General features: G+C 39.5%; 1 protein-coding gene across 4 annotated transcripts; it reads left to right on the top strand.

Annotated features, from left to right (window-relative positions):
* The first annotated feature begins 37,654 nt into the window (after positions 1 to 37,654).
* YIPF5 (Yip1 domain family member 5) lies at positions 37,655 to 50,702 on the top strand. 4 transcript variants are annotated; one of them, XM_021701797.1, is made up of 7 exons: positions 37,655 to 37,673; positions 37,879 to 38,004; positions 38,292 to 38,411; positions 44,887 to 45,059; positions 45,763 to 45,908; positions 47,734 to 47,915; positions 49,277 to 50,702. In XM_021701797.1, exons 3-7 carry the CDS (start codon positions 38,302 to 38,304, stop codon positions 49,437 to 49,439), a joined length of 774 nt encoding a protein of 257 aa, XP_021557472.1. In that variant the 5' UTR covers positions 37,655 to 37,673; positions 37,879 to 38,004; positions 38,292 to 38,301; the 3' UTR covers positions 49,440 to 50,702. The 4 variants fall into 4 exon arrangements, with proteins under 4 accessions (XP_021557472.1, XP_021557470.1, XP_021557471.1 ...); XM_021701796.1 differs by having other exon boundaries at positions 37,662 to 37,757; XM_021701795.1 differs by lacking the exon at positions 37,879 to 38,004 and having other exon boundaries at positions 37,656 to 37,757.
* Positions 50,703 to 71,852: the final 21,150 nt, after the last annotated feature.

Genomic DNA, 71,852 nt, shown 5'->3' with positions numbered 1-71,852 from the left:
GAAGGCAATGGTGCGCTCAGAAAGCCCACAGCTGACATCAGTAAGTCATTATCTCAGCTTACCTGCAAGAAGTTGTTACCTGCAACCTTTTTCTGGGGCTGTGTCTTTCCTGAGCCTCTCTTTGGACATGCCCCAGCCCCCTCCCAACTCATCCCAAGAGGACTCCGGTGGAAGACACGCCCGGCTAAGAGACATTTTACTCCTGTCCCAGAGGGCTTCCTTAAGTGCATCATTAGAGTTTCAGGAAGGCATTTCCAGGGCAACCTAATCCACTAACAAAGTGCTTCCAGTTGATCCTGCCAGTCAATAATGGCCCAGCCAACAGCTTACAGTAAGTCGACCATTTCTCCTTTAAAATGCCAGTGTCTTAGGACTCACCCTCCTAATCAGAATATAGTATTTCATCTATGAATAATACATGTGAGGCACACTCCATCCCAAATAATTGCTATTTTTTTTAAAGTGAAAGCCAAAAATGGAGTTGAAAGTATGAATTAGATACATTTTAAGGGATCATGTGTTTATTGCCAACTCTTGCCCCAAGAATTAGCTTAAAGGTAGACTCAGCAGCAGGATAAATTAATTTTTAGTTTAACAATCTTTTCTTTCAATGAGTATCAGGTTACTGAACACGTATGGAATATTAGCTAACACTCCAACACACCTGATTATATTTGACTTTGTTTCTTTAACTAATGTATTAACCTGTTCTGGCCTCAATCATTGGGATTTTAATGCTGGACCAATCAAGGGAATGTTTATTATTTGGTGCACTTATATTGCCATCTAGTGTCCATAAGCTATCAGTGCAGATCTGTAACTGACCATTTACCCCAGCAAAAAGTTAAATACTTCCTGGTTTTGAAGTTTTTATATTGGTTTAAGTATGACCACACACACACTGTTCACCGTGATGAAAAATAAAAATTTCGTTGGCACAGGAGAAAGGAAAAAATAAGTCTGAGTCCATGCCTAGTAAGTACCGGGCTTAGTTGTAGTTAAAAATAAGCAAATGTTTCATTTTATTTTTAGCAGAATGGGCCAGTACACCACGACAATAGCTTTGGAGATTGGGTATTAAAATATCCTGGGGACAGGGGCGCCTGGGTGGCTCATTCAGTTAAGCATCCGACTCTTGATCTCAGCTCAGGTCTTGATCTCAGGGTCATGAGATCTCCACACAGGGCATGGAGCCTACTTAAAATATATATATATATTCTGGGGACAGTTTGGCAGGAAGTGAGGATTGGGAATAAGAAACACCATGGGCTTTTAAAGCTCAAAGGAACTTGAGAAATGGAAATTACCATCTCACCTTAGAGATATAGAAACTGAGGACCAGAGAGGGAAAGAACTTCCACAAGGTCACACAGCTGTGGAGTAGCAGGATGGGGTTTAGATCACTGCCTACTCAGTATGATCAGTTTTTTGAACTGCATGTATTGTAGAATAGGGATGGAGAGGAGGCAAATAAAGAAAACAAGAATTTCAAGACTACACATTTGAAAAAAAAACCCAGCAAGTCATTTTAAAGAGTTTTCGGGGCGCCTGGGTGGCTCAGTTGGTTAAGCGACTGCCTTCGGCTCAGGTCATGATCCCGGAGTCCTGGGATCGAGTCCCACATCCGGCTCCCGGCTCGGCGGAGAGCCTGCTTCTCCCTCTGACCCTATCCCCTCTCATGCTGTTTCTCTCTCTCTCTCTCTCTCAAATAAATAAATAAATAAAATCTTTAAAAAAAAAAAAGAGTTTTCAATATTAAGTTAAATTCAAGTCTAGAAGATTTTATAATTTAAATAAGAGGATTCTGAATTTCGAAAATGAGGAGTTCTATCTGTTCATTGGTCTGGTTTTCAAAGGTTAGGCTACTTTTTTTTTTTTTTTTTTAAGATTTACTTATTTATTTTAGAGAGAGAGAGTGCTTGCATGCATGAAGGAGAGTTGAGGAAGGGGCACAGGGAGAGAATCTTCAAGCAGACTCCCCCCTGAGCCACTGGGCCTGGAGCCCAGAGCCCAAGGTGGGGCCTCATCTCAAGACCCTGAGATCATGACCTGAGCTAAAATCAAGAGTCAGGTGGGCGCTTAACCTAGTGAGCCACCCATGTGCCCCATAGGCATATTTACTTTTTAATCTACCTGGAGCTTCCAGAAATCAAGAGTGCATGGGCCTCTGTCATCTGTTGAGAGGTCAGAGGTTTGGTTCCAGATTGGCCTAAAGCCTATTCAAGCTGGGGTCTAGGGGCCTGGGTTACCATCCTCTGATGCATACATTTTCTTGTTCCTTCAGTCTAAGGGATGCAAACAAATGAGAAGGGAGATTAAAGAAATAACAGGCTCAAAGGAAACAAAGCAATACACCATAGAGAGAGATTTAAATAGTGCTAGAGTAAGTGCGTGTGTCTCGGGGAGGTTGTCAGTAAGCCCAGCTGCTTGGTGCCTTAACAAGAGGCAAGAAGCCAACTCTGGGCCGTGAGCGTATTCCTGTCCTCCGTGTCAGCCGATAACACAGCTAGTGTTATTGTTCTGTTCTGGCGGCTCTCCACTGAAACATTGTAGGATGCTACCCTCGGCCCAAAGGCTGAACACGCAGCAACAGATTTCTCTTAGGGGAAGGGAAAGGAAGAATGTTTCATCCTGTTCTTTGTAATATTCAAGACTATGGCACATTTGGATACACCATGGATAGATTGTGGAGTTGATAAAATGTGTCTGAGCCTCTGTTTCCTGTTCCCTACTTTCACACACCACCACAGCTGAATGCTGAAGAGTATATTCTCAACAGGACAATTATAATTTTGGAATAATGTGTTCACTTCGCACATCCTTACCTTCTAACACATCCTTAAGTTTCCTCTCCCCTGGAGCAGAGAGAGCTTTTATGCTGACTGTCTTTGTTATCAGGGAGGGAATGATCTCATGAACGTAGACTAAAATGCCATATACTCATCGTGTCACATGCCCAAGGACTCCTGCATCATCACCGTCATCGCAATAGCTACTGTTTGTGGGGGGCCAACCATCAAGAATTCCCAATAGTCACCATCCCTCTTCCAGCTCTGCCTGATGGCTGTGTGACATCGGACGTGTGGCTCAGTGTCTCTGAGCCAGGGTAAAACGAAGATAAGAAGAAGACCTGCCTCCTGGGTGTGTTGTGCAGATTCAATACTATGATGTGTATAGGACCCCGAGCACATTGTTTGGCCCTAGGTGTGTGTTTACAAAATACCAGCGGTCTCCATGATGGCGGCAGAAGCAACTGCCTTTGTCATTGGTAGACTAAAGTGGAGGCATAAAGAAGTTATAAAAGACGTGCAAAGACAGAAATTCAGTTCTACTTCCAAAATCTTCACTCTTCTCACTCTGCAGGTGTAGGTGAAGATCACTTCTTGTTATAAGCATATGTATTAATACTCCAGGATTTCAGGATTTGCTGGGGGCGATGGGGTGGCAGAATGGAAACTGAAAATAGTACCACAGTGGTTAGAAATGAAAATGCCATTCCACCCTACAAGGTTCCCTTCTCAGTACCCTTTCATTCAAGCCACATGGATTTATTAAGTTCCTCTGTGTGTCCAGCACAGTGCCAGGTCCTTAAGATACAAAGCTGGTATCAGTGAGATCATATGATACACTGATAAGAGGAATTCTTAATCTCAGGAAACAAACTGAGGGTTGCTGGAGTGGGGGGTGGGGTGGGAGGGGTGGGGTGGCTGTGTGATAGACACTGGGGAGGGTATGTGCTATGGTGAGCGCTGTGAATTGTGTAAGACTGTTGAATCCCAGACCTGGACCTCTGAAACAAATAATACATTATATGTTAAAAAAAGAAGATAGTAGGAAGGGAAAAATGAACAGGGGGAATCGAAGGGGGAGACGAACCATGAGAGACTATGGACTCTGAGAAACAAACTGAGGGTTCTAGAGGGGAGGGGGGTGGGAGGATGGGTTAGCCTGGTGACGGGTATTAAAGAGGGCACGTACTGCATGGAGCACTGGGTGTTATACGCAAACAATGAATCATGGAACACTGCATCAAAAACTAATGATGTGATGTATGGTGATTAACATAATAAAATAAAATTTAAAAAAAGATACAAAGCTGAATTCAATAAAATCTCTGAACACAAACACATACAATCACACACACTCAAACCCGTACCAATGGAAGGCAAAGATGAAAAAGTTCTAGATTCCTGAGTGCTGCCTCTTATTTGCAGACAGGTGCCTGCAGCTGTATTCAGCTTTGGGTCCTACATAGTCCACATATGTTTTGGACAAACCACTTAACCTCAGGGTGACCTCTGCTTCCATATCTATAAAATGAACCTGTCTCCCTTTATAGAGATACCGTGACTGATGGCAAAATAAAGATAAAATACAGCTGCCAAATCGTCAGAGACCTTCCAGGCAGTAATTTGCTATGTAAGAAACAGAGCAAGAAGGCAGCAAACAGCAATCTTGTTAACATAACGCCTTGCAAGAAAGAAATTTGGATTAGGTTTGCATAATCTTCAAGTTGGAAGGGGAGACCCTTTGTGGTTACCCACTGCGACCTGCAATCCACCTCCAACTTTTACATAATAGCAAACGTTCAGTCTAGTCATTTCTCTTGGTCTCTCCTGAAAATACTCTTGAACTATACTCTCATAAAATATGTATAATAGCTAAAGCTGTTCATATCACTGTGATGCCTCTGAATGGAAGTCTGTAGAATAAAGTTCTTCCAGGAGAACTGTCATTTTAAGATCTGAGCTTTAAAAAAATTTTACGCTGATCTGAACAGAAAGTACTGCTATTTAAGTATGAGTTGGCATTATTGACTATATTAGCAGGGACAAGGTTTTTTTATGAGAGAATGTGACGGTGGAAAGAGGGTATGCATTTCTGTAGTAGGTGTGGATCATGGTCACCTTTTTTTTTTTTAAGATTTTATTTATTTATTTGACAGAGAGAGAGACAGCAAGAGAGGGAACACAAGCAGGGGGAGAGGGAGAGGGAGAAGCAGACTTCCCACTGAGCAGGGAGCCCGATGCGGGGCTCGATCCCATGACCCTGGGATCATGACCTGAGCCGAAGGCAGATGCTTAACCGACTGAGCCACCCAGGTGCCCCGTATGGTCACCTTTTAGGTTTCCCTCCAAAACAGAATTATTTTTATTTATTTATTTATTTATTTATTATTATTATTTTTTAGAGGGACAGGAGAGGGGCAGCAGGAGAGAGAGAGAAAGAGAATTGTAACACAGACTCCACGCCCAGCACAGAGCCCAAAGCAGGGCTCAGTCTCACAACCCTGAGATCACTGAGCCGAAATCAAGAGTGGGACGCTTAACTGACTGAGCCACCCAGGCGCCCCTGGGTTTCTGCTCAAAACCGGGAAGTTTTTCTGGAGCACCCGGTCAAAGTTAGGACTGCACAGTTTGGTCACGAAGTTGTGTAAAACCAACCCCCATACATATGTACTTAAAAATTGGGATCTCGGCAGCATGGAATACAGACTGGGTGGGAAGTGAGGGGGAAAATAGAATATAGCTGCCCAACTATCCAGCAATTGATTCCAGCAAATACACAAGCAGTATTTTAGAAATAGCTATAAAAAAACAAAAGAGTTCTACTCTTGCCTCTCCCTACAGTCCTTTCCCTAGAAATCTGCTTACCCATGTTGTGTTATTTGCTGTATGGTGTTTGTTACATGTGTTGCCTTACACATGTTGGCTTAGTCTTTATTATGTTTGCTATATATTATGCAATATATCTCTTGGTAAAAGAGTAGTGTAATTTGCGGGGCAGTAATTGTCCACCTTTTATCTCCTACCTAGGAAACCCATTTTTCAAATGATATCTTTGTCATTATTCCAAAATATGCAACAAATGCAAGCAGTATCAAAACAGAACAAATTTAGGTCTTAAGTTCAAAAACGTTTATTAAAAAAAAAAATTGTTCAGAAATTGCAATAGTATGTCACTGGCCTCTAGAATGCATTTTTATTTTTTTCTGACTAGTTTTATACAGGCATAAATGGAATTTATTAAACACCCTACGACAGCTTGCAGGGAGTAGAGCTTGAAAATCCCGGTTACAATGGAAAAGAGCAGGTGTTAGAATCAGGCAGATTCAGGTCTGAAAGAGGTACGTACCAGCTCTAGGATCCTGAGCTAATCACTGTACCTCTCCGAGGATGTTCTTCTGCTGTATATATTAGAAATAAAAATATCTACTCTGCAGGATTGATGTAAGGATTAGAAATAATGTTCTGAAATGGAATACAGCAAATGTTCAATAAGTAATGGGCAATGTGATTATATTTATGCTTGGTTCGATCACTTCCTCTGCCCCTCTTCCCTCCCCTCCCTGAGCCTACGCCCGGGGTCTGTGTGGATGAGTGGATAGAAGGGAACCACATTACTCATTCATGCTGGTGATGTGACTGGTCCCTTTTCTGAAAGCCTGCTTCTTCCTTCGAGCACGGGAAAAGAAGAATGGAAAGGGATACTGGAACTCTAAGCACAGTTGTCCTTGGAGATGGACAATTAGTTGATTTAAAAACACACTCTCTGGCCTTAATAAGTAGCTATACTTCTCAACAGATGATGAATGGAGGAAAGCAAATGAACAGGCTGGCTCGTTCAAAATATCTCACATCATTTTGCAGTGATTCAGCACAGTCACTTCGGTGTAGCAATTTTTAGTAGAAGGCATTTTTCACAACTAAATCCAAACGTGTCATCCTCATAGGTTGAAATGAATCTTACCAGTGGCATCTGTGGATGGGGCACAGCAGGAAGACAGAAGGACAAAGACTGAATAACAAATGGAACGATTTAGTTCAAGGAACAAAATTGAATTGTTTTATTACAAGACTCGAGGAGTCAAAGCTGGGGATTTCATGTATGCTCTGAAATACCGCTTGGTATCCAGAGCACTTTTCCCCTGCTTTTTGAGTGATTTGCAAGAAATCCACAGGGCAGGGATCATTTGCCATTCATCTTGCTATCCAACTGACAGCGCAGGAGCTCCTATTCTGAAGGTGCTCACTACATCTTTGGTGAATTTCATTGCAGGAGCAAAAGCATATCCTCAAACTGGCCCAATAAAATGATATGTTAAGAAGCTGACAGGGTCATACTGGGATGTGCTGTTGGTTGGGAATATAAGGCAGTTGGTTTCAGTTTCAGTTTCAGTTTCTTTTCTTTTTTTTTTTTTTAAGATTTTATTTATTTATTTGGGAGGGAGAGAGAGAGCAAGCAAGAGCACAAGAGCAGGGAGAGGGAGAAACAGGCAGGGAGCCCGATGCGGGGATGCGGGGCTCCATCTCAGGACCCCGGGATCATGACCTGAGCAGAAGGCACCACTTTACCGACTGAGCCACCCAGGCGCCCCTGATTTCAGTTTCTTCACCAAAACATTGAGGTCTCCATGCTAGGAGGGACCCGTTCCTTTGGTCAGGTCCCAGAGAAATCAACTGCCTGCAAAATCCAGCCTTTCTGAACTCACCACTGCAAATAGGTCATGTGTGTACCCAATTTGGAGCCAATCTGGAATGAAAAAAAAGAAGAGCCATTAAAAGGAACACCCCAGCAAGAGCAAGCGATGACAAAGTTTCCAGTTTCAAAATGCCACTTGCTTAAAATATCCAAGTCGGTGCCTATGGCCAAACAAATTAATAAAATTAACAAATGAAACTGACCCTGACTGCCAGATATTTTCACATATCTCTTTCAGTTCCTAAGGCAATTTTCAACTGTTGGCATTGTAGGGAGAATAAAAGAGCCTCCAAGAGGTTGGGTTATTGGCAACAGGTCACACCAAGCCTGTCTGATCCCAAAGCCCCCTTTTAAGTACACCAAACTTACTCAGCCATTTAGTTCCTTTTATTAAATATCCTCAGTCTATGCCCAATATTTGCATTTGGCATCACAAGGCACAACAGCGCATTCCTAGTGCAGATCACCACTATATTCTAATTCTGGTTCTGTGCCTGGCACAGAGTAAGCACTCCGTAAGTATTCGTCCAAGGACTATTAGAATTAAGAAGTGAATGAATGAATGAATACATAAATAATGAATGAATGAACAAGCTACCGTCTGGGACAGTGGTATTCAGAAATTAAGGCTGGATACAGCAAGAGTCTGATCTGATGTGGCATCTCCAATTTTCTTTACTCCTGAAATGTTGGTTCCAAATGGAGGAATGAGCTCAGAGATGAAAAATAAAAAGTTTGCATCTCAGCATCAGAGAATTAGGCCTTCGTGAATCCAAAAGGATGAGTAATACAAATTCATATGTTTATGTTCCAGAATTTAGAAGCTTTTAGAAATAAGAAACTGCTTTAGGGATAAGTCTCTCCCTCAGAACGATTTAAAAAAAAAGATTAAGTGCCTTGATGCTGCAAAAAAATATGATTTACTTCAAAAAATAACTTGAAAAGATACCAAGCAATTCTCATCCGGCCACTTTATGTGTCAGTTACTCTGCATCCTCCCAAAAATGTGTGCGGCGTGGGGTGTGGGGGTTAGAAGGCCCGGTAATGATCGATCTGTACAGACACACGTACTGGGCACAAGAATTTTAGGGGCTACAGCACACAATTCAAATGTGAGTTGGGAAACATCACGCTTTGCTGTACAATGCAAATCTGCACTGCTTCTGCCACAGAAATTATATGTTACCTTTATAGACGATGATCTGAGCCTCAAGCACATCTCCCAATTACCCTAGGGTCTCTTGAAATGACAGGCTGGTTTGCAGTGTGTGGTTGCAATGGCTGCCAGAGGCTATCAGGCAATTGTTTGAAATGCAGACAGTGTCAAATATCTTCCTGAGATATCTGGTTGCCATTCATCAGGAAAAAGGATGCCTATGAACAAATGGAGTGACACAGAAAAAGATTTTTGTCTCTGATAGAAACTGGATTCAACCTGGTGTCTCTCGACCAGCCCCTTGAATTTTTCACATATTTAATTGAGATTTTAAAAGCAGTTATGTTGTTGAAGTGCCATCATACTGGACACAGAGGCTAAGATAACCCAGAAATGGGATATTGGATAAAGTCATAAATTAAGGTGAAAAAATTAGATAAATGGGCTAGGGATGAAGATGTGATGGATTTCTTATCTGCACCAAAGAGAGTAAGCAGATGCACTCCTTACATTGCCATTTTGCCCGTGGATATTTATGCCTATAAAGGTAAGTGTAAAGAAAGAAAATAATTGCCCAATGAAAGTAACCAGTAGAGTCCAGGTTGAGAACGTCAGCGCCTCACAAAAATAATTCCCTCCTTCCAAAAAAGTTCACCTGCAGAACCACTGCCTCATCAGAGCCAAAACAGAGTCCTTCCTCAGACACCCAATTAGTCACAACAGCTGAGGATGAGGGAGCCCAAAAAAAGCAGCTTTCCACTCCTTTAAAATCCCTCTCCTGCTTCATGCCTTTGATCTTCGTTCATTGACTCATATATTTACATATCTATGTGCACAAAGAACTACTTGAGACCCGGTAGGAGATGCAAAGATGAATCAGACAGGAGTCTCGCCCTCAGCAAGCTGATAATTCAGGGGGGCCATAGAAAAGAAAGCACCAAGTGGTGGTGGCTGTGGAAAGAACCGGAAGGAGTTCCGTGAGAGAGGCACAATGCAAACTAGAACAGAGCCATTTTGTGAAACTCTAAAGAACATCATGCCTAGCACAAAGTGCCCATTTATAAATTATAGATGGACTGAAGGAAGTGCCGCCTTGCATCACTACACACTTACCAGGCACTCATTTAGAACGCTTTAAGAACTGCCCCCAAACTGGGCTGATTCATTAGAGTCCTGATGGTCCCAGAAATATTTTATATGTGGATATAAATGTAAGCCCATTACAGCACTAGTCCCTACAGCTAATTTATATTTGGTTCTCAGCCAACAGGGACGAAGAGCCCTCTGAGGGGCCCATCCCAATTATTTATCTACTCCACCAGCTCCCTCTTTCCGGCCATGACTTTTGCGCCACTGGACCGTGGCTTAGGACGGCTGACAAAAAGCGTGTAAGTGATGGTGCTGAGGATTCTACAAGAGACGAGGAGGAACCTGGATGGCAGCAAGCAGGCTTCATTGCAACAGCTCCAAACGCCTCCGAGGGCATAGTCTAAGAAACCCAGAGCAGCGCACAGAAGTTGCCTAGCAGAAATCCGTCGACAATCTGCAGGGCCACGTGAGCCTCGCTGCAGCGTGGAAAGATTGGCCAGCAACAGTACTGAGGATGAAAAGAAGAAACGTCAGGCCAGAGGCGTATCACAACTTCAGGAGACTAGACGAGAAAGAAGGGCAATCTGCAAAGAGTTGACAGCTGCTGCACATCTCCAGGCTATCAGGCTGCAGTAATCCCGGAGAGCACCAGCGGAACTAACATGACCATTCCCAGGAGCAGGCTCCCACAATCAACGGGATGTGCCTGTAGTTAAAACTGGGGGATGGAGGTGGAGGAGGATCCAAAGCACTATTTCTATTTCAGATGCCCCACGAACCCTGTAATTAAGGATATCCTGAGGGCTTGGGAAAGTAGACTGTCGGTAAGCAATAGCAGTTCTTTAAGGCAATTGTGTAACACACAGGAGATCTAATAAAAGAATAAGAGTTACTTTTGTTCTGTACAAAAAGACAAGCTCAGAGTAATTGTGGTTACATTTCTTACCACAAAAAAAAAAAAAAAAAAAGCTGTCCTGATTTATTAACCTAATATTCACAACTTTGGGATGGAAAGGGAAAGAAACTTACAAAGAAATGCTGGAATAAAATTTAAGGGCTAAAAACAGTTATTTCCTACGCAGGGGAGCATTAGTGGTTCCAAGTGTGGGCTTTGGGATTGGGCCGTTCTGGGGCCGAATTCCAGCTCCATCATTTACCATTTGGGAAAATTACATTACGCCCCTCCAGTCACAGTTTTCTCATCTGTAAAATGGGTACTAATTATCATTCCTTATTAGAGATTTTATGATGACTAAATAGGAGAATGCATATGGAGGGCTGAGTTCATCACCAAGCCCATAGTGAGCGCTCGAGAAATGGAGCTTCTCTTCATCCTTTTCCCCCCCAAATTGTTTTAGATTATCCGTTGCCCAGATCAGAGGGTAGAGGTACAGCATTAAGTTCACCCAGTTCTCTCTCTGGACCCCTCTTGGATTTGAAGGGAGCAGTCACACGATGGCTTCAGCGTGCACAGCCTCCTACCGAGAGCTATTTGGGGCAGGTCAGAGGGCACCATAAGACAGTGCTGTCACGCTCCTTGTCCGAAGAGCACAGTCTCTCTCTACCTGCCAGATTGTTAGTGTCTCCAACCCCGGTCCCATGAAACTCCAGTCCTTGCTCCTCATTTGTTAGATGTCACCTGGGCCGGCACGGTTTCTCGTACACAAGGATGTTTGGACAAACATTTGCACATTTTAAAGTTCTCTTCCTCCCAGCTGCTTTGCCCCGTTGGCAAAATTCAGTCTCAGTGGACTATCATCACAATGCCGATGGCTCCAAAATCTAAATGTTTAGCTTTGGCTTCTTTTCAATTTCTACATACCCGCTGGGCTTTTTCCACACAGACCTACCACATCTCACACTCAAGGCCAAAGCCAAGTATCTGTGTGCCACTCCCATCCATTTTATCCCACCAAGTTCTCTCTGAGTTAATGGCATGACTGGCCTTTCTCTACTATCCAAGTGAAAACCCATTACCTCTCCTCCCCTTTCCATTGACTCCTGATAGCCAGGAATCAAACCGATCCACTTTAGCTCTTCTATAATTCTTTCAGGCATCTATTCTCTTCCAGTTCCACTTGTCCTGCCCTTCTTCTTTACCTTTTACCCAGATTCATATATTCAACAAATAATGACCAAGCATTTGCCATGAACCAGGTGCAGCAAACTCTCTGTGTTGGGGACCCAGAGATGAACAAGGTAGACTAGGTCCTTGCCCTCAAAGAATTTCCATTCTAGGCAAGGAATATAGGTCTTGAACGAGTAAGTAAATAAATGAGCAAGATAATCTCAAATAGCGATATGGGTTATAAATAAAATAGAACCAGGTGATCTGAAAAGAATCTCTTGGGCTGGGAGTGGGGAGACAAAAAGAGGATAAGGTACTACAGGTTAGGACTCTTTGAGGAAGTGATATTTGAGCTGAGGCAAGAAGACAGCCACGTAAAGTTCTGGGAACAGCATGCTCTAGACTCTGTTTAGGAACGGCATGAACGAAGGCTCACATGTCTGAGGTCAGACTAAGCTTGTGGCTTGTTCAGGGAACCAACAAAGCCAGCAAGTTGGAGCCAGTGAACAGAAATGAAGAGTGTAGGTCTGAGAATCAGACAGGAGTCAAACTGCGCTGGGCCTCATGCACCATGGTAGGAGCATAAATTTCATTCTAAGTATGATGGCGAGTCACCTGTTTTTTTTTAATAAACAGGATTCACATTTCATTTCATATTATTATTAAAAGTGTGCAGTCTCTTTTTTAAAAAATTCAATTAACATATAGTGTATTATGAGTTTCAGAGGTAGAGTTCAGTGATTCATGAGTCTTTTAACACCCAGTGCTCATTCCATCACGTGCCCTCCTTAATGTCCATCACCCAGTTACCCCCTCCCCCCCTCCCCTCCAGCAACCCTCAGTTTGTTTCCTATGGTTAAGAGTCTCTCATGGTTTGTCCCCTCTCTGATTACGTCTTGTAACAAGTCACTTGTTTTTTAAAGCCGTCTTTGGCTTGCTGTGGGGATAACAGATTATAGGGGAGCAAGATTGGTTGTCTGGCAATGAGTTAGGAAAACAGTACAGGGATCCAGGTGACAAGGCTGGTGGCTGGACCAGGTTTAAGAGAGGATAAATGGGGAAAATCTGGCAAGGATTTTGCTTGGGTGGTGCGGATGCTGGTGGTGGTATTACTGTATGGATCTGCTAATGTTCTTCTTTCCAAGCTTTTTCATCTCGGTTCATTCAACACAAAGCTGACAGGAAGGAAGTCATCCTTCCAAAGATGCTATCGTTGGCCCACAAAGCTTAACTGGCTCCCCGTTGTTTTTAGAATAAAGTCCGAAGTTCTGGGTGTAGACTCAAAGCCCTGTGCTATCCGGTCTCAACTACTTTAGAGACACGTAAAGGGGTTTGCAAGGAAAGGAGACAAGAGTTACATAACGGTTCAAAAGTTCTGAGTTAAGTCATCTCACAAATAGTGCTTTGCAGAGGAAGCAGTGTTGGCCCTCAGTATGTAAAGAACCAGCATTCGTGGCTCTTAAACTGCTCTTAGTCTGGGAGGTTCTGTCTTAAATGAAAGAGTTGTCATGCATCGACCAGTGGTGACGCTTTAACTTCCAAGGGAAGAAATAGGAAAGTTTTAGGAACTAGAAAAAGTTAAGGAAGCCCTTAGAGTACAAATAAATAAAGGAATGTATTAATTTTATGATTCTTGACTCCGTTTATTCCCCTGAAATATAATATCCTATTATAATGCAGCCGAACTAATACCTCCCGACAAAATTTAGTGGTCAAGTGAACGATCAAAAGAGAAACCTTGACAGAATAAAATCATGGCTCACATTGAACCTATGAGTTCCTTTCCTTTCTGCCTTAAGCAAGCATTTCTTGGAAATCGATAATTCACATCAGGATCCTGAAACCAGCCTGCAGAAGTCGCGGTACTACAATCCAGAGGAACAGAAGGGGGGCAGTGTTATCACAGACTCTTGCGCGGACTTGGGGCGCTGAGAAACTGCACATTACCCTGAGGAACCCCCTGACTTACCTACCATCTCAGAGGAAATCTGTGTCAATTGCTTGTTTCTTTCACTGGCTAAGTCTCTGGCCTGGAAACAAAGTTAACAATGAGGTTCCCCCCTCTCTACCACCCAGCTGTGTCCTGCTAAGCCTGGTGAGAAAGTGACCACTTCGGACCTGGGGTCTCAAGAAATACAAGCCCGGCTCTATGTGCACATTAGTTATTGTTTTGCCTTTTACAGACCTGGGGTCTCAAGAAATACAAGCCCAGCTCTATGTGCACATTAGTTATTGTTTTGCCTTTTATAGAACAGATGGTGAAAAAAATCCACCTGTACTGACCATATGAGAAAAACACTTTATATTTAAAATGTTATCGAGGTGGCTTAGTTGGTTAAGTGTCTGCCTTCGGCTCAGGTCATGATCTTGGAATCCTAAGATCAAGCCCTGCATCAGGCTCCCTGCTCAGTGGGGAGCTTGCTTCTCCCTCTTCCTCTGCCCCTCCCCTGCTTGTGCTTCTCTCTCTCTCTCTCTCTGTCTCAAATAAATAAATAAAACCTTTAAAAATACATAAATAAAATGGTACCATCAGACAGGCCCTAAGGATTTTTTCTTTTTTTTTTTGTACTGGTTGGAAAATGGATATATTCAGCTATACACCCCGAGCCTTACTCAGAAACATTCACTGAATATGTGGTTCATGCAGAAAATGGGAAAAAAAGAGTCCCCGCCCTCAAGGCAATTTAGCAGACAAGCCTGGAGATAGCTCTGTGTGGGGAAAGGCTGGCAAGCACCCCCAAAGACAGGTAAAAATTCTTGAAGGAATCTGAGGAAGAACTCAGCAGGCTGTCTCCAGAGTTTACGGTGGAGGAATGGGAGAGAAATTAGAGGAAATACCCTGGCTAGACAGCGTTGTAATTGCACCTTGAAGGACTGTAGAATCTATAAAAAAGGGTACTGTGCAGAAGGAAAAAAACCAGTTGAAGGAGTATGTGTGTGTGTGCGCGTGCGCGCAAGTGTGGGCAGAAGCAGGAGTATGGGGGCTGGGAAAGAACAGGGCATGATCTGGTTTGGCTAGAACAGAAGGTACCTGTGGAGGAAGAGTGGGAGAGCTGCTGAGGAGTCTGGACTTAAATCTCTCAACAATGAGTAGTCACTGAGAGTTTCTGACCAGGCATAACTAGAACAAGTTTCTCAAGAACAGCCACCCCCACAAGGTGATGGAGGGCTCATCCACCCTCGTCACCTCTCAGAGAGGGCTCCTACCACTCGGCGATGTCCCTCAACAGCCCCACCAAAGGATGTGGCTTTGACATCAAAGTTCTAAACCTTTCAGTTTTTGCAACACTTTTGGAAAATATTTTTCCCTCCCCACCCCAATCATGGAGGAAAGAGAAATAGAGGTAAAAGCTGCTCTATGACCGTTTGGCAAAGTGAAGGAATACACACATTTAGTGCATAACATTGAATGACGATCCCCAGCAAGGCTCACCTAAAGCAGAGTGAGGATGCTTTAAGTGTGTTGTGTCTGTGTGTCCATCTATTCAACAAACATTTGTCGAGCATGTTCTATGTGCCAGGCAGGCATTGCTCTAGGCATTAGAGATACAGCAGTGAACCCCAAGTAGCCAAAGTTCCTCCTTCATGGAGTTTACATTCTAGACAATAATCAAATAAACATATCAGGAGTCAGATGATGATAAGTACAAGGTGAAAAAGTAAGGGAAGGAGGATATCAATTACTATGTTTCAGGGGAGGGGTTTCAGTAGCAAAGAGGGCAGGGGTGACAAGAAGAGTGGTGGGAGAAATGTGTGCTCTTTGGTAGTTTAAGCCTAAAAGGTTTCTTCCTGGCAGGTGAACTATAGTAAGTAATGATATTCAGCCATTAATACTAAGCAGTAATAGATATAATAGTAATGTCTATTATTATATCTATAGAGACTGTCACTGTGCTAAGCACTATTTCATTGATTCTTCACAATTAACCAATAAATATCATTAGTATGATACTTTTAGGTACAAAGGAAATTGAGGGAAAGAAAGGAGGGAAGGAAGGAAGGAAAGGAAAGGAAAGAAAAAGAGAAACCAAGGCTCAAATAAATTACGTAGCCTGCCCCAGTCATCCTATTCATACATACAAAGCATGGATTTGAATGCAGACAGTCTGACTCTAGGGCCTGCACTCTTAACCCAGGCACTGGATTGGGGTCTAGAGATAAGTAAGTCGTGGACTCTGTCTTGGAATTGCTCATAGTCTGGTAAGAGAGACAGACTCATAAACAAATAATCCTAGGGCAGTGATAGGAGCTATAATCGAGGTATAATAGAGTTAAGGAGACACAGAGGAAAGAATGACTAAGTGCCTGACCGTGGGTGGGTGGGGGGGGTCATAGAAAGGCAGACGTTTGTGTTTATGTAATTCATTGCTCTCCTGGGCCTGCTTACCCACAACGAATCTGCAGTTCCTTCCAAAGCCTCTTTCCGGTGGATTTCCCCTGTCTGCCTTCACAGGTTGTGGTTTGTCGGCCTCATCCTGCACAAAGTAAGTAGTTCTGACATGAGGCCACACGAAGTCTTTAGAACCCTTCTGGAGAAGGAAGAAAAATAGCCAGGTAGCAATCTACCGTAACTGCCGTTAGATGAGGGTGAGGAATGTGACAACCAGGTGAAGTAAGATGAGCTCACCATGCCATGTTATAATGGAGGAGGAAAGGGGAGACGATGCTGTCAATCCACTCAAAAACCCCCAAGGCCATGTGCATTGTGTGGGCAGCTGACAGCACAGAGGCTCAGACAGGAAATCTGTATCTCCTTACCTAGCATGATTTCCCTTAAACATCCCATTCTTAACCTTGTCCATGGATGAACTTCACAAAATGCACGAATCCCCTGAAATTGTATGTAAAATTCTATGTGGCTGTTGGGCATTTTCTAGAGATTACTGAGCTCATACACATTTCAAAACAGTATGTGCCCCTCCAAGGAGGTTCAGACCTATGCATTAAATACTTTCAGAACTGTTACTCCAATAGATTTAAGTATAATATAGTCTTAATTATAGGCATCCTTAAGAAGGCCTGAAAAGTCTATGTGAATGCATTGATACCATTGTTATACATCATACTCACCAAAATTCTTGCAAATTAGTGTTGCCACCAAGTCCCCACCCATGAGTATAGGGCCTTAACGTGACTTCAGGGCTTGTCCTTGATTATGCTGTGTACAGTCGGCACCTTTATCCTCCTTTTGGCACTTCCGTGTAGGAGGACACTACACAGTAGCCTTGGTTCTCGACCTTTGTGTGTACCGGGGTGTGGGAGGAGCGCCATATTGGATTGGGAAAGACAGTATCACACCACCCATCTTCTGTTTTCAAGTCGCACACAACCTCTCACCCATCCCTTCTCTACCCTCTACCCCTACTCCAGTCCTTTACTGATGCTGACCAGTGACCAATGTGCCACAGGCTGAAATGTCCCCTTTATGAACCTTCAGCCTGGTCACTTCTGGTTACCGGTCCTTAAGAGGTTGAGAAAATAAAATATAGGATGAGAAAGCTCACCTCCAGGTGCATAACTATAAAGGGCACCAGAAAATGGACTACTAAAACTAGCTTTATATTCTCATGGACCTGCTATTGGAAGGCATCAGGAAAAAGAAAATCTAAGATGAGAATTTGGCCTCGGTAATTCCCTACTGCTAGATAACAGTGAGTCTGGGGGTGACACAAGGCAAATATGACTAGCTTTTCAAAAGTACTGAAGGAGAATTTGCAGACAGGGATCTCATTGACAGAAAAAGCCAGATGAAATCTTAAGATCTGGGGTACCTGGGTGGCTCAGTTGGTTGAGCGACTGCCTTCGGCTCAGGTCATGATCCTGGAGTCCTAGGATCGAGTCCCGCATCGGGCTCCCTGCTCGGCAGGGAGTCTGCTTCTCCCTCTGACCCTCCCCCTCTCATGCTCTCTCTCATTCTCTCTCTCAAATAAATAAATAAAATCTTTAAAAAAAAAAAAAAGAAATCTTAAGATCTGGACAAGTTCATTATCAACCAAAACATTTGCCTAACCTCCTCTACATCAAAGCAGCCTTGCTATTGTGATAAGGAGCAAGAAACCTATGACTACAGATGATCAGAGCCTCTTGTCCACCCTAACGAGAAACAAGCAGATATGTTATGCATGTATGAGTCTCGCATGTATGCATACGCTAGACTCAGAGAGAAGAGTGCTATGTCTAAACCAATCACGTTCACTTCCGGTAGGGCAGAAGGGGTGGTTAGAGAAGCAATGACATGTGCAAATATCTGTTCATGAAATCACAGCCTGAGATAGAATCGCTGCTGACAAAAATATTATAAACGGGCTACTGGTTGGCTCTCTTCCCCTCACACCTTCAGCCCAATTAGAGGCATGTGGAACCTGCAGGACAGTTTTTCAAGATAAACCCAAAACTTCTACAGAAGATTTAATTAACAACCTGACTTGCAGTATATGAAGCAATCCAGAGATCAGCTGCCAAAGAAGGACTTTAATAAACAAGTAAGCAGTTACAAAGCCTATCTCCTGTTAGCCGTGGGTCATTAATGATTCAGTAAAGACATCACATTCCACATCTTGCTCCATGTTTTATTAATAAAATTTAAATCTGAAGAAAAAGGGGGAACCCAAGTGATATTTTATGATAGCTATAAAAATAAGCAACACCTCTCTCTCCCTCTAAATTTTATACAAAGAAAATATTGACATCACAAATGCTGTCAGAGACTTTAGAATAAGACCCTACTATTTTTTCAATCTCTTCTTGTTTTAAAAAAAAAAAAGTTTAAGAGTGATATGAAAACGAAGAATGAAATATCATTTGAAGTTATGCATTCAATATGCATAGTAACTATTATTACAATAATGAGCCAGGACAATGCATTATGTCATTGACAGGTGGAAAATCATCATGAGGAGTTTGCAATATCCATAGCCAACAGGCTGGGAAAAAAGCAAGCCTAAAAAATAAAAAGGCATTCATCAGATCTCTCAAATAAACATATGACGATTTGTGTTTTATGAACTCTTCGTGTATGTTTCTGTGCATCTGGAATTTAGGAACTTCTAAAAGTTCCTAACGAGTCTTCTCACTATTGGATGAGTGATTATTTGACTCAGCTTTGTCTCCCCCAATGGCACTGAATGCTCTGCAAGACAAGAATCATATCCATTTTTGTTCATCACCGTAACCCATCCCTGGCATCAGGCACAGTGCTTGGCACTTAAGAGGTGTTCAATAAACAGTCATTGGATGAGTAGATATATTGACACAACCCCATTCCAGGTATGGTTCTTTCATTTTTCAGCTGAGGAAGTTGAGGCCAAGAAAAGCTAAAAGGCCCATATTACACACTGGAAAAACTGGCTCTAGGGTGATCCTCTGCCTCCTTCCAATTCATTAATGAGAACTGCCGATTTGTGCAAACTTGCCTCAGCAAACTGGTTAAAAACTCCTTTTGCTTTCTTTTAATAGGTGAAAAGTTTTGAGAGAGTCTTTGCCACTATGTTTTTTTGTTTTGTTAAAGATTTATTTATTGTTTGAGAGAGAGAACAAGCACCAGTGAGGGGAGGGGCAGAGGGGGAGAGAATCTCCAGCTGACTCCCCACTGAGCACAGAGCCCAATGTTGGGCTTGATCTCATGACCTTGAGATCATGATAAAACCAAAAGTCAGATGCTCAACCGATGGAGACATCCAGGCACCCCAGCAGCTATGCTTATTTAAAAAACTGCGAAACTAAATGCTACTCAAGTTCTTCTAAATAAAATAGTCACTGCTTATGATGATAACTAGTTGAGTCTAATAGTTTGGATAATTTTTTTTTTTTAATTTTCAATCATGTTCCCTTAGACTCTAAACAGGTACAATTAGTCAAAAAAATTTTTTTCTAAATAGGCTCCCTGCTCATTGTGGAGCCCAACATGGGGCTTGAACTCACAGCCCTGAGATCAAGACCCTGAGATCAAGATGTGAACTGAGATCAAGAGTCGGACGCTTAACTGACTGAGCCACCCAGTTACCCCCAATTTTTTTTATAATCAGTGTCTAGCACAAACTTGGTACAATAGAGGACATATTTATATATGTATATATATTATATATTTATAAACTTTAGATACTAGTGTAAGCCCTAATTGTTAGGTGTAAGCTCTGTTGGCCAAATGAGAGTCCCTGATGTCTTTCCTGAAGTGAATATCAGACACCGAGATTTGTGAACTTCGGTTTCTATATGTGGCAAGCAATCTCCCTTACCATGGAATTGGAGAAGAGGCCCTGGAGCCAGTCTGCCTGGGTGAGAATCATGGCTGCACCCCTTATAAAGTGGATCACTGAGAGCAGGTTACCACGTTCTCTTCCAGGTATACCCAGGCACTTATGCACCTCAGTTTTGGGTTAATAATAGCAATGGGTTAATGGGTTAATAATAGCATTTGCCTCATAGAGTTCTTGTGAGGATTAATCGAGCAAGGTATGTAAAGTACTTAGGACACTGTTTGGTATATAGTGCCCACTAAATGAATGTTTTTTTATTACTCATATAATTATAAGCAAAATGTTTTTGAGAATAATAATTTTGCTTGCGTATTTGTTCCAAAAGGAAGAAAAACGGCCTCCCTGCCCCCTCAATGTAAATGAATGTCTAGTAATACTCTGTGGGAACCACATCTCCCCCACTCCAAGTTTCTGGAGTGCAGGTGGTATTTACACCACCTTTGTTCTGGTTGTGGGCATATGACTCACTTGGGCATTTCATATTCCCTGCCACCATGATTCACCAGCGATGGGCATGGGGCTCAAATAGAGCCAAAGAGATGTGACTTGAGGGCATTTGCTGAGATCACTGGGGCTATAATATTGTCTGAGCCACTGGATTCATACATATCTGAAGCTAACTATACCCTGAACTTGCCATCCATGGGGGCAATGAATTCCTTTTTACAATGTAATCATTTGTTCTTTACTATCTGCAATCCAAAGTCATATAAACTTATATGGAGGAATTGTCTAGGAAGAGCTCACAAAAAGTGCAGATGATATAAAAAGAACGATATAAAGGAGATTTAGTGGGTGCCAGAGAGGAAAAACAATGTTGTGGTTAAGCGCACAGACTCTGAAACCAACTGCCCAGGTACAGTCCTGGTACTAGAGCTCAGCAGCCGTGTGACTTTGGACAAGTCACTCACTTATCTGTGCCTCCATAACATCTTCTGTAAACTGCAGGTAGTGATAAGATCCACCTTCCAGGGGCGCCTGGGTGGCTCAGTTGGTTGAGCGACTGCCTTCGGCTCAGGTCATGATCCTGGAGTCCCAGGATCGAGTCCCGCATCGGGCTCCCTGCTCGGCAGGGAGTCTGCTTCTCCCTCTGACCCTCCTCCCTCTCATGCTCTCTGTCTCTCATTCTCTCTGTCTCAAATAAATAAATAAAATCTTTAAAAAAAAAAAAGATCCACCTTCCAGGGATGTTTTGAGGACTAAATAAGTAAATTAATATATGTGAAGTACTTAGAACAATGCCTGGGATGTAACATGTGCAAATGGGACATAAGCTTTAGTTATTTTATCACTATTATTCAGACCTTAAATAAATGGTGGCATAGTGCATCAAAGAAAAGGTAGGGAAAATGGCTGTTATGTTGCCAGCTGAGATTTTTCTGTATACAAAGGAGGGAACTGATGAATTAAAAATGCCCCTTTGTAGCACTTTCCTGAAGAGACATTTCTCTAAAGAAGACATACAGATGGCCAACAAACGTGTGAAAAGATGCTCAACATCACTAGTCATTAGGGAAATGCAAACCAAACCCACAAGATATCACCTCACACCTATAGGAATAGTTACCATCAAAAAACCCCAGAAAATCACAACTGTTGGCCGGATATGGAGAACCTGGAATGCTTGTGCACTTTTGGAGGGAATGTAACATGCATCCACTGTGGAAAGCAGCATGGCAGTTTCTTTAAAAATTTAAAAAGTTAAAAGGAAAAAAATAAAAAATTACCATATGATCTGGCAGTTCCACTTTTCAGTATATTTCCAAAATTACTGAAATTAGGGTCTTCAACAGATACATGTACACCCATGTTCACAGCTGCATCATTGACAGTAGCTGAAAGGCGGAAACAAGCCAAATGTCCATCAGTGGATGAAAGGATAAATAAGATGTGGTGTACACGTACAGTGGGATATTGTTCAGCCTTAACAGTAGAGGAAATTCTTATTTATTTATTTATTTATTTATTTATTTATTTATTTATTTGAGAGCGAGAGAGAGCACCTGCGCACGCGGAAGGGAAGGGGAGGAGGGAGAGGGAAGGAATCTCAAGCAGAATCCACACTGAGCATGGAGCCTAACACGGGGCTTGATCTCAAGACCCTAAGATCATGACCTAAAGCTGAAACCAAGAGTTGGACGAGTTGGACGCTTAACTGACTGCACCACCCAGGCACCCCAACAGTAAAGGAGATTCTGACACATGCTACAACGTTGAGGGACATTGAGGACCTTATGTTACGGGAAGTAGGACAATCACAGAAAGACAAATATTGCATGATTCCAAGTATATGAAGTATGTAGAGCTGTCAAGAATGTAGAACTAGAAAGTATAATTGTGATGGCTAGGGCTGGAAGAAGGGGAAATGGGGAGTTGAATGGATAAAGAGTTTCAGTTTTGCAAAGTGATGAAGTGCTGGAGATCGGTTGTACAACAGTGTGATTAGTGAACTGTAAACCTAAAAAATGGTTATGATGATACATTTGGTGTTGTGTGTATTTTGCCATAATTAAAAAGAAAAAAATTTAAATAAAAAGAATTCTTTAAGTACCTTTTTGTAGCCCTGTAGGTAACATGGTATCTGATGCAGCCAGAACTCACTGACATTGAATGAATAAATGAATATTGATGGAATAAACTTAATGACAAAACAAGTGAAGGATGAGATAGTTTAAAGAGTTGAAATATTTGTGTAAATGGAATCAAGTATCAAGTGCTATGTGAAAGATTTATTATGAGGATGAGAAGACAGACTACATAGTAAAAAAAAGTAAAAGGCATGGGATCTGTAGATACTGGTTCCAGTCTCGATTCATTAATTCATTTATTTTTCTCATTCATAAAATAACTACTGAGCACCTACTGCTTGCCAGCCACAGGCGTTGTTCATGTGCATCAGCGAACAAGACTATCCTGCCATGTCTTATTTCTTATTTCTAGTGGAAGAGGACAGCAACATTGAACTTCTGGTTCAAGCTGGATGGGTGACAATAGACAAGTCCCACAAGTTTTCTGGGTCCTAATTTCCTCATCTGTACAATGAAATGCATGTGACAGGGGGGGCCAAAGTGATACTTTTCCTTCTTTCGTTCCAAAGGATTTGAAAATTACATATAAATATGGAACAAGGACATAAGAAACCACTAGGGGGCAAAATGAGCATGGCATAAACATTCTACTGATGTAAAATTCAAGAAACAAAAACATATGATTTCACTCATACGTGGAATTTAAGAAACAAAACAAATGAGCAAAGGGAAACAAAGAGAGAGAAAGGCAAGCCAAGAAACAGATTCTTAAGTACAGAGAACAAATTGTTGGTTCCCAGAGGGGAGGTGGGTGGGGGGGTTCCGGGAAATAGGTGATGGGGATTAAGGAGGGCACTTGTCCTCATGGTGCTCATGAGGAAGTGTTGAATCACTATATTGTACACCTGAAACCAATATTATACTGTATGTTAACTGAAATTAAAATAAAAAATTTTAAAAAGAAATTAAAAAAGAAGTCATCCTTTTTGCATGAAAAAATAAGCAAACAGTAAATGTTGTATATTATTGTAGGTAGGGAAAAAACACTACAGAATAGTTATCCCAATAACTATTCGAATAGCTATGCTTTATTCTATGAATAAAGTACTTGATTTAGAGATCATGTTTGTCTGAGGAATAATAGCAGGTAAGAAGCAGAATGCTTGATTAGATATTGAACAGCATCATAAGACCACGTCTACAGAACCACAAAATACCGACCAACATATTCAGTCTTGATGTAGCACTCTACCCTTTATTAGATGTGAGGATCTGATATATAATCAGAATTCTTTCACTTCGTTTCTTCATTGCTACTAATGTGTATTGGCCTCTCTGATTACAAAAGAAAATGTATGTTCTTTTTTCCCCCCCTTGTATCCCACTGGGAAGTGGTAGTTTTAAAATGTAAAAAATCTTTTTGACAGTCTTCTGTCAAAAGCTGGAGTTTAATTCCCTATTCCTTGGATATAGGTCATCTTTAGTGATTTGTTTCTCACCAATAGCATGTGTTAAAAGTGACACTGTGGGATTTTTGAGGAAGGTGCCAAAGGCGTAATACAGCTTCTGGTGGACTCCATCTTTCAGGATACAGCCACCATAATTTGAAAAGGCCCATGTTATGGGAGAGGCCACATGTAGGTATCGTGGCTGAGAGCTCCATCAAAGGTCCCAATCTGCAACTAGCATCAGAGGTCAGAGCTGTAAATGAACGAGCTCTCAGATGATCGCCGTCCCCAGCCTTCAAGTCCCCCAGCTGAAGCCATGTGGAACAGAGATGAATTCTCCTTGCCAAGCACTGCCCAAATTTCAGATTTGTGAGGAAAATTAATGTTAGTATTGTTTTAAGCCATAAAGTTTCGAGGTGTTACTTTCACAAAGCAATAGAGGAGTGGACCAGGGGCTAGTTGTCTTCGGGAATATGGCACAATAGTTTCAGAAAATAAACTTTCAGAGGATTAGATCAGTGCTTCTGTGGATTCCAGTTGGCATGGACCCACTCACACCTGCCCTGAAAACAACAAAAACATGCTCAGGATATGCTATCACTCAGTGTCAAATCTCATGTGCACTGACGCTCAGGATTACGGAGTCTTGGAGACAGATCAAGCCTTGTTGTATGGGCATCATTATCACTGCCATTATCACTGGCAGGTTGCTATACACGTTCTCCCAAGCAGCAGATCTGCAAAGGAGTGCCTTTTCTTGGTCTGGACCTTCTAGTTCACAAACAAGGAATGGCAAGGCTGGCTGGATAGAAACTCGGTGATGACTTCATCAAGCAGGAAGCCCTGAGGAACAGGAGCATTTCTCCAGGCGGGTGACTGAAGATGGCTGGCTTGCAGCCAGTCTGCAAGGCAGCTGGGAATATTGGGCTTCTTCAACCTTAAAACAGCAAGAGGCAGAAGCAGAGTCCATTTGTCTTTTATCGTGCCTGGCACATGGTAGATTCTCAATAAATATTTGTTAAATAAATATCACAAACACAGCATTATTTAATGCCTTAGTGTTGGAACACTAAATATTACGTGACTATCCTAATAGAGCATCTGATATAATAAGATGGTTACAATGACTCACTTATTCACCATCTCATCTTCATTCATCACCTACCATCTGAAAGTCACGGAAAGGATACAATGATGGATCTGACACTAACCATATTAGTAAAATTGATCATATCCTTTGTTCTGATCACCTACTCATTCTATCATTGAAGGAGGGATTGGCAGAAGCTTTTTTTATTTAATTTTTATTCTTATGTTAATCCCCATACATTACATCATTAGTTTTAGATGAAGTGTTCCATGATTCATTGTTTGTGCATAACACCCTGTGCTCCATGCAGAATGTGCCCTCCTCAATACCCACCACCAGGCTAACCCATCCTCCCACGCCCCTCCCCTCTAAAACCCTGTTTGTTTTTCAGAGTCCATCGTCTCTCATGGTTCGTCTACCCCTCCGATTTCCCCCGCTTCATACTTCCCCTCCCGCTACCTTCTTCTTCTTCTTTTTTTTTTTCTTAACATATATTGCATTATATTTTTCAGAGGTACAGATCTGAGATTCAACAGTCTTGCACAATTCACAGCGCTTACCAGAGCACATACCCTCCCCAGTGTCTATCACCCAGTCACCCCATCCTTCCCACCCCACCCCCCAATCCAGCAACCCTCAGTTTGTTTCCTGAGATTAAGAATTCCTCATATCAGTGAGATCATATGATCCATGTCTTTCTCTGTTTGACTTATTTCACTCAACATAATACCCTCCAGTTCCATCCACGTCGTTGCAAATGGCAAGATCTCATTCCTTTTGATGGCTGCATAATATTCCATTGTATATATATAGCACATCTTCTTTATCCAGTCATCTGTCGATGGACATCTTGGCTCTTTCCACAGTTTGGCTATTGTGGACATTGCTGCTATAAACATCGGGGTGCACGTACCCCTTCGGATCCCTGCTTTTGTATCTTTGGGGTAAATACCCAGTAGTGCAATTGCTGGATCATATGGTAGCTCTATTTTCAACTTTTTGAGGAACCTCCATACTGTTTTCCAGAGTGGCTGCACCAGCTTGCATTCCCACCAACAGTGTAGGAGGGTTCCCCTTTCTCCACATCCCCGCCAACATCTGTCGTTTCCTGACTTGTTAATTTTAGCCATTCTGACTGGTGTGAGGTGGTATCTCATTGAGGTTTTGATTTGGATTTCCCTGATGCTGAGCGATATTGAGCACTTTTTCATGTGTCTGTTGGCCATTTGGATGTCTTCTTTGGAAAAATGTCTGTTCATGTCTTCTGCCCATTTCTTGATTGGATTCTTTGTTCTTTGGGTGTTGAGTTTGATGAGTTCTTTATAGATTTTGGATACTAGCCCTTTATCTGATATGTCATTTGCAAATATCTTCTCCCATTCTGTCGGTTGTCTTTTGGTTTTGTTGACTGTTTCCTTTGCTGTGCAAAAGCTTTTTATCTTGATGAAGTCCCAATAGTTCATTTTTGCCCTTGCCTCCCTTGCCTTTGGCGATGTTTCTAGGAAGAAGTTGCTTCGGCTGAGGTCAAAGAGGTTGCTGCCTGTGTTCTCCTTTAGGATTTTGATGGACTCCTGTCTCACATTGAGGTCTTTCAACCATTTCGAGTCTATTTTTGTGTGTGGTGTAAGGAAATGGTCCAGTTTCATTCTTCTGCATGTGGCTATCCAATTTTCCCAACACCATTTGTTGAAGAGACTGTCTTTGTTCCATTGGACATTCTTTCCTGCTTTGTCAAAGATGAGTTGACCATAGAGTTGAGGGTCCATTTCTGGGCTCTCTATTCTGTTCCATTGATCTATGTGTCTGTTTTTGTGCCAGTACCATGCTGTCTTGATGATGACAGCTTTGTAATAGAGCTGGAAGTCCGGAATTGTGATGCCGCCGGCTTTGCGTTTCTTTTTCAACATTCCTCTGGCTATGCGGGGTCTTTTCTGGTTCCATACAAATTTTAGGATTATTTGTTCCATTTCTTTGAAAAAAGTGGATGGTATTTTGATGGGGATTGCATTGAATGTGTAGATTGCTCTAGGTAGCATTGACATCTTCACAATATTTGTTCTTCCAATCCATGAGCATGGAACGTTTTTCCATTTCTTTGTGTCTTCCTCCATTTGTTTCATGAGTATTTTATAGTTTTCTGAGTACAGATCCTTTGTCTCTTTGGTTAGATTTATTCCTAGGTATCTTATGGTTTTGGGTGCAATTGTAAATGGGATCGACTCCTTAATTTCTCTTTCTTCTGTCTTGTTGTTGGTGTACAGGAATGCCACTGACTTCTGTGCATTGATTTTATATCCTGCCACTTGACTGAATTCCTGTATGAGTTCTAGCAGTTTTGGGGTGGAGTCTTTTGGGTTTTCCACATAAAGTATCATATCATCTGCAAAGAGTGAGAGTTTGACTTCTTCCTTGCCAATTTGGATGCCTTTGATTTCTTTTTGTTGTCTGATTGCTGCGGCTAGGACTTCCAATACTATGTTGAATAGCAGTGGTGATAGTGGACATCCCTGCCGCGTTCCTGACCTTAGGGGGAAAGCTCTCAGTTTTTCCCCATTGAGAATGATATTCGCTGTAGGTTTTTCATAGATGGCTTTTATGATATTGAGGTATGTACCCTCTATCCCTATACTCTGAAGAGTTTTGATCAAGAAAGGATGCTGTACTTTGTCAAATGCTTTTTCTGCATCTATTGAGAGGATCATATGATTCTTGTTCTTTCTTTTGTTAATGTATTGTATCACATTGATTGATTTGCGGATGTTGAACCAACCTTGCAGCCCAGGGATAAATCCCACTTGGTCATGGTGAATAATCCTTTTAATGTACTGTTGGATCCTATTGGCTAGTATTTTGGTGAGAATTTTTGCATCCATGTTCATCAGGGATATTGGTCTGTAATTCTCCTTTTTGATGGGGTCTTTGTCTGGTTTTGGGATCAAGGTAATGCTGGCCTCATAAAGGGAGTTTGGAAGTTTTCCTTCCATTTCTCTTTTTTGGAACAGTTTCAGAAGAATAGGTATTAATTCTTCTTTAAATGTTTGGTAGAATTCCCCTGGGAAGCCATCTGGCCCTGGGCTTTTGTTTTTTGGGAGATTTTTGATGACTGCTTCAATTTCCTTAGTGGTTATAGGTCTGTTCAGGTTTTCTATTTCATCCTGGTTCAGTTTTGGTAGTTGGTACATCTCTAGAAATGCATCCATTTCTTCCAGGTTATTTAATTTGCTGGCATAGAGTTGCTCATAATATGTTCTTATAATTGTTTGTATTTCTTTGGTGTTGGTTGTGATCTCTCCTCTTTCATTCATGATTTTGTTGATTTGGGTCATTTCTCTTCTCTTTTTGATCAGTCTGGCCAGGGGTTTATCAATCTTGTTAATTCTTTCAAAGAACCAGCTCCTAGTTTCCTTGATCTGTTCTACTGTTCTTTTAGTTTCTATTTCATTGATTTCTGCTCTGATCTTTATGATTTCTCTTCTCCTGCTGGGTTTAGGCTTTATTTGCTGTTCTTTCTCCAGCTCCTTTAGGTGTAAGGTTAGGTTGTGTACTTGAGACCTTTCTTGCTTCTTGAGAAAGGCTTGTATTGCTATATACTTTCCTCTTAGGACTGCCTTTGCTGCATCCCAAAGATTTTGAATAGTTGTGTTTTCATTTTCATTGGTTTCCATGTATTTTTTTTAATTCTTCTTTAATTTCCTGGTTGACCCATTCGTTCTTCTGTAGGATGCTCTTTAGCCTCCATGTATTTGAGTTCTTTCTGACTTTTGTCTTGTGATTGAGCTCTAGTTTCAAAGCATTGTGGTCTGAAAATAGGCAGGGAATGATTCCAATCTTTTGGTACTGGTTGAGACCTGATTTATGACCTAGGATGTGATCTATTCTGGAGAATGTTCCATGGGCACTAGAGAAGAATGTGTATTCCGTTGCTTTGGGGTGGAATGTTCTGAATATGTCTGTAAAGTCCATTTGGTCCAGTGTGTCATTTAAAGTCTTTATTTCCTTGTTGATCTTTTGCTTAGACGATCTGTCCATTTCAGTGAGGGGGGTGTTAAAGTCCCCCACTATTATTGTATTATTGTCGATGTGTTTCTTTGCTTTTGTTATTAATTGGCTTATAGAATTGGCTGCTCCCATGTTAGGGGCATAGATATTTACAATTGTTAGATCTTCTTGTTGGATAGATCCTTTAAGTAGGATATAGTGTCCTTCCTCATCTCTTATTACAGTCTTTGGTTTAAAATCTAATTTGTCTGATATAAGGATTGCCACCCCAGCTTTCTTTTGGTGTCCATTAGCATGGTAAATGGTTTTCCACCCCCTCACTTTCAATCTGGGGTTGTCTTTGGGTCGAAAATGAGTCTCTTGCAGACAGCACATCGATGGGTCTTGTTTTTTAATCCAGTCTGATAGCCTGTGTCTTTTGATTGGGGCATTGAGCCCATTTACATTCAGGGTAACTATTGAAAGATAGGAATTTAGTGCCATTGTATTGCCTGTAAGGTGACTGTTACCGTATATTGTCTGTGTTCCTTTCTGGTCTATGTTGCTTTTAGGCTCTCTCTTTGCTTAGAGGACCCCTTTCAAGATTTCCTGTAGGGCTGGTTTTGTGTTTGCAAATTCCTTTAGTTTTTGTTTGTCCTGGAAGCTTTTTAGCTCTCCTTCAATTTTCAATGACAGCCTAGCTGGATACAGTATTCTTGGCTGCATATTTTTCTCATTTAGTGCTCTGAATATATCCTGCCAGTCCTTTCTGGCCTGCCAGGTCTCTGTGGATAGGTCTGTTGCCAATCTAATGTTTCTACCCTTGTAGGTTACATATCTCTTCTCCCGAGCTGCTTTCAGGATTTTCTCTTTGTCTATGAGACTCGTAAGTTTTACTATTAGATGTCGGGGTGTTGACCTATTTTTATTGATTTTGAGAGGGGTTCTCTGTGCTTCCTGGATTTTCATGCCTGTTTCCTTCCCCAAATTAGGGAAGTTCTCTGCTATAATTTGCTCCATTATACCTTCTGGCAGAAGCTTTTTAATCACATTTACTCACAGCCCTTATGAGGAGGACACCGAAGGCCACACAGAGCCATGAGGGGTTTGCACACAGGAATAAAGTGAACCAGCAGAGGCTGTGGGAGACAAACTGTAGTGTCAAGAGGGTGGGGTGATCCCAGCTTTCCATGGGAGTATATTATTCGTTTGTAGGACGCTCATAGGAAGGTAAAATCGGTTAGGCTGGGGACCATGTTGGGTGGAGCTGGTGTGGCTGATCGGGGAGGTAGCAGGTGTGGAGGCTTTCCCAATGGGTAGGGGACACATCTGGTAAGAGACAAGGAAGGCACTGCTAGGCTTTTGGGGCCCTGTAAGGGTCAGAAGTGTCAAGACAGCACTTGAAATTTAGGTCTTATAATATATCTCTTGGCCTCTGATCCTCCCTTGTAAGACCAGATGGTGGGAAACAAATGATCTCAAGTTCCCGTCAGTTTTAATTCCCTTTAATTCTCATTATGTGAGGCCACTCCAATGAGAGGTCACTCTCGGAGGCACTTGCTGTCCTGATTTGTCTGTGAGACCAGTCTATTTTTGTTCATGTTGGAGATATCTCACTGAATTCAGGCTAATCTCCTAGGGCCCTCTGAAAATTTTAATGTGATGCTGAAGAATTTTATTTCCAATGAGTAGGAAGGGGAGTACGTCACAACATTTAGCACAGAAGTCCATTTTGGCATTAACAGGAAGAGCTTTTAGAGAGTACAAGAAAGAAATGATATTTATAAGCCTAAAATCAACTATTCTTTTAAATAATATTAAACTTTTAAAGTAAAATCTTAGCGAGAGTTAAGAAATGTTTATATTTTCTTCCAGAGGTAAAAATTCATTATCTCAGACAGTGGGGGATTTGTGATTCTTATTAGATGCTGCAAATTTAGGACTGCAGGGGAAGAGTCAAAAACATCTTGCCTGCTTAATTTCCATCAAAAGGCAAAAAAATGTATTTGCCTTTGACTTCCAAACCTAAATTTACAGAATGTAATAAAAATTGTAAGTTTGATTTCACATGCCTCTGTTTTTTTTTTTGTTTTTGTTTTTTTTAAAGATTTTATTTATTTGACAGAGAGAGACACAGCGAGAGAGGGAACAAAAGCAGGGGGAATGGGAGAGGGAGAAGAAGGTTTCCCGCCGAGCAGGGAGCCTGATGTGGGGCTCGATCCCAGGACCCCGGGATCACGACCTGAGCCGAAGGCAGACGCTTAACGACTGAGCCACCCAGGAACCCTCACATGCCTCTGTTTTAACATAAAATTATCCTCATCTCAGGAAAAGAATTTAAGTTAATGTTATCAAAAGTCTTAGTAACAAAACTTCTAAGTATATAAAGAGCATTATGGTTAAGATTGAGTTACCTGCACTCTCTAATAGTCATAATAGTAACCATTCTCTGCTCAGAGAACATGTGTTCTCCAACATTTAAGAAATAATTGAAGAGGGCGCCTGAGTGGCTCAGTTGGGTAAGCGACTGCCTTCGGCTCAGGTCATGATCCTGGAGTCCCAGGATCGAGTCCCGCATCGGGCTCCCTGCTCGGCAGGGAGTCTGCTTCTCCCTCTGACCCTCCTCCCTCTCATGCTCTCTGTCTCTCATTCTCTCTGTCTCAAATAAATAAATAAAATCTTTAAAAAAAAAAGAAATAATTGAAGAAAGTAGGAATAATAATGAAAAGGATATGCTGCTGCCCATGGGCTTCAAGCTAGGATGCTCTCCTACATAGTCACCTGTCTCAAGCCCAGTTACCTATTTCTTATTCTGGCAAGACACTGTTATTATCAAGACATTAATATGAAATCAAATAAAAATAAAAAAATAGAATTCTGTAGCTTGGGCATGTGTCCTCCAAAGAATATTCCAAATTTATATTTAAATTTATCTGTCTTAAAGCTCCTGGCCCAGCAATATCTTGTGGTGGAAATACTGTCTTCTAACAAAATACAGTTTAATATGGTAGTCTTTACAACAACAAAGAGGTAAACTGTAATGAAAAGCAGTGGTAGCTTGCAATGTCTAACTGAGGGCATCATGAAGAATTCTAACAGAAAAATATAAAAAATGAATTGCCTAAAGGAAGTGTCATGTATTAAACTTAGTCATTTCTAGGCTGCTCTCTTACTAAGGATAATAAAACCTGATCCCTCCATCATTTTAAGAAGCATTATATTAAAATTTTTATGGCAATTGGTTTACTTGGCTAGGACATTGCCATTTTCATTGTTTGCAAATAAACATATTTTCCACAACCTAAGTCACCTTACGCAATGGGTCCTGACAAATTCTGTGGGCTGTGAGAACAGGAGAGAAAGGGAGATAAAGCAGACAGATGAGCACATTTTCTTTAATGTTTGAAATAACGTGAAACACACCAAGAAAATTAAATAGGGGTAGCACTGTTCAAAATTTTCAAGTATAACTGCTCTAACGTATTAAACCAATAGTGCCTGACATCAAAAGGTATGTGTGAGACTAAAATGCACAACACAGACAAGCCCAATTGGAAAAATATAGGACAGGGGCGCCTGGGTGGCTCAGTCGTTAAGCGTCTGCCTTAGGCTCAGGTCATGGTCCCAGGGTCCTGGGATCGAGCCCCGCATCGGGCTCCCTGCTCTGTGGGAAGCCTGCTCCTCCCTCTCCCACTCCCTCTGCTTGTGTTCCCTCTCTCCCTGTGTCTCTCTCTGTCAAATAAATAAATAAAATTTAAAAAAAATATATATATATATAGGACAGAAGACGACAAAAGCATACTTCTAATACATTCCATAGGATCGAAAGACAAATTATAAAATAATACAGAATCTGCATCAGAGTGAATGTATGTAATTGATTTCGGAAAGAGATAGTTTGTTTAAGCCCGGCGATGGGTATTAAGGAGGGCACGTACTGCATGGAGCACTGGGTGTTATATGAAAACAATGAATTGTGGATCACTACATCAAAAACTAATGATGTAATATATGGTGATTAACATAACATAATAAAATAAAATTTTAAAAATGTGTACAAGTTTTTGATAATTTTTTATTAAAGTAAAACAATTTTTAGGAATCCTATGAAGTTTGCAGCTTAATTAGTTTTTGCAATATAATCACAAGTATGTAACCATGATCCAATTTTCCAATATTTTGTAAATAAAACTATACCACCACCACAAAAAAAATAATAATATATGGCTTCTACAGCTATATAGATGCAGCAATGACCATAAGTTCAAACATTCACTGAGTACCTAGTATTTAGTCATTGATATTTGCATGCATTATCTCACACAATCCTGTAGAAAGCACATAAGATGAATACTGTTGTCATCTTGCTCTTATCCAGGAGAAAAGTCAGGCACAGAGACTTTGCTAACTTCATGGCTAGTAAGTGGGAGAGGATATAGATCCAGGGGGTCTGGCTCCAGACATGCTCCCTTAACCACTATACATTATTCATTCAATTACATGATGAATATAAGGTAAACTTGAATGTGAGGTGATTTGTCATGTGCCCAATGAGAAGTTTACAAAAAATATTTTTTATTAATTTGAATATATACACATTTGGGAATGTAGATACAATTATCAACTAACTGCAATTTTAGTATGTATATATACACATATACATATATATATATAATCACATTAGGTAAATTAGCATATTTATTAGAAATATTGGCCTTTTTATATTCATGTTATGTAACACAACAGTACAGTCTAGTGGTTTAGCACAAGGACTCTGAAGCCAGACTGGGTTCAAATCTCAGGTCTAGCATTTCCTACCCTATGATGTTTGACAAGTTATTTAACCTCTCTGTTTTCAGTTTCATCATATGTCTAGTATATAGTACCTACCTTGTCAGGCTGTTAGGAAAAGTAATTGAGTAGAAAGGTGTGAAGGGCTTAGAGCAGCGTCAGGTACATAGTAACTATATACTGGTATTAGCTCATACCTTTTTTTTCCCCCCCAAATGCTTCACTGCACCGTTGGCAGGAGGGGTTCTGCCATCACCAGAGCCCAGCCCTCTGATGCTGTGTTTTACAGTATTTCCCCTTCTAAGTTTGAGACACAGAACTTCCACTACTGTCACTGAAATTCTTATCCCAAATCACAATATCCATTCACCTAATATTAGAAATGTTTGATTTGCTATTTAAGAGGTTGTCTGAGCTCTACAATAAAAATGCAGCATTGCTTTAAAAATTATCTTTAAAAGCCTTTTTTTTTTTTTTTTTACAGCACGAGGCACTTGGAATATTCAAGTCAAAATCCCAAGAATAAATGTTAAGCTAGGGTTAAATTTCTTTGCCTTTTAAAAACCCAATTTGTCTAAAAGCATCCGGTGTTGTTCCAGGCAAATCTGACTTCCCAAGACAGTAATTTATTGTTCCAAGTAAAATAATTGAAGTAACAGAAGCAGAATTTGAGGAGGAAACTCTTTCCTAAGGGATAAAGGATAATTTGGAGGAGATATAATTTGGGAAATGGAGTTATATCTTTAATATTCAGGGATAGTGAAAACAGATCTTGGGCATTTACGTTGGTTTTTACCATAATCATCAGGTTTCATTGTGGAACTTGACATGATAAGTACACAGCTGCCAAATCCTCACCTTATTTGGTGCTTGTGGATATAACTGAAAGTAGGGGAAACTACCCATGTTCAAGCCAGAATTTTCTGGCCAAATTCCCCATGACATATTTATTATAAAACAGAGGGGAAAGAAAGCAACTCTAAAATCTAAGCACAATTTTGGGGTGCCTGGGTGGCTCAGTCTTTAGGCATCTGCCTTCAGCTCAGGTCATGATCCCAGTGTCCTGGGATCGAGCCCCGCATCGGGCTCCCTGCTCCTTGTCAGAAAGCCTGCTTCTCCCTCTCCCACTCTCCCTGCTTGTGTTCCCTCTCTCGCTGTCTCTCTCTGTCAAATAAATAAATAAAAATCTTTAAAATCTAAGCACAATTTCACTGCTGCCCCCCAAAAATGAAGTTTTCTGCGTGTTTGTGAAGTATGTAAAAGTGTTAGTGTGTATTCTAGCATGATTGTCAAACTAATTAGAAGATACCACTCGTGATCAGAATGTTTTTTTTTTTTTGGTCACAAGTTTGGTAACTGACATACTAAGTCCCAGAGATGATTGGGCCACTGTTACAAGCCCACTTCATGTTCTATTAACTCTTGACCCAGTTAAGACTTCCTACTCTTAATGAATACAATTCAGTGACTTTAACAGAGGTCAGCACATTTACCAAGTACTGCAGTTTGCTTAAATATAACTCTCTGGAGACTATCCTGATGTGGGGGGATGCAACACCAAAAGAAAAAAAATGTTTTTTCCCCAAAACGAGAGGTCTACCTGACTAGCCACAAAAGTGACTGTTATTCTCTAAGGGTTTTCTGCAGGATACCTTGGTTTATACTTCAAAGTCAAACAATGTGGAAGATTTAATCATGTAACTTAATGTTTTTGCTTGTCTTATTGAGTAAGGGGCAGGTATGGCTAGGAGGGAGAGACAGGTGGGGGGAGACTCGAATTTTCTTTCAACCATAAGATCACTAAGTAGATGAAGTAATAGATTATTGCATATTGTTGATAACCAGAAATTCAGCTTCATAGGTGATACAGTTTAGAGAGCATAACTATATAATTTATCAACCAAACTGGGATATCTTTGATAGCAAAAAAGGGAAAATATTAATAATTATGCTGGAAAAAAAACAGGCATAAAATGGGACAATGTGGCTGGCTCCAGCAAATCTGGCCACATGATCATTTCCCAAGAATTGTGCAGATGGTACCTACATCAATAAATTCTAAAATGATTTACAAAAGTTGGTAAATTGAATAATTTAATGAGCTTTTCCAGAAATTTTCTGATGAAATTAGCTACCCATTCATCTCAAGAGTATACTCCTTGGTTTTTCAGTTTGTTATGTCCTTTTCCTATTATTATTTTTGTTTGGAGGGGAGTGTGGAGTTTTTTTTGTTTGGTTGTTTTACTTGTTTGTTTCATACAGAGTGTATGTTGAAAAAAACCTTTTAACCAGTGAAATATTATTATTCCTTTGGAAACCAGTCCCAGAGCAGTGGCCTGGTTTCTTTTGTAAAGACCATGGGTTTGGGGGGGGCCAGCATATAATGCAAGGGCTAAATTTTAATACTATAAGCTCTGAAGACAGTTCTGCTCAATGGTTAATACCATGGCATTTGGAGTTAGGATTCCTGCACTTTCAAAAAGTGATTTAACACTCTGATTTAACACAGCAGCCAGAGCAATCAAAAGGAAAGAATCTACTTATGACACTCTTCAGTTCATAACCTTCAGTGGTTCTCCTTTGTCTTTTAGAACCAAAACCAGAATCCCACAAGACACTCTATTCCTGGCCCTTGCCTGTAGCTCCAGCCTCAACTCCTACATGGCTGTCCTCCATCGCCTCTCTAACCATCCCCGCTGCATTTAAACCAGTGATTTCCAAACTGATTTTATCCAAGAGACATTTTTAAGTTGTCACAAGGTGGCAGTGGGGACGGGGGGTGTGCTACTGGCATCTAGCTGGTAGAGGTCAGGGATGTTGCTAAACATCCTACAGCACACAAGGCAACTTCATTCGTCCCCCTCCCCCCCCCCCCCGCAAGAATCATTTAGATCAAAATGTTAATAGTGCAAAGACTGAAGAACCCTTATTTACACCTTTTCTGACACGTTTTCCCTAATCCGAGGCCTTGCACACACTATTCTCACTGCCTGAAATATTGATGCTCTTCCCCTTCCCTCATTTCCCTTTTCTTTAAAAACTCCTTTTCACCCTTTTGATCATCACCCTTTCACAGTGGCTTTCCCAATTTTCCGTCCCAGATGAATATTACACCCTTTCAAAGAATTATGTAGCACTTAAGAATATTAGTAACAGTTTTACATATACTTATATGTGTTTGATAACCCCACCCCAACGAATCCCAGGTGAGCGGTACCATTTAGCTTGTATTCATCATAGTAGCCCCAACAGCTAGTACAGCGAGGTGAGTTGTCCTGCAACACTGCATTCAATGTTACTAAATGAACACTTAACAGCCTCACTTACAAAAGGAGAGTAATAGAGTCATCATCTCATTAGGTCGTAAGGACTAAATAATACACATAAACTCTATAACACTGTTTCTGGATCACAGTAATGCCAGAAAGACCGAGCTCTGTGGTTTGTGGACAGGAGACAGGCTCTATCCACTCAGTATCAGCCAGCACATCCTCTCCCAGCACTCGGGTCTGCTAAAGACTTCTCCCCACTCCAATTAGTAACTAACAATTGCTGCGCCTGCGCTTTTCAGCCTCGATCGCTAACCAGGCTATCGGAAGTATTTTCCTTCTTCTCATTGGTCCACCACTGGTCTAACTTCTTCGGTACTGCGCATGTTCCACAGCAGGTTTCCTCCTCCCCGGCCCCACCCCGTATCTGCCCTAGAGGGGCACATATCTGCCAACACGCCTGCGCGAGCGGGCGTGCCCCGGAAGCAGTTCTTTGGCCCTGTGACACGTAGCAACAGAGTGAGTTCAGGGTCTGAAGCGTTTTTTGGGGGTTTTGCGGGGCTGCTGGAGCTGCTGACGCCGCTACCGCCGCTTCCGCGTTTGGTGAGTGTCCCAGGCTTGTGGCACACTGTTCGGCTTCTCTTCAGTCTTGTGTGGCGCGGCTTGTTGCTTCCGTTCGGCGCCGCGTTCCGGTCATTTCGCTCAGACCCTCACTCCCTTTCAGGCGCTTGCTTTGACGCGGCCCCTGTACCTCATTCGCGGCCTTCCAGGAGTCTGCCCTTTCCCGGAAGGCCCAGGCCTTATTTTGCAAGGAGACAGTCGCCTTGTCAGCAGCAGAGTCCGCCCTGAGGTGAGGAATCGTTTTTGTTGTTGATATTTTAGACCTCCGTGGAACCATTCTCCCACGCCCCTTCCCCTAACCAGGGCATATCAGCTCCGTGAAGTGCAGGTGTCTTCCCGGCTCTTAGAGACTAGACGTTTCCTGTGCAACTCCCACCTGGACCTATCCTTCAAATGCCGTTCCCCCAATTCCAGAAGAAATAATTTACTGCCTCCTGAGGCTTTTTGCTTTGTATCGAAATGAAATCAGTAGGACCTTGGGTATAAACACTATTTGCCGTTTTTCTTCTCTTACAGATAATTTGCAATGGCAGGGTTTGATAACTTAAACACGGATTTCTACCAGACAAGTTACAGCATCGATGACCAGTCACAGCAGTCCTATGATTATGGAGGAAGTGGAGGACCCTATAGCAAGTAAGTTGTCAACTTTGTTTAGTCCAGACTGAAGTGAAAGCCTGTATCCTCATTGTTTGGTTCTGCCTAAAACTGAACGTGTCACCGTGTGTCTTGTTAGGAATGTGATTTTTCATAATCTTCCTCCCTCTGGAAGGATCTGTGACACTGGTTTGCTTTTGAAGGGATTGCCCTATTTAGAGTTTGGTATCTTCTGCGAAATCTTCAGGTGTGCCGTGGCTGCAAAAGTAGATTGTTAAGAACTGTTTCCTAGTAATAGTATTTCTACATCATTTAGGATATGGCTATTAGCTTCAAGTATCTAGAAGATACCTAGGCTGTTTCATCTAAAGAACCAGTTAAAAATTTAAAATCTTGTGACGGCTAGTTTAAGAAGTTAGATCAGTCCAAATTTCAGACCTTATCAACGTTAATTCAAAGGGCTTAGTGACACTATTTAGCAGTGTAAGCTCTCTGTTATGAATCATCAGGTGGTTTTTTTAATAGCAAGTGATAATCATCTTTATTAATGCTCATATCGAAACTTTACAGTCAGTACACACAGGTTGCCAGTTGCCGATTGAAGAGGGGCACTCAAACCCTTTCAGCCCTGAACTCTTAAGAACAAAACCAAACCCTGACTTTTTAATAGTCCCTGGTGTTAGTGGCAGAAATACATTAGCTGAGGCTTTCCACCATTCTCCTCTAGGACATCATATTCTTAGTTTCTTAGGACCTTAAAGATAATCTCATCAGTCATTGCTGATACAGGGTGGCTTAACCTTTTTTAGATGATCCAGGAGCCCTTCAAGAATCTTACAGAAATGATGGGCCTCTTTCTGAGATATTAATCATACACTCAAATGCCCACATAAATATGCACATATTACTGCACAGTTACGTGCCGTTTGATGTTCATCTATGAACCCTGAATTAAAAACCTCATGAAGGGTCTCCCAGAATGAGGGCAAGGGAAGGTTGTGTATTGAATCAATCTGAGAGAAACATGTAGTAGTAGAACATGTTTGAATTAATATATCTGAATGAAAGTGCCCAAGAATTTAAAAAGCAAAGCAAACCTCAAATTCAGCCCTCAGTGTGGTCTCTCTTATATAAGCTGTACTTTTTACGCCTTTTGCCCCCTTAAGTCTGCTTAATTTGATATATTCCAAAGCTTTCTTCTCCCTGAAACCTAACACATTGAACAGTGGGAGTGAGCATGTGAAAAATACTATCTGTGAATCAGTTTTTTTTTTTTTTTTTCAGTGACATTCTCTTATATTCTATCAGGATTTATCTTTTTTGAACAATTAATTGGGCAGAATTGGAAAAATCATGTTGAGAAATCTCCCATTTGTTTATTTACTTAAAAATGGTTTTTGTTTGTTTGTTTTAATCTGTGTATGAGGAAAATGAATGAAGGATTGGGTAGAGTGCAGCCAAAGGGCTTTGGCAAACCTGTGTCTGTATGCAGGCCTGTTTTTTAACTAAATGATATTTGGACTCCGCAGAACTATTACATTTAGATCATAGCCTCCTAGGTTTATTTATCACTGTCTTTCTTTCCTGTCCTGTCTGTGTTTGCATCACCTAAACGTGTGACTTATCTTTTCATTCCAGGTATCATCCTCTCATTTCAGTTTTCCATAGGGAGGTTGTTTAGATACTCTTTTGCTAAATATTCTCACAATCCCATTGCAACCAGATCATGTGCCAGTAACCATTGCTTCAGTATAATTGAGTTTTATTGCAGCTGCTTATATACCCATTATTGCCAATTAATAAATATGAGTTGATATATGAAGCCTAGGAAAACAGGAAGCTTAATGTATTAGCAGTAATAATTGGGTTTCTTTTATAAGTATCATTTATATATTCATATAACAACAACAACAAAAAGTAAAAGGCCTTTTGATCTTAATCTGTTGAGTTTTATGATTGTCCCATTGGACAAGTCCCACATTGTATGCTAGATATGCCTGTAAAATGCCAACTACATATTTTTAAAGTATTTCAAGCTAGTATTTTTTCATCTTTGACTTAACTGATAAATACCTATATGGAATACAAGGTTGACTTAGTCTCTAAAGATCATGTCTACACATGCTATGTTCTAATTTAAACCCAACAGGAGCAAGCCATGAATTTTCCTGACCAGGTCCTTACAGAAAAGGAAAACAGGAAAATTCCATGGTGTTTCTTTCTCACCTTGCATCTTAAAGAAGGAATGATGGTAACACTTTTAAAGCTGTCATTTGCTTGTAGTAATTCTCTTCCTTACATGACATTTATAAGTCTATATGAGCAGTTCTAAAATGTGGACTGCAGACCCCAGAGGATCCTTGAGACCGTTCAGGGAGTCTTTAAGGTTAAAACTATTATTATAACAATACTAAGACACTATCTACCTTTCTAGGTGTATTGACATTTGTACTGATGTTGTAAAAACTGATTGACAAAACTGCTAGTACCTGAATATGAATCAAGACAAGAGTGTCAGATTGTTCTAGTAATCATTGTATTCTTCATTGCCACACACTTGCTAGGGTGTGGAGGGAACCATTTTCATTCAAGGATACCCTTGATGAAGCAGTAAAAATTATGCTATTAAGTCCTGACCCTTCAGTACACACACATTAAAAATATTCTGTGTGACAAAATGGGAAACAGTCATAAAACACCTCTGCTTCATACTGAAGTACAATGATTATCTTGAGGAAGAGCCCCCGTGCAATATCAATCGCAGGCTGTATCAGCTGCTTTTCATGAAAACCATTTTTATTGGAAGGAACATCCCGACAGATATAGTTATTTGGACTTGAGTACTGGGCAGATACTTTCTCAAAGATGAAATAATTGAGCTTCTTACTTCAAGAAAGAGAATTGGCAGTATGTGTAGCCAGTGGTTAAATTCAAGTTTTCAGGTAAAAATGAGGATTTGGGAAAACTGTGTCCATTACTGTGAACTTGTCAGCTTTCCAGTAATTAACCACTTTTCTGAGGAAATCATTGGTGATACTAACAAATGTGATTTTCCTATATTTATACTTCATATATGTTTTTATATTAAATATGTCAATGTTTGGAAGAGCTATGTTGCACTAACATTTTCTAAATCAGCAGTGAATGTTACGAAATAATACATGAGTAAAGAAAGGATCCATTCAAGTGCAAGACAGATCGGTGTATTCTAATATAACAGTATAAAAAGTTTATTAGTATTGTTCCATTTTCTATGTTGCAAGTTAAGTTTAAAAAACTACCACTTTTAGTTTTGATGTAGTATGAAAAGAATATTTATGATAATCCGAAAAGGTTGTTAAATAATTTTCCAACTATTTGTCTGCAACACTAGATTTTCTTCAGCTATTTCAACTAAAACAATACATCACTACAAATTGAATGCAAAAACAGATCTAAGAATTTGTAGCTATCTATTATTGAACCAGATGTTAATGAGATTGTCAAAAATACAATACGGTGCCACTTTTCTTAGTAATTTTTCATAAAAATTTATGCTGATATGTAACAGGTTTATTGTTACTTTGAATTAATAAACATTTTAAACATTTCTGTTTTAATTTGTAATGTGATAAATATTGACAGATATAGTCCACATAAATAAAAAAACCTTTGGGGTTCCCAATAATAAATTTTAAGGGTATAAGGGGATCCTAAGAGCAGAGAGCCTGTACCATTCTTTTTGGTTTTTCTGTTGCATACACATTCATATTCTCTCTGTCTCTTTCTGTGTGAGAGCGAGAGAATAAAATGCAATCTGTTTATGCAGATTGTAGAAGCCTCCATATGGAGCTTTTTTAGCTGTTTCATAAACTCAGAGGTAGATCTGTGATACATTCTAACAGATCAACACAATAGCATACTAAATCACAAAATGTTAGTTCTTGTCCTAGTTCATTTCAACCATCTAGTCCTGGGTGGGGGGTGTGGGTGTGTGTGGGTGTGTGTATATTTAAATAAATGGAAATCAACATATTTGCATATAAAAACAACAGGGGAAAGGTATATATGGAAAAAAGATACTATAGCTCTCTCCATAAGGTAGGATTTGGGGATTATTTTTATTATGATTGTTACGAGTTGGCCACTGGAGTCAAAAAGTCTAGTTTTGAATCCTGGCCCCACCATAGGCAAAATCATTTTCACCCAAATTATCAGTTTCTCATCTCTATAATGGGAAGGATGATAAAACCAACCTCCTAAAGTTGTAGTGAGGTAATGGGATATAATTCACATTAAACACTTGACACAGTAACATTCAAGTAGTTTATATATATTTTTGGAAATTTTTAGTAGTTAATGTATACGTATATGTTACATATAACATTTTAGAATGAATTAATTTTATTTTTTATTTTATTTTCTTAAAGATTTTATTTATTTATTTGACAGAGAGCACAAGTAGGAGGAGCAGCAGAGGGAGAGGGAGAAGCAAGCTTCCCGCTGAGCAGGGAGCCCGATGCGGGGCTCGATCCCAGGATCCTGGAATCATGACCTGAGCCGAAGGCAGACGCTTAACCAACTGAGCCACCCAGGCGTCCCTAGAATGAATTAATTTTAACAAATAGTAAATATACAACACTTTTAAAGGTGCAGAAGTTTTTAATATGAAAATAACTCTTCCACTTCCCCGTTTCCAGGTCCTTTTACCTATTTAATTATATGTGTTATACTATGTTATGTTATACCTAAACCTGTGTAATTGTACGTATTATATGTAATGTATGTACATATATATAAAATACATGTATACAAATATATACATACTACAGATACATTCTAAAAAGTACCATCACAGTGGGTACAGATTACTATACATACTACAGATACATTCTAAAAAGTACCATCACAGTGGGTACAGATACATACTACAGATACATTCTAAAAAGTACCATCACAGTGGGTATATACTGTTCTGAACATTGGGTGTTTTTAATTCTGCCTACTGAGTGTTTTTTGATTATCATTCCTTATTAGTACACATAAAAGTACCTCATCCCTTTTAACAGGTGCATAGTAGTCTATGCTCCTATTATAGTATATTTACTTGTAACTGTTTGTATTGTTTTTTTTATATTTTGCTATTAAAGTAGTGTTTCATCGAATTCTATATTAGTATATAGCCAGAAAAATAAATAACATTTTTTTAAGCTTGGATTGGACTAGCGTGATAAGTAAATCTTGAGAGTCTCATTGAGCTCTCCAAAGGGCTATGTGTAGTTGAAATTCTGCCATTACTTGGATTTGCTTTTAATCAAGATGTTCAGTTAATTTAAAAATCAGATTTAATTTTAAAATCTCAATATTCATGGCAGTCATTAGATTTTATATTTGTCAGGAGGGAACTATAAAATTTTTAAGGGTGATTAAAGGATCTTTAAGGCTTCTCAGTTCTTTTTAAAAATATCTTTTAGGGGCACCTGGGTGGCTCAGTTGGTTAAGCGTCTGCCTTCAGCTCAGCTCATGATCCCAGGGTCCTGGGATCAGGCTCCCTGCTCAGTGGGGAGTCTGCTTCTCCCTCTACCCCTCCCCCTCCTTGTGCTCTTGTACCCTCTCTCTCAAAAATAAATAAATAAAATCTTAAAAAATCTTTTAAAATAACCTAACATACTAATAAAATTAAATAAAAATAAAATAATTATTTTACTCTGTATTTCTTACTGTGTAATGAGATTAGTGCCGTTGATAGGTAAGCCATATTTTTTCCCAGAACGTGGTAAAACAGGTTTTTAAAGATACTGCTTCAGCATCCTTCTGTTCCCTGTTGTTTTCATCATTAAAATAGCCTTGGTAAAGTCTCTCTTTCTACAATGCAGGATTTACTATAGCGCATATCAAATGAGACAGTAGTTGTATACCTACTTTGAAAACTTAAAAGTGCTCTTCAAATGCAAGATGTACTAATAATGTTTTGTTATATTCGGAAAGCTTTCACAGAAAGAGGCTTGAATTTTTCCACTTTGTATTTGAAATTGGTGCTCGTTCTTAAAAAGATTTACCCACTTGCAAAAAATAACATACTACAAAGAGTAAAGAAGAATGATTATATTCAGTGGAGATCCAGACCACAGTGGAAAATTACATAGCATGTAGTACAAAGTCTGTCCTGTTAGTTTTCATTCGTAGTCTTAGGCATCAATTGTATTTCACGGCTATCTTCATATTACATATACTTACCGGAGGGGGAGAAATAGATAAAATTCTTAAGTTTTCATTTGTTGACCACCTAATGTTTAAAAGTTTCATAGTTTGTAAAATGCTTAAGCTCAGTGTGAGTGTTGGCATCATCAGGAAGGTTCTCTAAAAAACACAACTTAACCATTGTAGATAATCAGATCGGTCTTAGTTATCATTTCAACACCATTTACGAAAACTGGCAAAGTAGCTGTTCTAGGAATTGCATGACTGTGACTCTCTAGCTCTCACAGATATCCACTGTTGACATAATTCTGAGAAATGTAACTTTGATTTACAGACAGTATCCTGGCTATGACTACTCGCAGCAAGGCCGATTTGTCCCTCCCGACATGATGCAGCCACAACAACCATACACCGGGCAGATTTTTCAGCCAACTCAGGCGTACACTCCAACGACACCTCAGCCATTCTATGGAAACAACTTTGAGGATGAGCCACCTTTATTAGAAGGTAGGATTAGTTGCAACAGTTCATAGTATTCTGTAGTGTCCACCTGGTCAGTGAAAATATATCTTAGTTTGGAGAACTTGTCTTTTCCTTTAAAAGAATAATGTTCTAGAAAAAAAGAGATATGAATCCACATTGAGCCATAGGGGACCAGATTTTTTAATAGTTCTTTATAAAGTGAAATTATGTCAGCGTGTGAGCCTTGACTTTGACTTCACATTACTGATTAAATTCTGTCAGTGGAAGAAATAAAAGGAAATAGCATGGTATTGTGATTATTTTACACGGAAGAAGCTGGCAAAACTAGTAACATCACTGAAAAGTATGATGTTTTTCAAATTGTATTCTCATAAAAAAAAAATGTAAACCCATTAAGCAGTAGTACTGTGTATTTTTTTGAGGGGGTTGGATATAGTTTCAAAGTCTAATGAAAACTATGGATACTCTTCTCAGAAGAATGCACACCTGTGCATAGAAACAGTTTCATATACAGTTTCATAGCATCTCCAGGTATTCTGAAGCCCCAGGTAAAGAACCCCTTACTGTTAATGAAGGCTGGTATTGAGGACTAACCAGAATGTCTCATATTGCTAGATTCTCGTTTGATGCTGAGTGTTTCATTTTGTCTCCTATTGCAGCATAGATTCTGGTAAACTAAAGGTGTGTCACAAATCGTAATTGACTGTCTTATTTTCTTTTCTTTTAGAATTAGGTATCAATTTTGACCACATCTGGCAAAAAACACTAACAGTGTTACATCCATTAAAAGTAGCAGACGGCAGCATCATGAATGAGACTGATTTGGCAGGACCGATGGTTTTTTGCCTTGCTTTTGGAGCCACATTGTTACTGGTAAGATTTTAGTTTGAATTCTCAGTGTGAGGTTAGAGAACAATCTTCCAGTGTTCCACCAGGAGCCAAGTTTGAGACTGTTTATTTTTCAGATCTTGCATGTGTTTTGAATGGTATTAAGTTGCTGGAATATATACACATTCATCACTTCTCCATTGATAAAAAATGTCATATATTTAGAAATAATTTTTTGTTCCAAGAAAATGTCTAATTATTAGGGGAAAAAAACAAATAGTTATGTGTGGCTTCAGTCTCTCATCAAAATTCCTTCTTTTTAGAAACTGACAACATTTTTTAGCCTGTTGCTCTTTTATTTATTTATATATTTTAATGATAGCTTTTTTTTTTTAATCTGTGGACTTTGTGTGGTGTTTTGTTATTATAGTGGTGCTGGTTGTTACTTTCCTTTATATTATTTTAACTTTTAATGAATTGGAACATTAAAGGGCAAGACGTTTTACTGCCTCTCTCCTACCTCCCTACAAATGTTAAAGTATATTGAAAATGAGTAGTTGTAAAGATAATTTGTTAATATTTGTTGTATTTTATCTTATGTCTCTGAATTAGAAGAGATAAATGATGTAATGGATAAAAGATGGGATTTTTAGTCAGAAAAGCTGGGCATCAGTTCAGTGCTCCTGCTCTGTCCTGGAGCAAGCCATTTCATCCTTCAGCTCCCTCTGATAGATAATCTTATGGTTCCCACCTCACAAGATTGTTTACAGATTATAACCAAGACAGGTTATATGAGAACACTGAAAAATTTTAAAGCGCTGTACATGTATGAGGTTTTATTATTACTACGTTAGTGAATCCATTGGTGAACTCAGCTGAACCTTTTGAAACTTCTGCACTCTCACATATTTATAAATAAATACTGAGTCTAACAAAAATGATAAGAATTTTTCCATGTAATGTAATCTTTAGAGGCAGTCTCATGATTGAGTTTTATATGTCTAGAATCTGACAAACCAGGAAGTTTTTAAAATCTCTGGACTGATTTTCGTCACAGTATGACCTGAATACAATGTTTGTTCATGTATCTTGACTGAGAGTACTGTGACAGCAATTTACCTAACTTATACTGTCTTAAGTCTGTTCATTAATATCTTTTACAACAGCATAATTAAGTTTTCTTTTGTTTTTTTTGTTTGTCAAAAGACTGTATAAATCCACCAACAATTTGGAAAAATAATGAAAGAAAAATATATCTTCCATTATATTTCTCTTGCTTGTTAATCAGTTTTCTTTTCTCCTCCCCTCCCCCACAGAACCACAGTGTCCTGCTTATCCTGCCTTCCTTTCTCTTAGCTCCTTTAACAGCCTTATAAAGTGAATGATGAAATTGTTTCTGCTGTTATAAAGATTGCAACTACGACTACCAATGAGAATAAATTGCTTCGGGGCAATTTTGGTGGTATTAGCTGCTTTCAAGTGATATTAGATATTGTCCAAACATTCTGCAGGGCTTTCTGTCTTGTCTCTGTAGTTTATTTGCTTAAAATCAGCTAGATTTCTTTTTAGAAATCTACTCCTTAAAGGTGATTGTACCATGATTTTGTCTCTTTATTTGCTGAATTGCTCAAATACAAACTGGAAAATGAAAAACCAAGTATCTGTGTATTGGGAAGTAGATACTTCAGATTTCTTGAGAGAGATATAAAAGACAATCTGTGTTTTACTCTTCTGCATAAGGAATAGATGCCTCTACAGATTTTGATGCTCACGAATTGAATATTTTCTTACATGCACCATTTTAGGTGAAATAAGACCAAAAAGAACTTACTTTCTTCCCCTTAACCTATAATCTTTTCTTTACCCATAGGCTGGCAAAATCCAGTTTGGCTATGTATATGGGATCAGTGCAATTGGATGTCTAGGAATGTTTTGTTTACTAAACTTAATGAGTATGACAGGTGTTTCATTTGGGTGTGTGGCAAGTGTCCTTGGATATTGTCTTCTTCCCATGATCCTGCTTTCCAGCTTTGCAGTGATATTTTCTTTGCAGTAAGTACTGATCTTTATTTTGGGTATTGATTGACCAATTCTCTATAATAGGATTTATCTCACCATCAGTTTAAGATTAATCACTGTGATTCAGCAAACATGAGCTATAGTGCCTGTTGTAAATGAGGACTATACTACATGCTTTTCAGTGGTGAACAGTGGAACTGAGAATAAATTTTAAAATCTTTTATACCATCTCTGCTTTTATCTGTGATAAAGAATTTCACTACTTTTGTGTTTACTTACCAGTGTCAGTAAACCGAACAGTGGTGATTGTTAACTAAAATATTGCATGAAAAAATCAAGTTGTTAAAATTATACTTACCGTCTTTGATATTTTTTAGACTGTATCTGGTTTCTTAAAGATGTTGGGCATATGCTAAGTGAATGAATAATAAACATATACTCTTGTGTTTGGCAGCTTTTTAGCTGAAAGCAAAACATTCTTTTTATGGGAAAAGGCTGTTACTAGCCTGCCATATTCTCAGCTGTACTTATAAGCAGTTTTAAGTATGTAATTGTTAAATAATATTTTAGGTAAGGTTAAAAAGAAAGGTGTAAATTCCTGTTGATAAATTCTCTCCTCTTGGCCAGTGTGCAGATTCTCTCTCAACAGTTCAGGCTCCTCCTTGTGGCTGGTGCCAGGCACAACCAGTGATGGCCCTTGGTTGCACTTAAAAAAGTTAAAGGAGAGGTTGAGGGGAAGAGCATGCATCAGCTGTTTGATGCTAGACATTTGGCAAGATGATGGCTTCACAGTGTTCTTGCTTTGCGTAAAAATGCTTCAGATTTTGTGTAGAAACTGTTTCACTCTTTTCATTTGTGGAGATTGGTACATAGATATTTGAATTTTACAAAAGAGACTTTTCTACCAAAGCGGTATTTTCTAACCAGGGCAATTTTGCTCTCAGGGGACCTCAGGCAGTGTCTGGAGATAATTTTGGTTGTCGTAGCTGTGGGGCGTGCACAGGTTCCACCGGTACCTTACAGCTAAAGGCCAGGGGTTCTGCTCAACAACCTAACAATGCACCGAACACCCCTTCACAGCAAAAGTGCATTCATCCCAGGTGTCAGTAATGCCAAAGTTGAAAAACCTAGCTCCTATGCTAACAGGAGCAAAATGTAATTATAAATGAGCTTTTTCTCACGTCATTGAATGTGGATGTGAATAATTGAGCGTCATTGAATTCACCGTGAGGTACATTATTTTAACATTTGAAAAAAAATCTTGATCTTTTCTGCAGATGTGTACAATGTGGATTTAAAATGCCTTTCTTTAGAATTGGTTGTTGTTATATTCTTACATAACTAATCTCATCTACTGCCTTTTTCCCCCTCCCCTTTTTCCTTGTCGGTTACAGAGGAATGGTAGGAATCATTCTCACTGCTGGAATTATTGGATGGTGTAGTTTTTCTGCGTCCAAAATTTTTATTTCTGCATTAGCCATGGAAGGACAGCAACTTCTAGTAGCATATCCTTGTGCTTTGTTATATGGAGTCTTTGCCCTAATTTCCGTTTTTTGAACTGACTTTATCTGGCATGTGGACATCATTGGGCCAAAAAGGACTTTGAACCCTTAAATTGGACCAGCGAACTGCAACAGTGCAACTCTCATGCAGACCTAACATTTGACTGTTGGAGCAATGGAAGTAAACATGTATCTTTTGTTCATTTTTATAGAACTTTTGAATACTGTGTTGGATTTGTCTGCAGTATGACTAGCTTTAAGTGTTTGTGCTTATACATATAAGAATAAGAAGTGCTATTTCTCTCCTGTTCCTGCAGCTTTTGAAAAACAAATTTTTCCCTGGCAAATTACATTAAGATGTTTTTAATAGATTTTTATCAACTGTGGGAAACTAACCACAGAGCTAAAAATCTTTCTTAGAAACAGCCCAGCCTTAGTTAAGAAGACACGAGACTTATTGCAGAAATATTTTTCCAAGGGATTAGGAAAGAAAAATTGCCTGTATTCTCGAGTTAGATGCACTTGAAGCAAAAAGTGATCCCAAAGTAGAATTTACGAGTTTGCACTTCCAAAATTTGACATTCCTTTAAATTATCTCATGGAGTTTTTGCTAAAATTCAACGACACAAGAAGTTCGTAGTCTACTTTATTGTAGAGAGGAAATGTGAACACCTGTTAAGATTAGCATTAACTAAACCATAGTGACCCAGACTGGCCACATTAATGTTCATAGTTGGATCTCCATATTTCCTACCTTTTTTTGAGAAAAATATTTAAAATGTCACAATTTCAGTACTGCAGTTATCAATGTAAAATGCATTTGATGCTTAGTAATTAAAATTTTCCCAGTTTTAACTGCTGTTGAGTTGACTTTTGCTGTTTTCGGTATCACATTTTCTTTAACTAGGTTCTGGTTTTAACTTGTATTCCTGATTTATCCTAAGTTTTAAGAACAGAAATCATTTAGTATAAAAATCAGAAAAAAAAAAAAGGATTAAGTGAAAGGCAATTTGAGTTACAACATTGTTTCCTTGTATTAAATTTATTTGGTTAATGTCATGCTCTCTTGCCAGAGAATCTGTAGGAAAATGCTGTATCTTGTATTTTGATCATTGGCTTTTTCTGAAAAAACTGCCTCTGATTTTGGACAAGCTCAGTTACACTTATGAGAAAGGTGCCCTGTGGGGAGGAAAATGTTGCCTTTTTTAAAAAAGGAGAATTTTAGACTAAGAAAACACCAAACTGATGTTAATTGTTGTTTTTAAAAGGTAGTGTTCAATCAAAAAGGTTAAGTTAATAAAACATATTTCTTATAAGATCATGATTTCTAATCTCCGGAATCATGTAAATTTGTTTTTCTTCATTAATACTTAATCTTCTGGAGGAATACTCTCAGTAATAATTCACTTCTGGCTGGGTTTTCAAACTTACCCCAAAGTGTTTTAGAATATTTTTTATTGTAATCCGTGGGTAGTATCTTTTTTGCCTCTTTCAGTTTAGTTTTATAAATACACTAATCTTGTTAAGGCAGATATGAGTGCCTTCTGTTAATATCCAGTTTTTCCTAATGAACAGGATAGGTGATGCTTTGGGAATTAAATTTTCTCACTGTTGATTAATTTCAGACCATTAATCTTCAGCCAGATTCCCCAAATTGTTTTCTTATTTTTTGCCTCTCCCATCCCCAAGATAATAATTTTTAATTTAAATCAATGTTGAGAGATTTTTGTTGTTGTCTTATTTAACTCCAAAGTGATTAGGTACAAAACCATCTTATATAAGCAGTTACTCTGTCAAAACAGCTATACAGTGGAGTTGTGTTTAATGCAAGAGCTTAGTTTTAGTTTGGTACCTGAAGAGTCATGTATAGGCAAAGTTTCCCTTCTAAAAAAAAATTTTTCTTTAAAATACAATGTATGTAGCTATATTTATGCATACTTTAAAAGCTGAAAAACTATTTCAAAAAGTTATGTGTGGTGAATTTTTTCTGTGGCATTGTAGTAGATTTTTGTTTCCACAATGAAGTTCCAGGAAGAGCATCTAATCTAGCTTGCTTTTAGGGCCCATTTTGTACCAAAAACATACATGTACCATTAAATACTAGAGATAACGGAGTATAGCTACAAGCTCTCTTAGTGATCGCTCCTGAGTAACACACTCACTGTGAATGGATTTTCAGGCTCTCTCACTCAAGCTAGAGTGTTTATTTATGCATGCTTTTCTGCCAAGGACAGACAGTTGCTTTTTTGTATGGTATAAATGTATATTTTATGACTTTTAATACCATGTTATATTGCCATGTTTACCAGTGGGTGCTTTCAAGAGCTATATAACTAGGCTTGTAGGAATAGGCATTCTTTCTCCAGATACTGTTATAAAGATAGTGCAAAATTCTATAAATCGTAAAATGCTACCTATTGTCACATACTACGCATCCAATCAAAGAGAATTTTAAGAAATGTATCTAATGACATATTTTGGGTAGACTTTAAGTACTGCGCATTTGACATTTTGCAAGTTTATTTGTAACCTTAATGGGCATTGCTCAACTCAAATATACTCCAAATCTAGGAAGGACAGTTATCTCTGAAGCTCAAATTATACAATTATTTTTATAGTATTTGTTACCTACAAAAGAGCCTTTCCTTTCTGAGATTAGACACTTTTTTCCTTGTAAATGGAAGAATTTAGAACTTTGGGCAAAAGGAGAACTATAGAAATTGAAATCTTACCCAATAGGGTATTCTGACCTAGTTGTGGAAAATTGTGGGAAGTCAGAACCACATTTGGAGATCTGCCTATTGTCATATAGAGCAGAGCTAATGTAATGACTCAGACAATTTGCTTAACTTGCCCTGTAGCAGAAATTTTATTTTTATTTATATATATATATATATGTATGTATATTTATGTACATACATACATGTATGTATGTATATATATGACAAGGTATTCAGCCTTTCATAAAGTATTTCCAAAAGTTTTCCAAGAAATATAGAATGGTACAGATCATAGCATGAAGAATAGCATTGGGTTTTCAAAACTCTAGTGAGAGCAGGCTTCTACCCAAATAATGCTCCAAGTTAAATCTATCCTCACAAACTATTCACTGATTCATTTTGTGATGTCATGTCAAATTCTAACTGCTGGTTACCAAGTGATCTCAATTTTTATAAATTCCAGTTTATTTGGAAATGAAAGCTTAAAGGATTTCTTAAGCAATTTCATCTAATATGCTTGTTTCAAAATAGGAACTGTAAGAATGAAACATTTAAAATTTGGCAAAAACAAAGTACTTTTTCAGAGAGTTACAATGATTAATAGGAGATTCTTTTTTCTTCTTACGATGTATTTAGGATTTGGGGGAAGGAATGGCAATAACAAGATACCAAGGTTTATTGTGAATCCCGTAAGGAAACATTGGATCATGTGCTTTTATGAATAGATAAGAATGATCTATCATTAGCTTGTCAAGAATACAGAGTTTACTTTCAAACAGCCTGAGTAAAGCCTGTCCTAATCACCACTCTCTACAATCTGTGCTACTACTATTTTATACCACCAATGAAGAAATAATTGATTTTTAACTCTACTCTGCCACCATCCAAATTATTGAAGTTTGAATTTTAATATAGCTATTACTTGAATTTCATTAAACTGCTTTTGTTCATTAATAACTAAATATTCATAACTGGGCAGTAGGTAATATAAAACATTAAGTATTAAATTATCGATTTCTAGGGATTGGCAGAGTACTTAGTTAAAAGTGTTTTATATTACCGAATGTATATCTCAGAACTGTGACTATGCAAACTGAAGAAAGAAATCTAGTAGTGTGCAGGTAGGATTTTTGCATCAAGATAGGAATACTTCTACCCTTGTGCACCAAGTTCCTACTTTGGTTAATGAAGAACATTATCTGCTGATGGAGCACAGTGTCCTGTGTTTGTGCAAATAAATTAAAATGATTACATACTCAAATGAGGACTAATTAAATACAGAGCTGTTCTCCTAATTTAAAAGCACAAATACTTTCTTGAGCACATTAGGTTCTGAAAATTGGATATTACGTTTTGTGTGAGCCTAACTGATTAGGCTTACCTTGCATATATAAATTTGGTTTATTTCTGAAACTACCACTAAATCTGATAGCATGTGGGGTGATTAATTATGCATTAAGGTGTTTAAAATAGCTTTTCAACACTAGCAGCACAAAAAGAATTTTAAAAATGAGAAGACAATGAAATGCTCAGTAGATACATTTAAGATACTTAAAAATTTATATACCTACTTGGCTTACTCTGATTATCTTAAAAGTAGAGAAAGCAATATGGTTATTTCATTTTTTCTTCAGGTAAATATAGTTCAAAAGTCCTTATAAAATTTCATGTTAAATTTGCTTACAGTTTTCAGTTTTGTGATCTTTGATAATGCTATAGGTCTTGATAGTCCTTTCTTTAGGCAGCCAATGGTCCTAAAAGTCCTACTATGTTATATGTTTTTTTTTTCAAAATAGGAATATCTTTATTTCCTTTTCCTGTTACATGCCATCATTACGATAAAGAGTAACACCTCTATATGGCAATAGAAAGGAACAGTGGTGGGCGCCTGGGTGGCTCAGTTGGTTAAGCGACTGCCTTCGGCTCAGGTCATGATCCTGGAGTCCCTGGATCGAGTCCCGCATCGGGCTCCCTGCTCGGCGGGGAGTCTGCTTCTCCCTCTGACCCTCTTCCCTCTCATGCTCTCTGTCTCTCTTTCTCTCAAATAAATAAATAAAATCTTTAAAAAAAAAAAAAAAAAAGAAAGGAACAGCGGTTTATTGATAAGATGTTTTAATAGGAATGACCCTCAGAAACATTATGCTAAGAAAAAAAAGCCCTATTATAGGAAAGACCACATACCCACTTATATGAATTTCTAGAAATCTGTAGGGACAACAAATTAGTAGTTGTCTAGGGGTAGAAGTGGGAATTGATTGCTCAGGAGCAGGAGGGAGCTTTTTGAGTGATCCTGGTTGCACAACTGTATGTTTATTAAAATCATTAAAGGGTACCCTTAAAACATGTTAGATTTTATGATACGTTATTAGTATGGAGGGTGAGAATGGGAGGTAGAGGAAACTGCTAGAACATCTGTATATTTAGAGTTCAAGAGAAAAGAAGGAAGAAGAATCCTAAGATAGATATTCATAGAGGAAAAAACAAAGAACTTTTGACCAGAGGAAAAAACATTGAGATACCAAGGAAGAGAGATTGCCACCCGCTTCAAATTTCCCTCCCCACCTAACTCCCTTCAGATTGATTGGTTTGCGTTTTAACAGACCACACACACAGGTGTCCTCTTCTCCCCACCTTGTACCCCCAGTGCCTTGTTCCACATGAATACATACATGCACACTCCTCTTTTTTAAAATTTTTATTAAAATCCCATAATGAAATCCATTTTATTAATTTGGTGGTTTTACTGTATTCACAATGTGCAACCATCATCACTCTCTAATTTCAAAATATTTCCATCACCTCACAAAGAATCCCCACACTTCTCACTTTCCCACCTTCATATTCTGGCAACCAGTAGTTATTTTCTGTCTCTGGGTTTGCTTATTCTGGACATTTCCTAAGAAGAGAAGCATAAAATGTGGCCTTTTGTTTCTGGCTTCTTTCACTTGGCATAATGTTTTCAAGGTCATTTTTTTTTTAACTTCGCCATCTATTGTGGGCATCATATATGTTGAACATTGAAATTTTCTTCATTCTTTTTCCTGACTGGATACCGTTTTATTAAATGACCAGAATTTAATTTACTTCAGCAGTCCCCTGTTGTCGGACAGCTGGGATCTTTGTACGGTTTTAACCATTTTAAATAGTGCTGCATTGGTACTGGCTTCTTCCGTTATTACAGTGCCATATTTGCTTTTTATAGTGCTCAGGTTAATAATTACTTACATGCAGAATTTAAATTCTGAAAATTTCAATAATTTTATTCCCCAAGAGTTCTGTTTAGTATGAGTCTAGTTTTTGATTTGTTGAAGCATGCAAGTCACATCTATGTTTGTACAAGCATTGCTCTGTGATTCTCTATTACCTCAGCATTTTTATACTACTCTTAAGGAGTGGAATGTGAACACTGGTAAAAGTATCATGTCACGCCCACACTTCAAATTATTCCTACATTAGAAGGGAAGACTTCATTCAAAATGAGCTGCCTTTTTCTTTCTTGCCCGTTTAGAAGAGTCAGTCTGACAGTGTCATTTTAAGGTCACTGTTTTTACATAGCTTTTTTTTTTTTTAAAGTTCTGAAATGTGCCCATTTTAATTTCTCCTTCAGTGGATCTTCGTGCTCATCTAATTTACTCATTTCAGAACATCCCTACCATTTAACTCAATTGTGCTTTAGTTATATCAGTACTCATCTTTAGAGAGAATATCAAATATATGGTGTGATCTGACAGTGACTCTGCTCAAACTAGGCCTTGTCACCCAATTTGTTCCTGTTTCAATTCCCAGGAGTTGAATTTTATCATGATAGCAGTTATAAAGACTAAAATCAACATCTCTACTTCAGACATCTGCAGAAATCAGTTTGTTATATCAATTTCTCTTGAGCTTTAAGAGTTGAATTACTTAATAAAATGATTTAAAATCCTTTCCTTTTGCTTGTTTTTTGTTTGCATGGAGTTGTTTGTTTAGAGGGTATATTTTGCTTTGGTGTTGTATTTATAGTATTTTATAGCTTGCTTTTTTTTTTTTTTTAAGATTTTATTTATTTGACAGAAAGAGTGTGAGCACAAGCAGGGGGAACGACAGGGAGAGGGAGAAGCAGGCTTCCCACTGAGCAGGGAGCCCGATGCGGGCTCCATCCCAGGATCCTGGGATCATGACCTGAGCCAAAGGCAGATGCTTAACTGACTGAGCCACCCAGGGGCCCTATGCCTTGCTTTTTTAATGCATTTTTTTTTTAAAAAAACACTGTTTCTGAACTGTTTAAATGTGGTACATATTTATCACTGCATGAGCAGTCCTATTGAACAGCATCTTCCAGTTTAAATGCCAATTCAGATACTCCTTGCATGTCTAGGTCTGTCACAAGGTCATGCTTAACCCAGGCTCAGTTTTTACCATCTCTTCAGACTTTATTTTATTCTGACTGGTCTAGGTCACAATCTTCCTGGGATAACATGGCTTTGGCTTTTTTTGTTTTTGTTTTTGTTTTTGGCTTTTTCTATAAAAAATTCAATCACTTATGTGGTTTAATAAAAGATTAAACTGCGGGCGCCTGGGTGGCTCAGTTGGTTAAGCGACTGCCTTCGGCTCAGGTCATGATCCTGGAGTCCCAGGATCAAGTCCCACATCGGGCTCCCTGCTCAGCGGGGGGTCTGCTTCTCCCTCTGACCCTCTGCCCTCTCATGCTCTCTGTCTCTGATTCTCTCTCTCAAATAAATAAAATAAATAAAGATTAAACTGCATCTACAATGAGAGGAATGTTTTTTAAATATGGCTCTCCTTGACCACCTACTGTGAACCGAAATTAGAATTTAATATCTGACATGAGTTGTACTGACTTTGTTTTTATTCATATCACAAAAATAAGAGAGAATCATTTATGAACAAACCATGGAACCTCTGTCTTAACCTGGATCCCCCCTAGAGGCAGAACCAGAGCTCAGCTGAGAGCATCAAAGTCAAGACTGAATTGAAGGTGATAGCAGGGAATCTGAGGCCCTAAGAGAATCAGCAGGGGGGAAGGTTGGAGAGATTGTGCTAACATGTACTAGGAAATTTTTCTACTTATGTTATTATGAACAATGATATAAAATTTTTAGTGTATCAGAATACAGCCTATTTACATTATTGGTGTAAAAGCCATGAGTACTAAAAGTAAATCAAACAGCAGCAAGGTATGTTAATTTTGTAAATCAATTCTATCAAGAAAGTCATATGTAAAGCAGTTTTTCAACATCCAGACTACATAAGGCAATTCTTGCTGATACAATCATTTTGCAGAACCTCTCACAAATTCATTTTAGCCCTAGGGTTGGGAAATTTCTCTTCCTCACTAGTTTAAATTGCTCATGCTGCAATTAGAGCTTCAGTCTTCTTGCTCTTTCTTTATTGGAGATGGGCTCAGGTCCTCTTAAGACTGGGGCAGGGAACCTGTGGTCCCTGACCAAGATCTGGAAGACAGTATCCATTCAATACCATCCTAATTCTCTTCATTTCATCAGCCCCTTTCCTCTGCCACGCTCGGTGTGCTCTGGCTGCTGGTACTGCTCCAAACAATTTTTTCCACACTGGCAAATATAAAATTGAGATTCAGAGCAGATCTGATGAAATAGTTTCAGAGCTATAAAAAATAGGCAGTTTTTCAACGTTTTTAAGAGAAACGTATCTACTGCCGAGGGTACGGCTTCTATCCTTGCCTTTCTGTCTCTATGCTTTTGGTGTCGAGTTCATTCAAATTCTAGTTGACCCTGATACAGAAATGAGATGTATTTGTAGCATTTGTTGTGCATGTCAAAGTTCTATGTTGCCTATTCTCAGTTCTTTAACAAAAAAAGTAATATTGCCTCTCTAAGTGATGGGGAAAATACTCTTGATCTCTTTTTGCAGGTGATACAGGGAAGAAATAAGGCCCTTGCTTGAAGTTTTCCTGGTTTCCTGGTTCATTGGGGAAATGCTTCCCTGCCTTGCTCAATGAGCTTGTCCCATTGAATGCAGCTCCAAACTATTGAGTTCCTACTGTGAACAAAGTCCTGTTTTTGGCTTCCTTCTTACAAGCTTAAATATTCTCTGCTTTAATGCTTTTACTCACAACTTAACTTTCTTTTCTGATTGCCCTTGGACTCTTCTCTAGATCCTTCCCAAATTCTTTAATTGTGTAACCCAGCCCAGGACTTGCATGTTTCATGCACCTAGTGACAAGTATCTAAACGGTCACCTGGCACTTCTTTTTGTGTGGCTAAGAATGACATGTTTCATGTGTGCTTTTTTTATGGGGATTTTTTATTGTGTTATGACATATGCAGAAATTTTACCAGAATATAAGTGTCCAGCTAGTGAATTTTTTTTTAAGATTTTATTTATTTATTTGATAGAGACACAGCGAGAGAGGGAACACAAGCAGGGGGAGTGTGAGAGGGAGAAGCAGGCTTCCCACTGAGCAGGGAGCCTGATGTAGGGCTCGATCCCAGGACCCTGGGATCATGACCTGGGCTGAAGGCAGACGCTTAACGACAGCCACCCAGGTGCCCCAGCCAGCTAATAAATTTTCACAAAATGAGCATAGTCACATGACTGGATCAAGAAACAGACCTCAGAGCGTCTCAGCAGCCCCTCACAGGTCCCCATCCACGTTCTTCCTGTCCTCCCGTGCTGAGTCCGATTTATGACCACTGTGATGGAGCATCACAATCCTGGCACTTTTTTGTGTATGCTTTTGAACTGTGAGCTGAGAGTGGAAAATACATACCTTACCACTAGCCCTGCTAATAATTGGTGAGGCCTTGATTATGTCATTTTGTACTTTAATTTTCTCTCTATAAAATGAACTTGTATGAGATTTAAGGCCTTTCACTTCTAAAATACAGTGTATAATATATATTGTTATATATGTTATATACTTATATATATAATACATAATATGCATATAACTTTTGAGTTGGTAATAAAATCTCAGTCATATTCAAAAAGAATATATTGGCTTGGGAAAGCGTTCCATATATATGTGTGTATATATATATTTTTAATACATATATATATTTTATAATTTTATTAACTGTATGAAATTATATATAGAAGTATGTATAGAATATCTTTTTAAAAAAAACACATTTTTCACCTGGGACAGGTATTTTATTAAGTGAGGGAATTAATGACTAGATGCTCTTCTTTTCAGAGCTCTTGAATTGATCGGAAGAAGTTTTAACTATACCTTAGGAGGAAAACATGGTTTTGCCCTAATAAGTCCTAATGTAATTTTTAGCTTTTGAATATTTTGTCCTTCTAATTTAATTGCATTAAAAAATAACAAACAGGCACATCACCCATAGGCCAGAGTTTGCTACTCTACCATTAGAGTGATCCCTTTTTGGGGGGGTTTATCAGTGCCCCTCTCAATCTTAAAAAAATAATCTAATTCCCTCTAAGGTATCAAGGACTTCCATCTATTTTAGCACTGGCCTCCTGTGGTATAGCATTACTCTTCTCGAAAAATCCAGTAGCCATTTCCTTAGTTCAATCACTAAAATGTCTTGGACAAAATAAAATCTGTGCTACTCTTGAGGGCAGCAATTACGTCCATTTCAGCAACATGGGAAGTACAGGAAAAACCAGCATGGCTCTCAAAAGTCAAAGCCAGTAAAGGAACAGGAGGGCTTTTTTTTTTTTTTTTTTTTGGTTCTTTATTAATAAAATTGATTTTTATACTTTGAGTATGTAACATAGAATAAGATAAAAAATATAATATAATAAATACCTGTGTACTCTACCTGTAGATTGAGATGTAAAAACATTAAGTACAGTTGAAATACCCTGTGTATATTCTAATTGCAGCCCATCTCTTCCCAGGAGAGTTACTAATATTCTGAATTTTAGGCTTATCATTTTCAGCTTTCCTTTACATTTTTACTATGCATGTGTTGTGTCTGTCCTTAAACAATGTAGGATTATCTAGCAGATTTTTTTACTTTTACATAAATGACATCACCCTGTTTTTCCTCTGTAACCTGCTTTTTTCACTCCTGAGTTTGTGAGATACAGCTATGTGCACTTCATGAAACTCCATTTGCTAGTATGTAGTATTTCATTAACATATTTCAGTATACTGATCCATTTTCCTGCTATGAACGTTAGGCTTGTCTCCAGTTGCTTGCTTTTACAAACTGGTGTATGTCCTATGCCTGTCTTGTGTACATGTGCGCGAAGTTTTGCCTAGGGACCTCTGTAGGGCTCAGGGGCTCCATGTTTGCCCTCATGGCTTGCGTCTGTCTTATCCCAAAGCCTTAAGACCAGCCTCAGTATTTTCTTCTAAGCATGTTAAAGTTTTGCTTTTCACATTTAATTTTTTTTTAGTCCACCGGTATATGAAGTAAGGATCCAATTTTGTTTTTTCCCATATATGATACCAGTTGTTTCATAACCATTTCCCCAACAGTCTGTCCAGAAAAGGGACACTGAAGCTAACCATAAGGCACTTTCTAGGTTAGCGTGAAAAAGAATGGAAGGAAAAAAGGAGCACACCCTCCCCTGCCTTTAAAGACAGGAATCTTTCTTTAAAATGTGTCTACCTTTTCCTCCCTCCTCTAGCCAGTGTCTCTGCTCTCACCTACATGGAATTGGCTTCATTAGTATGAGACACATGAGTTAGAGGAAGCCCTGCCTTGGGATACTGTTACTTCTGATCCCCTAAACCAAAGCTCTCCAGACTTCTGTAAAAGGCCAGATAATAAATACTTTAGACTCTCTAGGCCAAGAGGTGGAATCAAGGGTAGTATGTATATTGTGTGTGTGTAACACATATATATATAATATATGGCGTATGTATTGCTGGATAAGTATCAAAAAAGAAAAATTGCCACAGAATTTTTGACAAAATAAAAACTACAATAATAATTGAGTACAATTTTTGATAACACAGGTCTACGATTGTGTGGAATGGAATTCTTCCTGATGATCTAATTTAGTTTATTCCTCCTAACAACCCTGATCAGGTAGATATTCCCACCAACGTTTCATCCATAAGGAAAATGAAGTTCACACGAGATTACCCTGAGACATCATTCGAGCCTAACTCCAGAGCTTGTGCTCTTAACCCTCATAGAGTTTTCATAGGGGGATCGATGTTAAGTTTTGTTTCAAACAGGAAGAAATGGAAGCGCAGGGGTTCAGTAGCTTGGACAAGGTAATACAGATTGCTGTAGGGCTATTGCTGTGTAATTTCAAAGCCATGTTCTTTCCCTTCTGACTATTCTGCTGCTTTAAAATTTCCAGTAATCTCAGGGATAATGGCTGCAATTAACAAATCAGGTCCCAAGTTATGGTACCATTTTAATTGAAATGTTTTCATACAGAAATCATCAACTCTCTACATTTTTTTTAATTATATAAATTGTAAATGGACATATTAAAAAAACATATAATACTGAAGGGTATTCTATGAAAGGTAAAAAGTGAAATTTATTAATTAATTTTTTTTGTCCTCTTCCATTTGTTCTCTCCTTATTTCTCTCTTTATTTTTCTCTCATTTTATCTCTCTCCCTTTGGTGTGTGTGTGTGTGTTGTAAGAGCTGTTCAGAATAGAATAAAGCAGTACATGCCCAAGAGTAGAATTTAAATCCTAGAGACATAAAGGTGCTGTTATTGACCCAATGCAGTAGGAATCTCAAAACTGTTATGCATTCTTTTAATGGGTAAATGGGTTTTAGTTTCCTGGCATCAAATCGGTGTTCAACAGGTGTTTACTGAATGGCTAGTATGTGGTAGATTCTGAGAGTTACAAATGAAAACACCTACCTCTGCCTTCAAGGAGCTCACAAGCTAAGGACATTCTAACAAAGCGAACTTGAAAGTAAAGGGAAAGCCTGAGTAAATTCATCCAGGGCAGAGATTGTGTCATCATGGGTCTAGCACCTTAGATCCTTTATTAAGAAAGATACAAGTTAGGGGCGCCTGGGTGGCTCAGTCGTTAAGCGTCTGCCTTCGGCTCAGGTCGTGATCCCAGGGTGCTGGGATCGAGCCCCGCATCGGGCTCTCTGCTCGGCAGGAAGCCTGCTTCTCCCTCTCCCCCTCCCTCTGCTTGTGTTCCCTCTCTCGCTGTGTTTCTCTCTGTCAAATAAATAAAATCATTAAAAAAAAAAAAAGAAAGAAAGATACAAGTTAATTGATGATATCAGTTCCCATTTGATTGATGCATTTGGTAGGCAATAAATCCGATTAACTTCAACTTTAATATAAAACAAATCAACAAAAGCATAATCACTATATGCGTACTTGGCGTCAAGTGTGTATTTAAAAATGTGTTTTGGTGTGAAATCAACAGCTAAAAGGTACTTGTTGCATACCATGTGCAGACCCCCTGCCAGACGTGTCACTTTCGTGTCTCCTTTAAAGATCACATCCAATGAGGTCGGTATTATTATTATCACTGTTTTAGATTATTTTAAAGATTCAAAGTATTTGCCCATTTGTTGCACAGCTAAAAATGAGTATAGCCACAATTTGACCTAGAGAGTAGTTATGCAATCTTGAAAGGATGGTGACATTTGAAAAGAATTCATGCTGCCTTATAATTTATTTGCAATCCTAAAGGGAAACTAGAAAAAATAAATCATATGCATGACACTGAACTGATAGATGAATTAAAATTTTGCCTCGTCTCCCAAAGGGCTTTTTTTTAAGGGCAACAAATCAGAAGCTGAGCTATCTCTGAGGTTTGGATTAGGGAATTTGGGTTCAGTTCTGAAATGAACTAGAGATGTGTGCTTCTAGTTCTAAATTCTAGATTATGTGAGAACATGAAGCTCTGACCCTCCCAGGTGTTATTACTTTGTTGAGCAGCCTCCTGGAGAATTCCTTTGGGCGCTGTGGTTATGTTGTATATGCAGTTATGTGTATGCTTTGTATGTGTTCCCGCACATGGAAGGGCCAGCAAAAGTGGATAGTGTTTGGGAGAAGGGAAGAAAGAAAGAGAGAAAGAGAGAGAGAGAAAGAAAGAAAAAGAAAGAAAGAAAGAAAGAAGGAAAGAAAGAAAGAGAAAGAAAAGGAAGGAAGGGAGGAGGAGGAAGGAAGGAAGAAAGAAAGGAAGGGAAGGAAGGAAGGGAGGGAGGGAGGAAGGAGAAAGGAAGGAAGGAAGGGGAAAGGAAGGAAGGAAAGAAAGAAAAGAAAGAAAAAGAAAAGGAAGGTAAGAAAGAAAAAAGAAAAAGAGAAGGAAGGAAGGAAGGAAACATATTCTACCTCTGGCTCTGCCCCTAACCCATCATATAGCTTTCAGTAAAGTTAAATTTTATGCTCCCTATGAAATGAAGATAAAAATGATGTCTCTGCCCACTTCACTGAACTCGAGGATCCAAAAAGACCATTTATGTGAGATGGTTTTACAAAACCCAAAGAGCTACACACAGTCAGGGCACTATTTTTAAAATAACAAGCCTGGCTATATGCTCATGCACTGGCTATGTTAACCTGTGGTTGGGGGAAAGCCAGGGCTCAAGCCAGATGCCCTGAAGCAGAGAGCTGGCCTGTTCACACCAAGACCAAGAGCAGACTAGTTCAACTGTTTTTGAAAGTCTCTCCACGTTTAAAATTCGTCTTTGTCAGGAGAAAATACAGTGGTTAAGAGCCCAGGCTTTCTAATTCGACCAGTTAGAGCTCAGAAGCTAGCTACCCACCCCCCCAACCCTGGAATCTTGTGGGAATGTCCTCTCTCAGGTTCATTTGTCTCATCTGCGGGACAGGGGTAACTATAGCAGCTGCATCCGATGCTCTGTGGATTAATCGGGCAAAAGAATGCTTAGGACTTAATATGGTGCCTTGTAAAATGAAAGCTGGTGGTGGTAGTATGTAGAATATATTATTACGGACAGTAGTAGTCTCAGCAATAGTAATAGTGTCCCAGTGTCACGAGGAAACTTGGACGATTTTTTTCTTACAATTATGAGTATAATTTCTTGGGACCTAATTTGCACATATTGTGCTAAACAGTGGACCAGTGTTCTTGCACACAATTTTCACTTGCTTTTGCTGACTGAGGGACCTTGACCATGGCTTTCATTCTGTGGAATTGATTCATAGAGTCACATCGTGTTTGCACCTCACTGCAGAGACTTTTCTTAAAATGCACTCAGCATTTGCATATTAGTTAACATTTCCTTAATGAGATTTATCCATTTTGTCTCAAAACAAGTGCCTGGTCACTCAACTTGGTATGCACCTCTGAAAATAAGTTTGATGAAATGCACTATTAGAATTTTCTTTGTTTCCTGGAGGTTAATACAGTTGAAGAATAACATGAATAGTTAAAAGTCCTAAAGTATAACTTGAAGGAGTGTCAACAAACCTGTAGTTATCATAGTAGTACTTGGGCAATATCTCATTTCCACTTAGCTTCAGAGCTATAAATAGTTGTAATTTGTTTTCTTTGTACACTTAATGGATTAATTACAGGAAAACAAGCCAAGTGATATTATTGTAGCAGTTGGCTAAACTTGACATAAACACGATAATTAAAATGATTGCTTTTTAATTTATCCCCTTTTCAGGAGTTTAATGAGCTGAATCTACAGTGTTATAAGAGTTAAAGAATTTGATTTGAGAATCACTGGGCTCTTCTATCAATGTGTTCTCATTGTTAACAGTGGATTTCAGTGCTGCTCAATATTGTTGGGAGTTGCCTTCAGAAAGGAAACACCTGGGTCCTGCTTCCATGAGATATCTGCTTAGTAAAAAGTGTATTGTTTCCATCACACCTACATTACCATGTAATAATTACGTGTTTCCATTTACCTATCCAAATTGATGCTAGTAACACACATACATGAGAATGCACACACACACACACACATCCTCGAAAAAGGATGAAAACGAGAAACAGTTTTCTCTGCCATCAGTAAAAGTCACATGTTTATTTCAACATGTCTTCCAACAAGCTATATGGTGCCTCAGCATTACCCAAAGTAACCATCGGGCTCACCTGCTCCCCTAGTCTGTCCCTTGTTCCTAGATGTCTGATTACATCTGGAAAGATACTGCTTTTGTTAATGTACAAAAGGAGGGCCACTGGGAAGCAAGGAAATGAAAAATGGTAACTGCCAAAGGTCTAGTCCTTTCATCCTAAAAAGGTTGCCTGAGCCACTCTTGGCCCTCCCATTATGTTCCTTCATGGTTTGCCAATTAACTTTTCCCAGTGCTCAAGGGTCACTGATCTGGGCAGCATTCTTTGGTTTCCCCTCCCACTGATTCCCAGCAAAGCTGTTATAAATGCCCTGTACTTCCTTTTTGATTTTCCCTTAGTGGCTGGGTTGCTTTGTGAGAATTTGATGCACAGGTTTAAACAACCTCTTTACAAAGCAGAGACAAAGCAAAAATAGAACGAGAGAAGTACACTCAAATGGGCTAGAATGAAAGCAAACTTCAGCTGCAAACTTTTTAATTGAAGTACCTGGATTTTTGTTGCTTTAAAGAATTTTAAAACAGAGCACACCTGAAAGATGGGGATATTTTATTCCCTCTGTGTATCTCAGAAGGATTTTCCACTTCATATCTGACTTTGAACAACTCTCCATATAGTCTGCATTTAAAATGTCAAGTAATTTCACCTGACCTTTAGTAAAGACGGGTTCAACCGGCAATTGGAGAAGCTTATGCCCTGCAAGTTTCTCCAGTGTTCCCAACACTTTTTGAAATAGGGACTGCTCCTCAGAACTCAATTCTGGGCCCTCAGTTGTCTGTCATTACATCCTGCTCTCCAAGGCAGTTTATTTGCTCTTACAGATCAAACTCTTGCTTCCCTGTTAGAGATAACCAAAACTATATCCGAAACACTAGCCCCTCACCCATGCTCAAATCCCTATCATTAACTGCCTGCTGGACATTTCTTTAAGATGTACCCTTGTCAATAAACTCGAACCCAACATAGGCACAGTGATTGGAACTCATCTTCTCCCTTCCTCTCTCCTTGGCTCTAACAGGCTGCCTCTGCACAATGCACAGTTCCCCCCTCCCTGTCCTTCTCCATCTCCATCTTTCTCTCACAGCCGTTGCAGTGATGAACAAGCTGTAGAGTCAGCTTCATTTGATGTCCTCTCTCCCCAGCTTCTTACATCCATGCACGAGGGAAGTCTTCTGTATTCTTTCATGTCTCTGCTGTGCCTCCTTCCTCTACTGTACTGTGAATAATCATCCAGGTTTACATAAACATTTATTCAACCAAAGCATATTAGTCTACAGGCTTTGTGATAGGCACATGGAAGAGCTGATGTTGGCAAAGAAATTGCCATGGCAATGATCATAGCAATTGCCCTGAATTCTTACAATACTTCCCTAATTGGTATCTTGGGAGCCAATATCTTTCCGTCTCCTATCCATCGGGCCACAGAACAACCCCTCTAAATACAACTTTGATAATATTTTTTCTAAATATCATGTATTTAACTAACTCTGTTATAGATATACTATGATCTAAAACCTTTAGGACTCTTCATGTAGAACATCATAGGTCACCCAGCTGCATTTTGAATCATGGTTGTGTGTCCACATGGCTGTGGAATACCATGTCACCTTCATCTGCCAGACGCATTTCCTCCCAAAACCTCAGCAGACCAACTCCCTTGGGATGCAGGGACAGGGGCTTAGTCTCATACGGCCAGAAGCAAGAATCTCTGTGGAATATTGGAGTATCCAAACCAGTGAGGTCCATGGATTAACTAACTTCCCAGTTGAACAAGTTCAACTATATGATGCCTACCATTTAGTGCCAAAGCCACTGCCCATGCCCATCATGCCATCTGTTTACCAAAAAAATATGTGTGGGCTATTCATCAGTCGGTTAGTGCAGGTTGGCCACACTCTGGTCTCCGAATATCAGGGAAAACCTCCCTGATCAAATGACATCTATTTCTATATGTTTAAAATATGACCTCTTTTTTATGATCACAGAAGCAACACACACGTATTATAAATCAAACAACACAAAAATAAGAAATAGAAATTGAAGGTCCCTCATATGACCTCCATGCCCACAGATTGCCAGATGGAAGGAGAGCATGTTGCACTGGCATTCTCACTAAAATTCTCAGTCTCCTCGGCCATTTCAGTATCCCTCCCTTCTCAACAATTCTGTAACAAAAGTAGAAATGAAAAACCAATCTTGCAGACTCATTTTATCCCACATTTCTGCTCGCCGTGGCAGCTCCAAAGGTAGGAGAAAAAGCAGGAGTCGCTGAGGGCACACGGACCCTTCAGCGACCACCGTACGCCAGAGTCCTGGGATGACAATGGTTATGCCCCTGACACGCCAAGCAAGGCCTGCGCTCTGCTAGCGTGGCCCCTCTTTGACCACTAGGTGGTTCTGTAACCTATCTGATGCGCTCCCCACTTGCTGGCCGAAGTGAAGAGCAGAAACATTTAGGGTAGGATTCGTGTCCCCACACCGTCCCCATTTGTTTCTATCTTAATTTTCACCCACTCCTCTGTGTCTAGATAGAATTTGGTCACGGAGCCAATATGCCCCATCTCACCAAGGCTGTTGTATGTTCCCTGCTGGGGAAGAGAAGAGGGCAATCTCTTGCAGCAGGCCAGGCTCAGGCTGTGAGGCTGCAAGCTGTTTTCTAACTATGGGGATGAGGGGAACTCACAAGTACTCCATCCTGTTGCAGCAGGAGAGGAAATCTCATGCTTCAGGGATGATTCCGTATCTACTGCATTCACTCATTCAACACACACTCACTGGTACCTATTCTTATATTCAGGGAAACCTGCTGGGTCCAGAAAGGATAGAATGAGACTGGGGTAGCTCGTCTTTGAGAGCTTAACAGTCATATCAGAGCAACAAACAAGTTGTTTGCCCAAGACCCATCCTCCCTTTTGGATCTCGATTCTCATCTCCCTCCCTCCGTCCATGGGTACAGGTGATGGACTCTACCTGTGGCTTCCTGGTGCACCATGTGACTCCACCACGGCCTGAGCATTGCGTCTCTGCTTACACTGATTGGTGTGGAGATGAGTATGTGGTCTGATCCGAGGAGATGCTACCAGAGGGGTTTTGCTGGAACTACTGAGAAACAAGCTTTTTCTTTTGTTATGCTGATCTTGAACCTGGGATTATATAAGCCTGAATGTGTTGGCAGCCATCTTGCCATCACATGAAGTCTGAGAATGAAGCTAGTGTGGAGGAAAGTGGTGTTAAGAGATAAAAATAGGATGGGTTCTGATGATGTCATTTGAGTCCTTAAATCAAAACATGCCTGAAGCTACATCTACTCCTGAAGCGTCGGTAGATTTCCACTTTGCTTGATCTTTTTTTTTTTTTAAGATTTTATTTATTTATTTGACGGAGAGAGACACAGCGAGAGAGGGAACACAAGCAGGGGGAGTGGGAGAGGGAGAAGCAGGCCTCCCACGGAACAGGGAGCCCGATGCGGGGCTCCATCCCAGGACCCCAGGATCATGACCTGAGCCGAAGGCAGACGCTTAACGACTGAGCCACCCAGGCGCCCCTCTACTTTGCTTGATCTTATGTGGATCAGATTTTCTGTCACTTGCATCAGATGTAATTAATGCTATATAATATGCATAGTAATAAATAATTAAAAGATGATAATGCAGTGTGATAGATCAGTGATATGATAGAGGTTAGTACAAGCTGTTATGCAATAAATAGAAGAGGGGCAGGGATAGCTTTACTAAAAAGTCCCTTTATTTAAGAACTAAATATGGAGCACTGTATTAGTTTACCAGAGCTGCCATAACAAAGTACCACAGATTTTGGCTTAAGTAACAAATTTATTTTTTGCTTGTCTGTTTATTTTCTGGCAGTCCAGAGGCTAAAAGTCTGAGATCAAGGTATTGGCAGGGTTGGTTTCTTCGGAGGCCTCTCCCCTTAGCTTGTGAATGGTCATCTTCTCCCTCTGTCTTCACATGGTCTCCCCTCTGTGCCTATCTGTGTCCGGTTTTCTTTTTATAAGGGTATCAGTCATATTGGAGTAGGACCCACGCTAATGATCACATAATTACCTCTCCCCCCACCCCACATAACTACCTCTTTATAAAACACTAGCTCCAAATACAGTCACATTCTGAGGTACTGGGAGTTAGGACTTCAATGTAGGAATTTGGAGGGGATACAATTCAGCACATACCAATCATCTAATTTGGATATGAAGACAAGTAAAAATGGGTTATTGCTCGTTTTTAAGTTATTTATTTATTTAATCTCCATGCCCAACGTGGGGTTTGAACTCAGGACCCCGAGATCAAGAGTTGCATGCTCTACCTACTGAACCAGCCAGGTGCTCCTGTTGTTCTTAAATCTACATACGACTGACAAAAGCAATCATAATACAAAGCTAAACAAACGAAACATGCATTTATTGAGCACATTGCTAGAAGCTGTGGATTTACCATTGAAAATAAGACAGTCGGCCTGTGAGCTCACTACTATCGAAATGCTATGTTAACGTGGGTGGTATACATTTCTGAGCTTTGAGGAAGAGGTCACTTCCAGGTAGTGGGCTATTTGAAAAGCCCTCTCTGAACGGTGGGTAGAATTTTAGTAGAGGCAGCTGGGAGGGATAGATGTGGAGGGCTCTGGCAGTGTGACACATTTACCGAAACCACCCAGATAAACTGAGTAAGTCACTGTTGACCATCTCTTTCCATTTTCTTTCCTGTGTCAGTGCATCAAACCTTTTTCAGACTTTGGTAAATGCTTTTATTTTAAAGGCAGCTGTTAACATAATGTTTGCTGGTTCCCTTGACTTAGATTGCTCTTCCTCATCTTCATTCCATTTCCCTCACTGTTAAAAGTTGTAAAATGTTTGGGAGTTTTCCCTATGTACAAGTTAAGAAGTAAACCTGCCAGAGGTTCATGGATGATGACAGATGACATAAGACTCCAGGGTAAGAAATGAAGGGCTGTTTATTACGCCCGGCCTTTTCTGGCATCACGAAGAAGGTCAGTTGATACTTGCACATGAAATGATGTGTGTCATAGGAGAAGAGCCTAGAGTTTAGGGAACCCAGATCTTTTTTAATAGGCAGTAATGTGCCTGCATTTTGCTCCTGAGGGCGACAAGGCTGTTCACTATACAAATATCCCTCGAAAGATAGTCTGGAACAAATGGGCAGTGAGTGCCTTCCTTACAATATGTGAAGAAACCCAAGAAGCCCATGGAGATTTACCTTCTAATAGTCATAAACAGCTTTGGCCAAACAAATTTCCTGCTGCTTTTACAACAGATAAGTCCCAAGACATCTATGTGTGAAAAGAATGTTTCATTAAGTCTTAGATTTAGACTCTGGTTTTTCTTGCTTCCATTTTTCTGTGGTTTTGACCAGGAGTCTAACAGCCCATTCTGAAATGACCTCTCTCCCTTACCTGCAATTATGTAATGCTCTTAACTTTAAGTTTAGCTACTCATTAAATCCTTCTTCAAATTTCTCTGAAATATGGTAATTGATTTTACCAGGCGTTAGCAAATCTTGGCCAGTGGACCAGAAGATGGCTTTTCACATTTTTAAAGAATTGTTAAGAAACAGAAGAAAAACAAAAACATGAATAGAGCCTGTATGTGGTCTATAAAGCCTAAAATATTTGTGTGGTGGCCCTTCAGAGAATAGGTTTGCCCACCCATCTTCTAAACCTGTGGAAATGCTACAGTAATTGAGCAATGTCCTCTTCCCTCCCCACCATTCCTTAACTTTTTAGGTAAAATCATGGAAGGATTAGCTCTAGAGTAGTTATTGAATCAGTCAAAATTTCTCTGACAATAATACATTGCATTGCATTTCCTTCATAATAAATGAGATTTTATTTTTCTTCTCTTTTATGTCTGTCTTACCATCGCCTGTCCTGTACATCAAATGCAACAACCCATTATAACAACAACTAGTTTTTATTGCCAGTTATATGTTTCAAGCAGAGTCCCAAGCACTTTATATGTCCATGTTCTTGCCCAACCCTCAAAATTACCCTTTGAGGTAGTCATTGGTATCTCCAGCAAATAGATAAAAAACGAAGGCACAGTTCAGTTAATAACCTCTCCAAGGTCATGCAGCTACTAAATAGCAGATTAAGAAGCGTGTTTTACTGCTTCTGTCTGTCAGTAGTGTCTTCCTTCTTGGGAGCAGTGATCTTTTTTGGTGGAAGCCGTTGGTCATCACCAGGAGGGTGGGTGAGGAGCTGAGAAGGTACAGGAGAAAAGATAAGAAGGACTCTTTATTGACCGTTCTTTATGTGTCAGGATCCTGTTATGCCATTTAAAAAAAAAAATTCACTTTGCTTTATTCTTGACGACAAAGATAAAAAGGCTTTTTCCATTTTTATACATGAAGAAAATGGAACTCAGAGAGCTCAAGAAATTTGCCTTACGAGAGCTAGAATTTGAACGGCTATTTGTCTGAGTCAAAATTGGTCTGTGAAATTATTGCCACGTCACTCGGAGGAATAGCCCCAAGGGCCAGTATGTATCTCCTTAACCAGGATGATTAATGGCGTAGGCTGGGCTTAAGCTAATGTTTATAAAGCACCCACTGAGAGGCAAGTAGCATGGTAGATGTTAGTGATACAGAGCACAAAGAGGACCGAAATGCTTTCTTTTTACAAATTCTTGGTAAAAGGTAAGACATCCTAGCTTTGGGAGGGAAACTAGTGAGTGTTTTTCAGATGCTGTACATTGCACTTAAAGCTGGTTTTCTTACATTTTTGAGTCTTCTGTTTGTTTTCTGACAGTCAATGACCTAGAGTTAATTAAAAACC

This window comes from Neomonachus schauinslandi, chromosome 7, assembly GCF_002201575.2.
Source record: "Neomonachus schauinslandi chromosome 7, ASM220157v2, whole genome shotgun sequence".
NCBI classification, from domain to species: domain Eukaryota; kingdom Metazoa; phylum Chordata; class Mammalia; order Carnivora; family Phocidae; genus Neomonachus; species Neomonachus schauinslandi.
The sequence above is the reverse complement of the archived record's forward strand: the minus strand, read 5'-3'. Positions and strand labels throughout refer to the sequence as shown.

Excerpts from the sequence above, each read along its gene's own strand:
- YIPF5 (XM_021701797.1), top strand. The coding sequence starts at position 38,302 with ATGGCAGGGTTTGATAACTTAAACACGGATTTCTACCAGACAAGTTAC. Across the intron at positions 45,060-45,762 it reads TGAGCCACCTTTATTAGAAG|AATTAGGTATCAATTTTGAC; the intron begins GTAGGATTAGTT and ends CTTTTCTTTTAG. Across the intron at positions 47,916-49,276 it reads GCAGTGATATTTTCTTTGCA|AGGAATGGTAGGAATCATTC; the intron begins GTAAGTACTGAT and ends TGTCGGTTACAG.